This window comes from Haliotis cracherodii, unplaced genomic scaffold (genome assembly GCF_022045235.1).
Source record: "Haliotis cracherodii isolate W230 unplaced genomic scaffold, xgHalCrac1.p SCAF_2, whole genome shotgun sequence".
NCBI classification, from domain to species: Eukaryota; Metazoa; Mollusca; class Gastropoda; order Lepetellida; family Haliotidae; genus Haliotis; species Haliotis cracherodii.
This window is the reverse complement of record NW_027266275.1, coordinates 39,900,788-39,972,876: the sequence shown is the minus strand read 5'-3', so window position 1 is coordinate 39,972,876 and position 72,089 is coordinate 39,900,788. Positions and strand designations below refer to the sequence as shown.

Sequence of the window (72,089 nt, the reverse complement as noted above, 5' to 3'; positions counted from 1 at the left end):
CGACTCAGATAGTACAACAGATATTACTTATAGACCATGGGTCGAACCTATGACCACAGGAGCCTGATAGACTTAAACTACTGGACCAGCCTTGTTCCGAGGCTAACAGGATCTGACCCGTCAGAGATCTAATCGTTTAAAATTACTCACATTGCTTTGAGAAAATCCAAGCGAAACACGGTTTCACACAGGAGAGACGCCCTTTAATGCAAGTATTTAAAAACCTTGATAATTTAATAATTCAGAAGATTAGATATAAAATTAGTTTAAAAATCAATCTGTCCGATTGTATATCATTATGAGCCAAACTTCACGCGATCATGGTTAAAGCAGCGTTCGCTCGCCACGTCAAAGACCCGGGTTTCGATTCCACACACGTGCAATGTGTGACAACAATGTGTGTTGGAAATGACCATGTAGCGTTATATTATTAGTATTGAAAATGTAAGTCGATAATGAATAAGTCACTGGTATCTGATTCCCCAATACAGCCAAAGTACTACAACGGGGTACGGATAAACAAGGTTTCATTTTGTATGTATAAATCACTCTTCTCATTGCGTAATGTCATTATTCTCAGATTCAAGTATATAAAGATTCAGAGAAAAGAAGTATGTAATATACCACACCACACTCAAACGCAGTTACAAAGCCGTGTCTGCATTTAAGGGGAAATATATTACCCACGAGGAAATGCTGATATTCAGTGGAATCAGCACAATTATCTAAATTTTTCAATCACGAAAGAGAGCCTCGACATAAAATAAAATATTGTGCTTCCGTTAAACTCATCCATCAGATTATTCGTATGCTTTAGAGCTGCAATATTGCTTATCCAATTTGACATTTTAACTGTTTAAAATATCCACACACTGATCAATTAGTGAAAATTGTAATTAAACTGCTTTAAAATGAATATTAATTATTGTTAATATACCTGTTTTGTAGAGAGTGTAGAGCAAACTGCATCCATTCATATTACATTTTCCCATTGGAATACATATTTCAAGCTTTGATACATACAAAATAGTGTACATGTTTGCTTATGATCACTTAATTATTCAAAGACAACTTCTTAGGATACAAAAAAATAGTGTTATTACTTTGAATTTCTGCTGATCGGAAATTTATACTCCACACATCAAATATATGTCACATATGTGCTGTAGTCTAGGCCACGTAACTATTGATTGTAAATTTTGACTGTGTTTATTTGTTTGTTCGACTTTTTACTGAGATATCATATATTAATTAAAAATGAAACAAGTGGGGGTGTTATGCTAAACAGTAAGACGTTTATTCACGATTAATATATACATTTTTAAGATATGATTGTTAGATTGATGGATGTGTTTCTGAATGATTTCATACGAACACTATTTCATCAAAATAACGAGAACAATACATGTCGGCGATACACAACGCGCACTTCCTTTTATGACATAGTTTCTCATTACCAAACCTTAGACGAACCAAAGGCTGTAAATCTGTCGAGGTTCAAACAGCTGCTTCTGGTCGTTACAACATTAAGGTATTATAACCATAGGTCGAATGATTACACGCCACTACGAACCCCTTAGAAACCTACAGACACATTCTCTACACCAAACAAAACTAGCCTTCAAAGAATCATTATAGCGGAAAATATACATTTAGAATAGTCAGTTATATACAGTGTTCTTCAGTGAAGTGTTATCTTCTGATTTATCAGTTTGGGTTTCAACCTTGAAGCCGAGTCTGCCACATTTGGTATTATTCGTGAAATCTACCTGAACAAAGGTTGATTTATGCGTGAGACGCACTGTGTATTCTGTAGTGTAAGTTTCAACCGCCAAGGACATCTTTTAAACATATTTTCATCATGCCATGACATCATATGTAACAGCCCCATGGTTGTTGTTTGACATCTTCAACGGCCCATGTTTGATTTGTGGTGGACGACTGATTCAGTTTTCATTTCAAAATATGGTTCAGTAAGCTAATTATAGCAAACCGGATAATGATAGGGAACAGTATCGTTCAAAGCAGGTGCGAACCCAAATTTTTATCCAACTTATTTCTGTTGGACCTTAAGTTGCATTTTGAGCAGCTGGGTACGTGTTGACATGTCCTAACAGAAGAAACAGCACCCGCGCTTGGAAACACCTTTGTCACTGAATACCGACACACGGATTGTGACGGGTGGAGAAAGGGGAGGGGGGAGGGGGAGAGAGAAGCGTCTGTGGGAATTCAGGTGACGAGGGAGGTACAGGCAAGACGTGTACCCCGCATACAAACACGTTACACAAGAAGCGCTTGGAATACATGTACACACAGCGGATCCGCCCCAATGCTCCTCTGAGATGGTCTCTGATTAGATCAACACAATTATTGAAAGTCACTTGTCGGACTTTCGTTGAAGAAGCTCAATGGTAGAGGAGACTATTTATAAAAAGACTCATTATCGATACGGTTACACAAATAGGGACTCTGTATTAAAAGAACCGTGTTATGGTGAGGGTTATGGTGGATGTTTAACGAACTCAGTAAAAGCTCCCTGGTAGGCAATGACCTTTAGTCTTGCCCTGGGCTGTGGTCTTCTTTTGACAACTGTCTTCGTTAATTTTCTTAACACATCCTTGATAAAGGTACCTCAGAAGCAAGGATCTGACAACATGTGAACACGATGTCCCTACCCTTAAGAATACATGTACAGTGTTAACGTTAAAAGAGGCTTGAGGAAAACACTCGATGGTGTTATTACAGGCCATAGTGCGGAAGGCAGGCGTGAGTCCATGGGAACAGTGACGCCCTGGCGTTCTTAACAGCTGATATTTTCTTTACAGACGCCAGAAAGACCTTCTTGTTTTGCAACTACTTTAAACCTTAAATATATATCAATTATCGTAGATAACAAAAACAACATATGGAACCGATTGCAATTCCACTTAAGTGGAAAAGTTGATATTTTCACCAAAGTGTGTGTGGCTACCCTCAGGCTAATATTAATAGATTTGGGGGAAATAACATTTACTCAAGAAAATTGTTCTCTTTCACAATTCATCGTTTTCTTAATTCGAACCTATAATCTTACTAGAAAACGCGTCTAAACATAGTTTTTGATAAGATGCACGAGTAATGAATATAGTAATATTTCGAATATACGACATGTATAGACACGATTTATTGTTTCCTTCACAAATACTGTAAACAAGGTTCAAGCTTGAAGAATATCTATATGGATTGGCAATACAAAATGAATATATAAATAAAACAAAAGACACGGTATTATTCTGCAAAACGGATACTGCGAAAAACGCTTGTCGAAACATGCATTAGGCCTGTCACCATCCAAGATTGGTAATGCACGCAATGTATTCTAATGCGTAAATATGCATATGTAGAGCTACATCTGATATGAAAGAAATGTACATTTAATAAATGACTATCTTGGTATGTGAAGATTCTTGACGCAATACATATCTATTTAATAAAAAGGCATGTGAAGATCCGAGATGCCAGCAATACGTATTCCATTAATAAACATCCAGGTGAGGATCAGAGACCCAACATGCCAGCAATATATATTTAATTAGTAAATAGACATGTGAAGATCAAGGACCCAACATGCCAGCAATATATATTTAATTAATAAATAGACATGTGAAAATCCAGGATCCGACATGGCAGCAATGTAAATGGGTTACAGTCCTATTGAGGTTGTGCTTTAAGGCTTCTGAAACGAAACTAGGCATTGCTAAGTATACGTAAGAAGACAACCACGACACGCTCCCCCAGATAACCATTGAGCGAGTAGGATAATGAACATCTCCTTGTATGCGACAGACAACGGACAAGTGCAGATGTGGAGAACCCAGCTATGTACGCTTGCAGAAGAAAAGAGGGCATCTGATGCAAACTGAAATTACTTCATGCTAAAAAGCACATACACACAGTATGATTATATCCTCCGATTAAGCAGAAACTATTTTTACAGAAATTTTAAGAAGAAAATTAAATCCATTTCTTTTTCGTTACTGCTGTCAGGCCATCAACAGTTATGAATTCGTTTATTAAAAATTCCTCACCACCCGTTTTATTCTCCAGACCACGCGATTAACTCATGTACGTCGGTGAAATAATTATTTTTAAAACCCTTAAGGTGTATGAATATAAACCTGAACCGCTGTTGTGCATTTAAACATCCATTGTCAATTTTGCCTGTGACATCCGCGTCTATTTCAAACCAATTATTATCCGCTAGTATTACTTACTATAATGTTCATTTCCCAGTGTTTTCGATATGGAATGATAACATTCTAACAAAAGCTAGAGACACACCCTAATATCGCGTGCAATGTCATTTCATTACAGTTGTAGAAATAATACTGCAAAGATAAAGAGTGATCTCTCTCTATTCCTGTAAGTTCCTCCCTGACCAATAGCAGAGTCACTGGGCCGTGCGAGAGCCTAGGGCAGTTAGAACAGGATGACTGCTTCTATTGACGTGTTTAGGCCACGGATTGTTAAATCTCTCATTCCTATATCCGCTTGAATGGATTCTGGTAAATATAGGGCGCCGATCCCACGAGAATCCCAGTAAGGCTTCCGAGTTTAATTTTCATTAATAAAACCGAAAGAGTCCTCAGCCCCGATAAGTGCAAAGAGACAAATTATTTTATACACTTTATACTTTCATTACCCTCAAAGCTATTTTATTATAAAATAATGTCAATATAGTGATCATTTTATTTACAGGATTATATATTAATTTCAGCTAATATTAACTATTTTGAGGAAAAACATAATTTCTTAACATGATAAAATACATATTGTTTTACACAGGATTCCTTATTGAGAAAGACAATTTTGTTTTGAACAGGTGTTTTAAAATACCAACTTTTGTTATCAAGGTATATATATATATACATTTGCTGTGTGAACATACCTACTCAAGTTAAATACGTGTTCCGCAAAACTAATGTGAGGTATACAGATGCATATCGTGAAGTAAATATCAAACGTCAGCGAATAATGTTTCAGTCTCGTTATCTGTCAAACCAGATTCTATAAACAAATGTGCTCCACTTCAACTTTCATAACTTTCAACATAAAATCGTGATATGAGTAACAACTAGTGTATATCAATTTGACAAACTCATCTTGACTTGTTTCGTTTTATTGGGACTCGTTTCAAGGTATAAAGTAAATACATTCCTATTATCAAATAAGAATACAGGTGTACACTAAGGGCACAGGCATCACCTATATATTAATCAGTGCAAAGGGTCATACATAAATTAGATATGTAATTCGGTTGCGTTAAAATAAAATTTAAAGCTTCGTCATACTGCTAGGAACTCTATTTCTTTTTACCTAATAATATTAATCCAAAGCTGTAAATGAAAAATATTATATACGTATGAAATAATTTCACACATATATAAAATAAAAACGTACCAGGTCATAAGTTGAACATATATGTAATAATCAATTGAAGTAACGCAATTAACATGGATGACACTACTTAGGTATACCAGTGCAACCATGAAACATTCTGATATATATTTTATAACACTAACCCGTATCACCGACCTTTTTCCTCAGAAAGGATCCCCATTTATATATTTATACAATATGGGCTGTCTCTGTATACGGATGTCTTTGTGTCTGAACAATTTAATTGTAAGGAGTGGGTCGTTAGATGTGTATCACAAATACCAATTATAGTAAGTAAGAAACGAATCGTTCAGGAACTTGTATTTATACAAAACAGTTTTTCTCTATCAGGACAACATATGGTAGCTTACGAGTTTGTTTAATAGCGTTTTGTTAACTAGGATTAATTTTAGTCCAAGGAAGAAATTTTAATTTGACATTTTTGCACAGACACGAATTCATGGCCTTAATAACGACAGGATCAGAATAAAAAACAGTGAGGCAAAATATTAGCATTTTCTTGTAACTAAAGATAAGCAGTGTGTTAACTATATTCTTTAAAATCGGGGGTTGTGCGTTTTTCATCAGACCTTGAATATGCTGGATGGATTGGGAGTGTTTTAAAATTTGTATAATTCAGATCAGTTACGTTTTTCAATAAAACATCAATTCTCTTTTGTGTCAGTATTCCACTTAGAACTATGCAGTTGCAAATGTCTGTTTCATGTCACCTGTTGATATTTTTTGCAAAATTAAAAATAAAGGATTCTTCAGGTATGGACGCCACAGAGGTAACAACAGATGGTTATACACTGTCAGATGTAAAAAGTCTGTGCAAAGCGTCACCTAAACGCGAAACACTAAATGTAAATAATGGATTGCTTCAGACCAATCAGGAGTTGCTCAAGTGGTTCCTGTATCAGTTTCACCTCAGTTTGAAGCAAGGTGACCATACGCGCACGTTTCCAGCTAGCGTCGTGTTTAGCAATGAACTTAATGAACTTCAGTTATATACTGATGGAAAGAAGTAAGGGAACGTCTGTAAAGGGAACGATTTTTTATTGGTTTCCTTTTCACCGGTGGGTTTCAGGATATGCTCAGACATCATCACTAATTGATAGTGATTCTTAAACACATGCCTATGATATAGTCGGAATCATACAACGGATTCTGCTTTTAGCAGACATTTCTCATGTTTATGGAAATCGTTTTGTCCGTTTTATTTGTCTAATCCAAAGATTAACGGTTAAAATTTGACAAGGCCGTCACATGGTACCAACACATCGTTCATATTTCATCAATATGAACAAATAGTTTTTAAACTACCAGAAAACTGTCACCTGCTTATTTCTATCTACCGTTTGTATGACTAATTCAAATTCGCAAAAAGAACACGTTTCAATATATTTTTCTGAATTTCGGTATTTGGTTTGATTTTATTTAAGATTTAACCCAAGTTGCGCAAAAATGTATGTCATAACCAAATATAATTTAACATAGTAGATAATACTTGACTGGCTATACTAATATGTTCATGAACATATTGGCAAAGACAATCAATTTCTTGTGATGTCATACTTAACACTCAAGAATCCTCATTGTAATTGCAAATATAGAGTTGTACGTCATTGCTTGATATTTCGTTTCAAAATGGTTATGCTCCAAATAATATTTGAATCATTATCTGTAGTAATGCGACCGATGTGCTATCCGACCGCTTAAGACAAGTTCCCGTCTCACCCGCCCGTTCTCAATCCCGCCTCTCAGGCACAAGTCTGTACCAACGAAGCGTGCAGGTACGCGTGTCCTGGCGTCAAGCTCGCGACAGAGCCTCATGGCACGCGATCACCTGTCACTCACCCCGATTAGGGGCGGGCCCATTCAACGTCCGTTTTACTGCGCATAGGTATTGTCCAAATGATTTCTATAAGTGCCAGAGAATGAAGAAGCAGTTACGATTCAGTCATTGGCTGTTGGTTCTCATCTCCTTGTTAGAAGGCGGTAGTTGAAGGATTTAGCCTCATTAAATGCACAACGTTTTTTTCAGCTCTAGAGTATTCGCGTCACAAGGGTCAATACAGTTCCGCCACGTGGCTCGAAGAAACAGGGTGCTATTCGCACGCGCCTTAGTCATTCAGCACGTGTCGTGTTTGTTAGGGTAGTCATGATGGAGGGAGAGATGCTTACCCTGAAGGAACGAAGGTCTGTGGACCTCATGACTATACCAGGTTTACCTACAGCCTCTATGTTCAATTTAGCTCCTGATTTTTCAGAATTTGAGATCAATTCCAGGTCGACCTTCGACATTCCTTATTCAGACAGTGACTGCACCCCTTGCACGCCGTTGACACCCTTAGAGAGTAGCCATACGCATTTTACCTTCCCCGACCACCCGGGTCACCCACAGGCCACCTATACTAGGGGCACGGTAGATGGACCAAGTGGTGAGAAGTTCTCTGTTCCAGTGAGGAGGAGGCAACGGCTGCCTAAACCTATCACGAAGGACATTCAGAAGAGACGGAGACTTGCTGCTAATGCAAGGGAAAGGAAGAGGATGGAGAGTCTCAATGTTGCGTTCGATAAACTCAGAACTGTGGTGCCTTCTATTGGGGATGACAGACAGTTGTCGAAGTATGAGACCCTACAGATGGCTCAGACCTACATTCAAGCCTTGCAAGACCTCTTGGACAAAGACGACGATTCATAACCTAAGGAATAAGTGATTGAACTTTTTTGTATGCTGGATAGAACTATTGCGGAATGCAAGTGACTATTGAAGTGCCGAAGTTTGTTTCGTGTGAATGAAGACTTGTTGAACATTTGGCCCCCTTGATGTGCTGGATATACTCATTTTATTTATTTTTGTATATACACCATTTGTGTTCAGAATCTGCCTTCGTTTCTGTAAGTAGTTGATTTTATGTTTTCCGCGTAAAATTATGAATGAATATGTGAAATGAAAACCTTATTGAAGCAGTTTTTGTTACATCTTAAATATCAATCAACGACTCTATTTACGTTTAATATGGCACATGTTGCTTCTGTGATGCACGTACAGGATATGTGGATGGCACACGTGCAGCACGTGCAGCTCCCAATAACAAACAGGAAACTTCTCTGAAGAAACGAAATCTGTACAAATGATTTGTCTGTTAGGAAATAAGTACCAAAATCTGTCAATGGAAGATGCTCATAGTTTTGTATATTCTCGAAATGGGTGCTTGTTGTAAATTGTTATATAAATATTTAAAGATAATCTTCTTGTTTTCGTTTATCTTTATATTCATATGTTGATTTTCTCTCTCAGTTTCATATGCTCTTCCGACGTCATGGATGTAACGCTTTTAACTGCGTTCTAACCTTTTATTTAATCATGGTAATTTAGAAATAGGTTAGTCCTGCACCATAACTGTGGAATACCTACATTAGTAATATTTTAATGTGATCAAGAACCATCTAGATAATGTATACAGTAAACTACGGTTATAACGAACTCAAAGGGACCACTACTTTTAGTTCGTTATAACCGTAGTTCATTATAAACATATATACAGCATATATACAACAAATGTCCAGGGCTAAAAATAAGTTCGTTATGTCGGTCAGTTCGTTATAAGCGTGTTCGTTATAAACGTAGTCTACTGTAGTATGAAATCAGCTTTAGAAAATAATAGAGACGTGTAAAATATTCATAGACATTAATGGTCTAAAACATAACCATGTGCAGTACAGGGGTATTACACATTACAAGTCGTGTCCTTTTCACACACCGTTGTGAAAATCGGTACCATACTATGTGCGACATAGGCGTTTGTTTCCGTTTTGAAAAGATATATCTTACCAACTGATTATAACTAAAACATGCGAAACCGCAGGTTTTTATATATAACGCCAGCCTCGACTCTTTTATCGACAAGAAAGGTGTTATACGGTAAAGTACGGTTACAACGAACACAAAGGGACCACTAATTTGTGTTCGTTATAACCGTAGTTCGTTACAAGCATATACACAGCATATATACGCCAATTGAACGGGACCAAAAATAAGTTCGTTATATTCGTCAGTTCGTTATAAGCGTGTTCGTTATAAACGTAGTATATATAGTGTATTATGACCCTATGGCCGTGGGTTCAAATCCAAGGTTTCTTCCCCAATTATGAACCCCGTGGTGTCAGCGCTTTGCTCGTGCGCGTAGATTTCACCAAAGTGGTAGATGTCCTCCGCCTGCGTTATTTTGGGCAGTCCTATCCATTCTGTCGATATAGCTGAAATACTGTTCAAAGCAGCGTTACACCACATTTACTGACTCAATCATATCCGTATCTCTGTCATATGGTGAGATATAGCTTAAGACATAAAGTCGATGGGGTCAACTCGTCCACTTACCCGCATCATATACCCATCCATCGAGTTTGTTCTCAAATTTTATTTAAATAAATCTGATATATCCTTTTGTAAACTACACTTAAACGTAAAAGTCTTTTACCTTATTTGTTAAGTTCCAGCAGAAAATGCGACGGAACTTTGTACAATTTCCTCGTGTTTCTGTAAATTCTTAACTCTACTGCAAAACAGAAAACTAATGTTTGCGTTATAATGTAAATAAAGCGACAAAACCCTTTCCATATTCATAATCTTTAGTAAAGCATAAGTAATATTTCAAAAGAATATATGTTACTGTTAAAGTATGTATGTAGACATACACCACTCGCTAACAGAGGATCCCTGCAACAGCGAACATGACATTGACTCTGGATTGCTCTAGTTCAGCGTTCGTCACACCCGTTCGCTAAAACACCCGTTATTCTCACGTCAGTTAGAAACGTCAGAATCGCCGTGATAACATGATTCGTTGTTTTTTCTGAATCAGCCATACCCAAATGTGAAATAAAAATTTCTTTAAATTCCTTTTAATCTCACGTCAGAAGTGGTTTATCTGTCAAAACTTAATCCGGTAATCTGGATTATGCCCCAAACCCGCCAAGAACAACCCCGCCCTAACTGCTGCGAGAGGGACAGCAGTGAGATCCACACATCTCCCGCTCACTTGGCACATTTTTCTCACCTACGAAAAAAGCACCATTCATTACATCATTATCCTCTATAAATGGCGCACGATGGAAAACGTATTTATTATTTTGAACAAGGGTTTTAAAGGGTGTATAATTGCCGGCTTCACGCTGGCCCTTAGTTCAAAGCTAATAACCCTCGTCTAACAGCGTATTTCAATAAACTCTACCTTTGTGCATAGCCAGCTAACAATATGCGTGTTCCTTTAATGAGAGTTAATAGTCCTCCACGTTCGCTCAATCTGTCCGCTACAGGTGGAACCGCTTCAGAACCCTCTCTAGAAGTTGTGGCGGGAAGCCTGTGAAAGGTAAGTCATGAGACGTCAGGCGTACAGGGAACTTTACGCCATAAAGAATGGAGACGCTCAGCCGAAGTGATAAAATTGTTAATGAGACAAAATACTTTGGTGAATATAGGGTCATTTTCAATGAAATGTGTCGGAAGCATGGCGTCTCAAACTAATTTACACAATGCCTATGATCATATGTCATGGTTGTCAGCTTCAAACCTAAATGTGAACCGAACACCACGTGGTAAAATTAACATGTAGAATATAGCTGATGCTATATTGCTAAAGGGGACAGGTGCGCCATCAGACAACATGTTACCGGTCTGCTGTTTGCGGCAGAACTTTGATGTTTGTAGTGTGTAGAATTGAGGGATTTAAAAGGTCAACAGTGTTGACAACGATCAGATTATATATCATAAAAGAACATTAGACAATACAAAAATATGTCGCCATTAATCAAGAAAACTGTGAAGTGTGTCTCACCGGTACCAAATATTGCATTACGATGCTGACAATCCCTTTGGTGATATTGATACTCATCGATGGGCATTGTATTCGCTTTTCTGTTATGTTATACATCAATTCGCGGCTAGTCTTTAAACAATATGAGGTGAGGTGAAATTGTGTTTAACGTCGCGTCCAAGATTATTGCAGGTATATAGAGACATGATATATATGTGTGTGTGTGTGTGTGTGTGTGTGTGTGTGTGTGTGTGTGTGTGTGTGTGTGTGTGTGTGTGTGTGTGTGTGTGTGTGTGTGGCTGCTTGTACTATTCCGGACAAATGCCTATTTTATAGTGCTAGCCTACTGAGATACCACGCCATAGTTTAACATTAAAACAAAGTTACCTGAACTTTAATGACAGTTGGATAGACGCAATCATTTTGCTAACACTCCAATAGTTTGAGTATGGGTACTAAATCGTCCCATAGGTTTCATTGAATGGTTTCCCTCTCATAGTTAAACAAGAGCGGTCACCCTCCCATAGTATAGCATAGTATAGTGAATATCACTTGAAGATTAGTTTGAGGCATTAACTTGATCGACCTTGTTTAAGTAAGAGAAAGTCCCCAATCTTGCGATTATTTTCGCACGTGAAGCTTGTTCGAGGCCATTAGATAGAGGACATTCTCCTATACTGAATGTCCCACTCAGACACTGTATACTGACTCCGAACCGACCAGTCCTTATTTTAGCCCCTTAATGCCGAGTTCCAGATAGCGTAACAACAAATCTTTTAACGTACTTTGGCATGACGCGGCAGGGGATCAAACCCCGGACCTTCCGCTCTCCTGGCGGACGCCCTACCACTGGACTAGGGGCGGTCTTTAAACAATATGACTTTACTCAGTGTGTGTGTGCGTGGGTGGTCCGGTGGTCCAAGGCGGTCTGTGGACAGGTGTGTCACCTCACCGTGCCAGGATCGCTAGCATATAGAACCTCTCCCGAGCATGCAGTAATTACCTGCAGCATAAACTAGTCTAAGCACAAATTAAAGAAACGAATCTCTTATAGCAATTAACTAGCCTCGGTCTCAAGAAACGTGCCTTGTCATATAGAAATTAGCCTCGGCAAACAGAAACTAACATCAGCATATATAAAATAATCTCAGCATATATAATCTACCTCCAACACGTTGATACTACTATAGACACAGTCTGTAGAAATGAGCCTCGACACGTAACTATATTCTTATATCCTTAGCACCCGTCTGACAAAATTAGCCCAGCATGTGAAAACTAGATCTAGACTTTGTCTCAAGACACTCGTCTCGGCACTTATAATATAGCCTCAACATAGATAAACTAGCCTCGGTATATAGAAATAACCTCAATAAACAGCCTCAGCATTTTAAAACCGACCGAGTCTGTATAATCAAGGCATGAAGAGGTTTAGCAATCTATGCAATCTGGTCCCAGTGTGAAGGAACTAGACTCAGCATCAAATAAACTAGCCTCAGTAAACAGTTTTTGGAAATACGAACTATCTAGCTTACTGTATTGCTTCATGCTCAGGCTTTACAATCGAGGCAAACTTGATTGGATCTAACATGTTCTTTCAGGAGCTAGAATTGTATGTATAACCTTCGTCTGTTAAATTATCTCAGCTGGAATATTCAGCAAGAAGTAGTATATTCTAAACACTCCAATGCTGAATACATGAGGTGTAGCTGTTCGTGGAGATTCTAGGTTAGTGCCAAGTACTGTGTCCTTGCCCTTAGAGCCGAATGGGTATTGGCAGGTCAGGTTGGGTGACATATGGATTATTGTATTGTGGCCGGGTGGTGTAGTTTATTGCTTATGCTTTGAGTGTGCTGGGTTCAGACCCTGTTATTCACCTATGTATCTATACAGATACAGATTTACACTGTTCCGAAGCCTCGGCATGACCCTGGATGTAAATATAAAACGTCAAGGACAGAAAATAATCAGTCTCAATTATCTGCTGAAACAGATGTCATTGGGCGTAAAAGGGAAAATTTATATGAATGGACCAGTGAAATAAGTTAAGAATAAGCCTCAACATACAGACACCAGCCTGAAGACAACGGCCTCGTCAGATACAATTTAGCCTTGTCGTATTAAGATGACCCCCAGTATGAAGAAAGTAGCCTCAACATGAAGAAACTGACATCAACATACAGGAACAAGCATTCCCATGCAGAATTCAGCCTCAACGTGTAGAATCTAGCTTCAGCATATAACCTCTACATGTAAAAACTAGCGTTAGCATATAGCCTCTACATGTAGAAACTAGCGTTAGCATATAGCCTCTTCATGTAAAAACTAGCTTTAGCATATAGCCTCTACATGTAGAAACTAGCTTCAGCATATAGCCTCTTCATGTAAAAACTAGCTTTAGCATATAGCCTCTACATGTAGAAACTAGCTTTAGCATATAGCCTCTTCATGTAAAAACTAGCTTTAGCATATAGCCTCTTCATGTAGAAACTAGCTTTAACATATAGCCTCTACATGTAGAAACTAGCTTTAGCATATAGCCTCTACCAGTGGAAACTAACCATAATTCCTAGAAAATGTCCTCGACATATGTAAACCGACCCGAATCCTATAGAAACTAGCCATCTCAAGAAACTGGACAAGACATGTAGATAATATCGGATGCATATGAGAAGAATGAATTAAGTGTGGAATATATCCCAACCAACACATGATAAATGGCGCTTCTTTAAGAATAATTTATTATCTGTTTTCCATTTTCTATCAATACGTGATGTATAAATTGATGTAGAATAATAGTGTAAGTCTGTAAAAATATGATTACACCAGACTGTCATTATAAAACAAGCAAAGGTTTGTGGGAAATAGCCTTACTCTATTCATAATACTAGTCTCAATCTGAAAGTTCTATAGGAATTAAGTCTTCATAAGAATCTAGCCTTACTCTGTGAATGTCAACATGTGAGATGATACAGTCCGCTTTGTGATTGGGAACTGCCAAAAAAGTCCCGAAACATCTTGCTGATATTTGGGAAGGTATTCAGGCTTAATCTCATGATGATCGGCATTGATCATTTACTAAGAAGTTACGTAATTACAATTTTAGGATTGAGTTTCAGCACATACTGATTGAAGCCTTACGATTTAGGGGATTATACGGCAACAATGGCAAGCTAAACTATACAGTATACTCAGAAAACCATCCCCAGTAATTAAACATCTGGTCCTTGAACTATTTTACCTCACTGACGCCAGGTGTTGTGATTGTCTCATTGTAGCGAAACCACCTTAATCCATACGGTGCCTTGTCCTATTTCCAGATGAATGGATCATAAGTACATACTAAATATTCCTTAACTTTCAAATTATCTTAACCCTCTAAAGAAGGGTTCCGGAGTAACTGGGGTCCGGATTAAGCATATGTCACTGTATATGCAAGTAAGCAAATGCATGTAGTTTAACACCGCAGTCAGCAATGTTCAAGCTATACTACTCAAAAGAAGTTAAAGAACATCGATTCGTTCATATTACTATAGTCAGTCTTTCATAGCGTGACATATTAACTATAGTGATATGAAAGAATCGAATTTTCTTGGACGTCCTTTGAATAGTATATATCGATGAATAATCGATTCTGTGCGACACAAAACAGTGGTTTGATATTTTTTTGTTTTGCTTGATAGGCATTACTTAGAAGTTGACGGAAGACAAGATAGACACAAGTTTTATGGATAACAACTTCTTTAAAACTGTGAAAAGCGACGTTTCGGTATAGATCCTTATACCGTTGTCAAGCAAGACTGAATGGGGGTTACTTACTTACTTACTTTGGAGATTTAACGTGCGCTTTCCGACTGATGCGTATTTCGCACACGGGCCGGCCAGGCCATTTAATGTGTTTCCGAAAGGGGCGAGGGTGGTCTGTGCAACCCAAGAGGGGGCTTTAGGGGTTGCTTATACAGAATTTGGGAATTTTGAGATTTGGAATAGATGCTGATGGGGTTGGGGAGGAGAACTAAGGGAGCTGGGTATGGTGGATGATTGTTTGTTTATGTGATTTTGATTTGGTAGGTTATTATGGTTTTAGATGCGTTTTATTAGTTCCGTTTTTATTAAGAATACGCCTAAGGCCTTGAAGTTTTCTAGTTTATTTTGTGGGTTTAGTATTGCTTCTAGAGTGAGAGCCTTGTTTAGATTGAGGGTGGTTTGTAATGCGGTTCGATGTGTTAGGTAGTGTGTGCAGTGGATGAGTGCGTGTTCTGGGGTTTCTGGTTGTTTGCAGTGTGGGCAGTTACCTGTAGTGTGTTTTTTAAAATTTTTTAGGTGGTTATTTAGGTTGGTGTGTCCTGTTTGGAGTTTAGTGATTACTCTGTCGATTTTTTTTGATGGATGGAGAATTTTTGGTTTGGTTAGTGGTTTGCTGAGCACTCTTTTGATTTTGCTATTTGAGTTTAGATATAGGTTATGCCATTTTTTTGTGATTTTTTGTTTGTTTACACTTTTAATTTCTGTTTTTGAGATGGGTAAGTTTAAGCTTATTTCTGGGATTTTAAGGGATAGTTTAGCTGCTTTATCGGCGTTTTCATTACCGTATATTCCTACGTGGGCGGGTATCCACAAGAAGGTTATTTGTTTGCCTGCTTTTGTTAGGTCGTTGGAGCTTTTAAGTATTTGATTTATTAATTTAGGTCGGTTTTTGGTATTTTTGTTTTGGAGGGCTTGTAGTCCACTTAGGGAGTCAGTAAGTATTAGGATTTTTTGGTTGTTTTTGGATTCTTGATTGTGGAGGGCTGAGGCCATGCCCATTAGTTCGGCCGTGAATATTGATTGGTTATTTGGGAGTCGGAAGGATTGTGTGGTTTTAGTTGGTTGTGTGGTATGGACTCCGAAACCCGTGTGTTTGGAGGTCGGATCTGAGGATCCGTCCGTGTAAATGTGACACCAATTTGGCCAATTTTTGTGTATGTATGCTAGTGTGGTAGTTTTAGCTATGTTTGGGTCGGTTTGTTTATTTATTTGGCTAGCTAGTGTTGTGTCTATTTTGGGTATTTTAAGTTTAGGGGTGAAGATATTTGATTGTTTGCAGTTTTGTTTAAGATTTTTAATTTGGTGTTCATTTAGGTAGTTTGTTATTCTTTGGGATATTGGGGTAAGTAAGGGGTGTTTACGAGCTATAGCTTGGTTTTTAGGGCTGATGTTTTGGTTTATTAAGTTTTGGATGAGAGGGTTTGATTGGGACGCGGCCCAGAAATTTAAGCTTAGCTGTTCCCTGCGTAGACTTAGTGGCATTTCTCCTGTTAAGGCCTGAAGTGAGGTGTAGGAGGTGCCATGTTGGGTGCGTGTAATGAGTTTGAGAGCCTGATATTGTATTGAGTCAAGTTTTTTGGATAGAGAGTTGTTTAGGGTGTTGTATATGGCGCAGCCGTAGTCTAGTTTTGATCTAATTAGGGATATGTAGAGAGAGAGGAGAGTATCTTTGGAGGCTCCCCAGTTAGAGCCAGTTAGGCATCTTAGGGTGTTTAGGTCTTTACTGCATTTAGTTGTTAGGTTTTGGATGTGAGCATCCCAGGTGAGATGTTCATCGAAAATAAGTCCTAAGAATTTGGTTTGTTTTTGAAATTTGATTGTTTGGTTGTTTAGCTGGAGGATTGGGGAGGCGGGTTTCATGTTTTTATGTTTGAATACTATTCCTGTTGTTTTTTCTGAGTTAAGGGAGAAGCCCCATTTGTCAGCCCATTGTTGTATTTTATTAAGAGATTTTTGGAGTAGATTTGTGGCCATTTTCATGCTTTTAGTGCGGATCCAGATGGCTCCATCATCCGCGAATTTTGATGTGTTTACTTTAGGGGATAGACCCTCGAATAGATCGTTTATCATTATATTGAAGAGGGTGGGGCTGAGGATACTGCCCTGTGGAGTGCCATTTTCTAGGGGACATTGGTCCGATAGAGTTTGGTCTATACACACGGTTATTTTACGATTGTTTAGGAAGTCCTGGATGTAGTTTATTATCTGACCTTTGAGTCCTATTTTTTTAAGTTTTTGTATTAGCCCATCGTGCCATACCATGTCGAAAGCTTTAGAGAAGTCTAAGAAGATGCCTGTGGTATATTGTTTATTTAGTTGTCCTGTCTTAATATCTTGTTCTAGTCGGGCGAGGTTATCTAGGGTTGAGCGGCCAGGAGTGAAACCGCTTTGATCTGGGTTTATGGTGTTATTTTGGGTTAAGTAATGTTGTAATCTATTTTTAGCCATTGATTCCATTACTTTACATAAGTTTGAAGTTAGGGATATTGGTCTATATGAGTTAGCTTGATTAGCTGGTTTATTAGGTTTAGGGATTGGTATGACTAGGGCCTGTTTCCAGGGTGTAGGAACCTGTCCGTTTAGGTAGATGAGATTGTATAGTTTGAGTAGTGCCTGGAGCAGTTTTAGGGGGAGTTTTTTAATTATTTGGTAAGAGGTTAGGTCTAATCCTGGGGCTGTGCCCTTTTTCCTGTTTTGGATTACGTAGAGGAGCTCCTCCATTGTGTAGGGTTGATTTATTTCTAGATTGTTATTGTTTGGTTCTTTTGTGGGTTTGTTTTCTGTTTTAAGTTTATCTTGGAATTTTTGGCTGAAGTTGCTGTTACTGCTAACGGCCGAAAAGTGGTTGGCGAGATTATTTGCTTTTTGGGCGGGGTTGGTTGAGTTGTTAATGTTAGGTTTTTTTTTATGTCGTTTTAAGCCTCTAATGGCGTGGATTTTGCGCCAGACCGTTCTGGCATCTGTACGGTTATTTATACCTTCGCAGAATTTTTTCCAGTCTCTACTTTTGGCTATTTGGACTAGTTTTTGAACCTGGTGGTTTAGTTCGTGGGCTATGTTTAAATATTTGTAGTCGCGTTTTGCTTTATTGAAGGCTGATTTACGTTTTCGTCTAGTCTGTTCTATTTCCTCATTCCACCATGGTACCGTCGGTTTGCCTGTCTTAGATACTTTGAAGGGGATGGAGGTTTTGGCTGCGTTTATTATATAGTCTGTTAGGTTTTTACAATAGGTTTCTGGATCATTATTTTCTATTTCGTTTAAGTTAGCTTCGTTGCAGATATCTTGGAATTGGTCCCAGTTAGCTTTGTTGTAATGGAATTTTGGTTCTTGGTTTTCTGTTTGGATTGGTACGTTTGTATTTCCTATGGTTATGTTTATGGGGAAGTGGTCGCTACCTAGCGGGACGTCGTGCACTTCCCATTGAGTGCTTTGGGCTAGATCTGCGGTGCATATGGTTAGGTCGATAGCCGACATTTTTTGGTTTATCTTATCGTACCTCGTGGGTTGGTTGCTATTAAGGAGTACTAGGTCGTTTGTTTCTATCCATTCGGAGATTAATTTGCCATGAGTATCTATTTTATCATCTATGCTCCATGTAGGATGGTGAGCGTTAAAGTCTCCTAGGAATATAGTAGATTTATCGCTTATTTTGAGTAGTTTGTTTAGATCTTCAGGTTGGACTTTTTGTTCCGCCCAGTGGTAAATATTTATGATGTTTATGTTTCGGTTATTTAATGTGATTTTAATGCCGTTGGCTTCTAGGTTTGGCGTGTCTATTTTTATTTCTTCGTAATTTATATCTTCCCTGATAAATATGATTAGTCCTCCTGCGGCTCTTCTTGTTTTCGGTTTAGCTCTGTCAGTTCTAACTGAGTTGTAGTTAGGTAGTGTGAATTTCGATTTTTTTGAGAATTTGGTTTCCTGTATACAAGCAATGTGAGGGCCTTTATTTAGTTTAAATTTAGTTTTTAGTTCATGGCCGTGGGAGGTGAGTCCGTTGGCGTTCCACTGAAAAATATTTAGTCCTTCGAATATTGGGTTCGGGTGATTGGTGATTTAGTTTTTAGTTTTTATTTTATTCGGTGAGTTCTTTTAGATGGAGGTTAAAGAGGAAGAAGGGAAGATCGGTTAATTTTAGATTGAAAGCTACTTTGTGGAAGGATTCCATACTAGCTTTTGGTGAGTTTTGACTATGCATATATGCTAGGAGTAAGGTGAGGTTATTTAGGTTTGGGGTGTTGGCTGGTTGGGAAGTTTGGTTTGTTTTAGTTGGAGTAGTGTCTATTGTTTCCTCAGTAGTGGAGAAATCTTCGTCATGGGTTGGATTAGGTTTAGCTGGTTGAGTTTCCATGGGGGAGGCATGTGATGTGGAGGGTTGTGAAGGTGTTGGCGGGATGGGTGTAGCTGATGTTTTCTTAGTGTTTGTGTTTTGTTGTTGTGCTTGCTTGTGGGAGAGCGTTGTTGCCATATGGGCTGTAGGGTGCTTGGATGAGGGTCGTGTTGTGGTGGTCATTTTGAGGTTTGTTTTGCATGCGGGGGTTGATGTTTTGGGAGGGTTCGTGGTTGGTTGAGTGGCTGCTTGTGTGTGTGAGGTGGGTGCGGTTTCTCGGTAGGGGTCCCAGACAGAGCTGTCGGTTATGGGTGTGGTGTTTGTTTGTGGGATGGTGTTTGGGTGTGGTGTAGGGAGGAGTGGTTTAGATGCAGGTGTAGCAAATTTTCGTGTTTGGATTTTAGCCGTTTCTATGTTTATGTGTTTGTTGGCCTGCTGGGTGAGTGTGTGTCTGTGTGGGCATTGGTTTGAAAGTGAAGTGTGTTGGGTGGATTTGCAGTGGATGCACCAGGGTGTGCATGTGCCTGGGCAGTCTGTTTGTGCGCATTTTTTACATTTAGTTTTAGGGTAGGTGCATTGGGAAGCAGTGTGGTTGTATTTGAGGCACTTTGAACATTGCTTAACCTGCTTTATATAGGGTTTGACTTCTAAGTTTGTGTGGGCTCCGAAGGATATGTGTTTGGGGGCTTCAGGGAATTTAGCGGTTTTTTTAAAGTTGATTATGACAATGGAGGTTGGGACCGTTTTTCCGTTTCTAGTTGAGGTTATTCTGCGCGTGCTGGTGATTAGGGGTTGAGGGTTTTGGTCTTGGTTTATGTTAGCTTCTAGAGAGTATAATTGTAAGTCCTCAGTTGTTTCCCTTGGGTTAACCCTTATTACGCCTCGTGTATATTGTTGCCAATTAGGTGTTTGTTTGATTACCGTGACGTGGAATATTTGAGTTATTTTATTTGCTGCGTTGTAAGATTCTCGGTTAGGAAAGATTATCTGGTATCCTTTGTCGGATAACATGAATGGGGGACATAGTGCAGAATATATATAGTAGGTGGGGGATTAACAGTAGATGATTAACAATAACAACAATAGTATTCATGAGTCGGATAACATGGGTAGGTGTGACAACAAAGGGATGGTGCTGTCACAACACGACTGACAGAAAACACATAGCTGGAAGCCAATGGGGTCATGAAGCCAATAAACAGGATGAGTGATTATTGTTTGATGAGTTCATAGTAGGCGGGTGGGATGAAATAGCCTTGATCTCTGTTGATTGGTGGCTTGTGGCGGCGAATGTGGACTGCTTCTGTTAGTTTTCTTTTGGTGAAATCATGGAGGTTGTTTATATATGAGCTGGCGTTTATATATCTGAAAAGGATTTCATTTGTATTACACTTTTTTACTCTGAAAACACATCTCTTGCATAATATAACGTCTCATGTTTCGGGAGGTTGGTTTTGCACCTGCTCCAGATCCGAACATAAGATGTGACACAGGGTCCCCTGTCTCTAGGATCATTATCGGAGGACGCAGATAACGATCTTAATTTTTTTTAGAGAAACATATACATGCCATGTATTCCTAGCACTGCCATATGCTTTTGGCTTTTGTATAAGTTATTTTGATAAAGAACAGTTTGTAATTAAAAAGGTGATTAATAGTGTTCTGCACCACTGTACGATTAAGTCGTGGGGAGACTTTTAAATAATGGTACTGTTACACGACAAGAGGGATATAGTGGTGATTGTGTCTCATTTAAAACCTTTATAAAAACAGAGGTGTGATAGATGCATATAATACACACACACACACACACACACACACACACACACACACACACACACACACACACACACACACACACACACACACACACACACACTCTCTCTCTCTCTCTCTCTCTCTCACACACACAGAGAGGTTTTATCGTCCTTTTATATAGTATGTACGCAGTAGATACTCGTGTATCAGGGCCATCAAGGCGGGTATTGCATTGTTAGTGCTTCTTTTTTATACTTCTTCCTATTACCTAGCTGCCACGATCATAGAAAGGTATAACACTATAATACACCATATTGTGCAAGTGCGACGACAGAAGGATACAGTTCACTAAATCTCATTACTGTGCGTGACGATCACAGAAAGATATAACACTATAATCCACCATACTGTGCATGGCGACAACAGAAGGATACAGTTCTCTTAACCTCATTACTGTGCGTGACGATCACAGAAAGATATAACTCTATAATTCACCATACTGTCCATGACGATTACAAAATGATACAGTTCTCTAAATCTCAATACTGTGCGTGACGATCACAGAAATATATAACACTATAATTCACCATACTGTGCATGGCGACAACAGAAGGATACAGTTCTCTTAATCCCAATACTCTGCGTGACGATCACAGAAACATATAACGCTATATTTCACACACAAACACACTATTTGTGTACACATTCAGAGAGCTTAAAAAATGCTGGAATCCCAACCTGATGGCCAAAGTGATTGAGTTCTTTCTGTTTCCCACTTTATATAAAGTTCATGATCTTTTCACCACTTTAGAGAGTTTCACAGGTTAGCAGTACGTGTTTGGTGTAGTTTTGTATCTATTTGTCACATAAGGCACAGTATCTGTCAAAGGTATTTTGACAACAGAGGCAAGGTTTTCTTAGAATTAGTGATGAACATAGGCTATTTTCCATGATATGAGAAGTGAATTCTGGGTGGATAAGAGAACAGTCATTCGGTCCACATATTGTAGTCAGAGCAGATCATAAAACTAATTATCAAAATAATTATTGAGTTTCCATGGGAATATTTTCCTTGATACAAAATTTGTTACCTGTCTTCAAAAGCAAACAACAGTTTACATTTATCAATGTATGTCTCTAGTGACCATAATCCAAATGAGCCAGCCTATTGTGGTTGAGCTCTGTGACCTCTTGGGACGGGTTAACCTTATGTATGTCAAGCAAAAGGTATCTGGAGTCGTTCCAGGTGAGTGATTTCGATAGGTTGAGAAATAGTTCACTCAGACAATGAGCAGTTTGAAGTATTACACGTTTTCATATTTTAGTGCTTGCAATAGGATTCAGACCATTTATATGGAGACCAGAAGTATATAAAGAGTCCATGGTTTTCACATGCCGACTTGTGGAGGTTCCATTGGATGTGAACTAAACTTCTGCACATTTTGTTTATTGCGCTTGTTTTCCAATAGTTTGTGTAAGTGTCTGTTTTGTTTGATGCTTATCCTAAGATCCCAATATGACAATATGACAAAATATGGATGTATCACACTCGTCATACTGTTCCCATGGGTGTTATTATATAACAGCACCCTCTTCTTTATCAGTCGTTGTGACACAATCGTGGGTTCCTTGAACTTTAATGGTCACCCATAAGGTTCATGAAGCTACATTTTATGACCGGAACCTGACAATTAACGCACCTCACACTTTAGGTGTCAGTCTGTCATACAGACATACTAACAAACATATCCAACTTTGTCCATGCAAGTGTATAATAATTGGCAAGTCTGGATGACTGCAGTTTCAGGCTGAAATGAAGAAATTCTCCAGGCTCCTTTCTATTATATTTTATTTACATAATTTAACAACTGTTTTTTTCAGTAAATATTTTCATTTCAAAGACTAGATGCTAGATTTAAATCTATTTAGTCGTCTTTGATATGCATGATTTCGAAGCTTTAATAATAATTGCACACGGTTCGATACACAAAATGCCTATATATAAGATTCATCACAACTTACTTTCCATGATAAGTATGTAGTTATGACTAATGACCCTTCATTTGTCATTCATAATCATATTTGGACATGTGAACGAGACTACAGCAACGACCAAGAGGCATACAACATTTCAGTTTTCCTTAATATTCATGTAGCTATTAGAAGTAATCCTTCATGTGTCACTCATAATCATATTTAGACATGTGAACGAAACTACAGCAACGACCAAGAGGCATACAACATTTCAGTTTTCCATAATATACATGTTGCTATGACAACCATCCAAAATGTTCATCACACTTCACTCCTCTTAATGAAAACCACCGAAGGGTTTCTTATGCCGTACTTCCATTACATGACCATGAAAAGTTAACCCCTAGTTTCATGAAACCTTTGTCTTCTGCAAGATACTGATCACAAATAGTTGCTTCCTCTTATGTTTATCTTAAAATCTACCCTTTTTCACCTTGACAATATAAAAATTCACTTTTGTCATCTATAGATAAGTCATGAAACACCGCTTACAGCCCCACTTCAATGATGTAGCTCTGTCATTCATCCTCTCTCCCCCACGGGTATGTCATCTCCCACGGCGAACACCTGGAAACCGAGGGCCATTGAAGACACTCAGCTCATTCCGGGGATCTGAACAGACCCCCTGCCTCTCTATCTGTACCCATCCTGTCTCCAGAGGTGGGCTTGTTATTAAGCACTGGGGGTCGACAGGTATGATCACTTCAAGGATTCTGATCATGAGTGGTAAGAAGACAAGGACAGTGAGACCGACTGGTCCCCTTTGCCTCGCTGTACCTCCTCTCAATTCTCTCCACCATGCACAGGAGAGGCATACAAGAGCACCAGACCTTGACGCTCTCTTTGTCCACAGTCGTTTCAATGGGGTGTTCGAACTAATGTAATTGGCTTTAATGATTATTTAAGAGTTGTCTCTTTCAACGGGTTGTTTAACTGTGCAATGATTTGAGTCGTGTCTGCACTTGGCGACAGGATACGCGTTTCACGAGCGGGGTTAGGTATCAGGCAGGTTAATTCTATGTAATCGTACTTCAGTCACAAATAACGGGCGAGCTACCGACTGACGAGTATCTTTGTGATTCATTAAACCATAATCACTTCAAACCGAGGAGCTTAAAATTTAACTAATTTCTAAAACATGTCTTAATGATGGCGTTAACTTAAAAGAAGCTATTTAGTAGCATGAATTTAAAGATACTATTTATGCAACGCTGTCACGTTCTGTGATGTTGCAAAATGATATGTGTGATTGATCGTTGTTTATTTAGAAAAGCAATAGTATATCGTTATATCAGGAACACTGTTTATACTGGCAGTTTAATTTGAAAGAACACCCAAAATGACTTTCACCACTTTGATAAACATTCGCGAGGGGCAGTGGTTAGCCTAGTGGTTAAAACTTCGCTCCTCGCGCAGAAGGCCCCCTGCTCGATTCTCCACATGGGTACAATGTGTGAAGCCCATTTCTGGTGATCTCGCCCTGATATTGCTGGGATGTTACTTAGCGGCGTAAAACCATACTCACTCACTCACTCACTCAACATTCACGATCGCGCTTATGTCGCTGTTGGGCCAAGGGGCATAATCGGAAGAAACCACTGCCAGATCATCGTGCCACTGTCTAAGAATACATTACAGTTAAACCATTAATGTTGGGAATGGTCACATACATTCAAGGCAATACCGTATAACTAAATACCCATGATTTGTTAATCCGGAAACCTATTAACCGGATGGTATCGTTCTCAGCTAAAATCGGATTAATCAAGGGTTTCGCTGTTATATTTGACATCCATTATTGCCATGATATCCCCATAAAAGACACACATTACATAAAAGTGTCCTTAGAAAATTCCAAACCATATATTTGGAAATTTCTAAGTCAATATTTACAATGGTTTCATATTCCTGCTATTCGATATAATCTTAGATTAGCACCGACTGAACAAAGGGAATGAAATGGTCATTCAATACAACGAACTATTTGCATTCTGGGGTTCAATTCTCTCCACCCCTTTAGGAGGGTAATTATAACACGTCAGCGCCAGAGAAAACTCAATTCCTACCTGAGACATTGTAAACATTGTAAATATCTGTACTTATCTCGCGTATACACGTATGCGACTTAAACAGCGACGGCGTCAACCGCCTCGGGAACCTGATTGTGTGTATATGGGTCTACATTAATACTTATCGAATACAAGTTGCTATCGGTTATGTTTAGTAGTTTATTGCAGTTTCTATTGTTTAATTTGGAACAATATTATGTTGTAAATCCAACTTGTTTGAAATTTTTGCATCTATCTCCATCAACTAACAAAACACAGCCAAATATATTACTCTGTACACCTTTACCAAACCATAAATCCTGACACACTCACACGCCTGCCGTCACGCGCATACACCATATATATTTATGAAACAACCTTGGTACCCCATTTCACCTCACCTCACCTGGGACTTGGGGACAAGTTGTCTGGCCATTCTGTTCCTATTATCTTAATGTTAGAAACACTTACCCATCAACCTTGTCTCAAACTTAATTTCTTAACAAGTGTTTTTCGTACAATGCGTACACCTTTAAGTGCTGCAAAATGTATCCTTCAATGACAAGGCTTGAATGACATGACTTAATTCTGATCAATTAGGAGATAACAGGCTGTCGTTTCAGTGTATACATGGGCTACCTGTAGATTTAACCTCGCTAACTCGAATTTGGAACCGAACGCGCAGTATGGGTTATATTTACATCATTAAATTAGCGCGGTTACTTGTAACCCAGGTCTACATTGAAAACACAGTACGTATATATCCATACTACCATGACAAAACTAAACGCCTATTCTTTGTTGTGAGTGACATGGGTTGAGTCCACTGTTTTGAATGGGTTGTTGATCTGAATTAAGGAAACACCGACAATAACCTTTCAACATAATTGTACATTGTTATGAGTGAGTGAGAGTTGGGTTTAACGCCGCTGTGAACAGTATTCCTGTTATAGATCACGGCGTGTCAGCTTGATGTTCGAGGTAAAGCCAAAATTGATGCAGGTCGTAGACGTTTACCACTTGAAACCCACGAGCACGGGTGATGACAAACCCAGAAACATAATCGGGGCGAACCGGGATTCGAACCACAGACATAGGTTAACGGCGAGCCCAAGGGACGCACCACTGCACAGAGAATTGCAACGCCTTGGACGACTCAGCCACCCGTTCCCCCTCATGTACGTCGTAGCTGGTGCTATATGGTGTATGATTTTCTCAATCATCGTTTATTCCGTCATAATTCATTACTCGCATAGATGACAGGCATGTGTAGCACAAATACTTCGAAAGACAACATTAAGTGTACTTCCCTAAAGACAACCAAGCACGTATAGTTCGACTCTTACATATGGCGTCACGGTCGAAAGTAGAAAAGAGCCAAATTTCAAGCTTTTATGTCTCAAATATATTTCCAACATGCTTTGAATATTGCAGTGATCAACTCCGCATTTGTAACGTACTATTGTACATATCTTTATTTCAAAACGCCTAATTGCATTTACCCATGACGATACGGGTTAGAACAGGTCTCCAGGAACGCATGCTTGCCTACAGCGGTAACTAACTGGACCAGTCGCTCACTTGGTTAATGCATGTCGTCGTATTACAATTGCGTAGATCGCGGATCGATGCTCATGATGTCAGTCACTGGATTGTCTGGTCCAGATTGGATTATTTACAGACCGCCGTCATTTTGCTGGAATAATGTTGAATTATTAAGAAAAAGGTAGTCTCCTATGAATATTACTTATAGCTTCAGCTGTTTAAATCAGAGGTGGGTATTCTGATAATATAGTGATAATATTGTATGATAGATCTAAGACTTCCATTTCAGGCACTTCGTGATCTTCTATACTGTGAAACAAGCAAATGCCAACGGAGTTTCATATTTAAAGCGCCATGTAACTAGAGACATAACATTTAACGCCAAGAATAACGCTCACGTAGTTTCAATTTGTGAACAGGTTTTAATAAATCAGCCAAATGTGTTTGACACATGTCCCTAGAGTACTTTCATTAAGGTACAGTCAAACACCGTTGTGTCAAACCTCGGATAACTCGAAGTATTTATGTTGGTCCCTTCAACTTTGACACAACGGTGTTTCGCTGTAAAACGAATAGCAATAGCGAATAGCGATAAAATGCTATGATACAAACGAGGTTGATACTCCTAAATATCGGCGACTGCCATCTTGATTAACAGCTGTTCATTCTGTTAACAAGTGGGGTTACTTTTGATTGTTGAGGCTACGAGTGTACATCGACTTTACACAAAGACATGTTGGTACGTTGTGCCAGTTTACTTAAATGACCGTAATGGTAGCTCTGTGGTCAGTGCGGAAGCTAGTCAAGCTGCTGGTTCAGGTTCGATTCTCAATGTGAACAGGGGGCACGGGTGGTCCAGTCGTCTGAGGCGCCGCGATTCGCTGTGCAGTGTTGCGTCCCTTGGGCACGCCACAAAACTATGATTGTGGGTTCAAATCCCGGTTTGCCCCAATTATGTTTCTAGGTTTGTCAGCACCATACCCGTCTTAGACCTGCATCACTTCGGGCTTTCCTCTCACATTTAGCTGACACACCGTGATATAACTGGAATAATGTTTAAAGCGGTGTTAAACCAAACTCACTCACTCAATCAATGTGAACATTCCTAAAATCATTTACTATGAGAAGTTTTGATCAAACAAGATTTCATAATTGGGTAGAGAACACGTATATTGATAAATAAATGTAAAGATGTGTATATATGAGCTATCGTTGCTGAAGATAGACACGTACACACACACACACACACACACACACACACACACACACACTCATACATGTAGATTTTTCATAACATTAATCGTTTGAAAACTAAAGTTTTAACTGTATAAATAATACTTCACGTGGGGAGAATGTGTTTTCGAAATGTAAACTAACATAATCCTCTGCATATGTTACTTATCATACATTGAATAATATGTAATAATATGATATTAGACATATTTTCCTATTCCGTCGTCGCCTTGTTTTAAATCTCGCATGACGGTCATACATAAGTTTCAGCCATCCCTAATCAATGTGTATGTACTACAGTGAAGTATTTTCCAGTGTATGGTACTGACAAACCTACAGACAAAGTCGGGGCGAACCGGGATTTGAACCCACGATCATGGGATTCTGGCCCAAAGGGACGCAACTCTTCAAAGCGAATTCCGGCGTCTTAGACGACCTGACCACTCGTGCTTCCTGTAGCTGGTCACACATCAGAAAGTGGGGATTCCGGGTAAGAATATTTGTTCTATTTATGCTTGTCGTAAGAGTCGACCAAATGGATCTGGAGTTTGGGTGACTTGGTTGATGCATGTCATCGTATCCCAATTGCGTGGCTCGATGTTCACTGGATTGTCTGGCCCTTACACTCGATATTGTACAGACCGTATTCATAAAGCACGAATAAAGTTGAATACTGCATTAAAGCGCAAACAAACATTTAGTCGTAAAGTACCACCGTGCTCTAGTTTGGGCTTGTGCCAGTATTACCCAGAACATGAGGAGCTGTGGACACTGCAAACACGAAAACGTCGTTTTTTCCCGTATATGGTCATTGGACGGAAAAACGACTAAAAATTCATTAAAATTGATTAATTGGTCAGCGTCTAGAAAGTGTCCAGAAAAGGGTCGAGTTTTTCAAGCGTAAAATGGACGGAAAAACGATGCTTTTTGCCCCGCCTTGTACAACTGTTAACGGCCAATCAGATGGCGCTGGTCCCCCGACGCACGTGATGTCCAAGGCTTCCTTTCCGAAGCTTTAGGTTTCGTATTTCTGGCATGCCTTGCTCTAGTATCTGTCGCGCACAGTGCAGCGAGATTTGCTGATAAGCTAGTTTTAGGATATGTTACATGTTAATGGAATTCAGACACGCGCCAAGAAGTCAAACCAAACAATGTTACTAAGTTTATTGTGGTAACGGCTATGTACAGTTACCCCTATCGGATAATGGGTTGTGTTTCATTTGGTTATAACAATAACTAATTTTTTAATGTGAAGTTTACAAGATATACGACTTGGGCGCGAGGTCGGTCACATGACGTTCTTCACGTGACTGTATTCTTGAAAAGGCGTAAACACTGACTACTTCCACATTCCTGGGGAAAATCCTTGGAATTCCCTGGTACGAATTCAAACAGAACCGTGGTTGCAAGCCCATTTAAGGATACCCTCGCTGCAACCCATCCCAGAGAGAAAAAACACGAAAATAAATCCAAACTGTCGCAGTGACAATTTACAGAAATCTATGAATTTACCTTAGTATCTATTTGACACATCTTCACAATCACCTTTCAATGATCGGCCAATTGATCAGTGATGCCAAAGGCTTGAAATAGCCACAGGTTAATTAACAACTTCGAAAATATCTCCCGTCCCGTTTATCGTGTCGGCCATTTTGACGTATTGTACTTGATGTAAATGTATTACGACGCTCTGTCATTGTAATTGACTTACTGGGGTAATTCTGCAAAAGATCTTCTCATCTAATGAGGATATTGTTTGGAATATATTTCTTGTAAACCTACTAAAACATATGTTCCTCGCTTTGGGGGGAACTATTTTATTCCGGGGTGGCCCATTAAATCTAGTAGTAAGTCAAGGCACCATGCGTGATCTGTTATTTTATGTGTTTAAATTACGATTTGGGGCGTTAATAAAATACACTGACGCAAGTATATTCTATTCAAATCAGTTAATAATTGAATATGCTTTCTTTTACATATTACATAACATCACTGCACAAAATATGAACAGTTGCAGTAACACACTACGGTAATCGCATTAAACATCATTTTCAACTGTACAGTATTTCAGTATTTCAGTTATATCATGGTGTATCAGACTGATGTGGGATAAAAATCCGAAGTGGTTCAGGTCATCCAATGGGTGTTCGGGAAAAGGTGAGCGTATCCTGCCACACAAGTGGCACCCGTCACAAAACATGCAAGGACAAGTCAGTTGTTCACCTGAACAAAGCACGGAAACACACAATGATGCCCGTCCTCAGTTTTACCGAGCATGTAAATTATTTTGTCCGTCAAAAACATGGACGAGTATAAACAATATGTTCATTCACGTAATACATGTCATACATTTGACAAAATGTATTGACTCGGAGCATTATTGTTAATCACAGCGTATGCAGTTGAACTCATCACCCATCCCATTATTGATAACCCTTCTTGAAGATCTATGAAATCAGAAGCTGCAACACTCTATCTTTTAACTGGCATGTCAGACTTCTATTTCATTACTCAGTTTTATTTGCACGGATTACTATGGAAGGGACATTGTCTCGTTGTCGCATTGTCGCATTGACGCCTTTACAAAAACAAGCAAAACGTGTCAAAATTAACAAAAGCGCGACAATTGGCCATTTGTCGCATTGTCGCGTGTTCGCATTGTCGCTCTTTGATAATCCTTTTCTTTATTTTACAAAAGGGCGACGATGCCGTAACGCGACATTTTCAAGGTCAAAATATGTCTCGTTGTCGCATTGTCGCCCCATCACAAATGTGTATAAAAGGCGTAAAGTTCAGTTATTGTTACAGTTAGGAAATTTCAACCTGATAAATGTACGTCTTGAAATGAAAACACAAGTCCGTCCGCGAGTCCATAACGTTTTATTGTGAGCTCTTCTCTAAAAGTGCTTAGTGTTCAACTCCCAGTTCCAAACACGTAGTACCTCCTCAATAATCCACATACCTCCAGTGCAGTGGTCTTCCGGAAGATCTTACTCTTGACCGTATTAGACAACTGACGAGTGCACGCCTGACCTGTGACCTCGTTGCAACCCTCGTGATGTGTTTGCCGAAGGGAGAGGTGTAGGAAATGTGTGCTCCAGCCCAGCGCAGAGCTCGCGACACACTGTATACTGATGTATACAGTATTTTGCAGTTGATATACTGTATACTGCATGTGATACTTATTTGCGGACATGTTACAACTTTCAAGATTCAAGATTCAATTTGCATATATTTCATATACAACAGACCGCCGTCATATATCACTGGAATACTGCTGAGAGCGGCGTTAAAACAAATTGTTTTCATAATGGAGCGCTGCAGTCATTTAAAATAGAACCGTATACATATGTACATGTAGTACCAACTCACTCTATTTGTTTCGAATATTCAGCAGAAAATATATTATTAACCAGGTATTTGGGAAAAGATATCAAATTTTTATAAGCAGCCACATAGGGATGACAAAGGACCCCTCGCTGATTAGGTTCTTGTTTACTTAAGAGCAGAGTTTGCCATGTTAGATGATATAACCAAAATCCAGGCGCTCCGGCGGGGGGCAAGCTGGTCTTGTTAGTGTATGGTATGAGCTGTGACGTTGACCCAAGAGAATAATGTAAAACATGAGACCAACTCAAGTCTATAATGATTGGGAAAGTCTAGATTTCCACAGCTCTAGCCTGAAATTAAGAATTATTCTATGCTCCATTTTAATTGTATTATTTTCATTTTGTAGACATGGATGGACCAACCAGGAAAGAAATTGATGGAATATTAATATCACATGTTACCACTGATCCAGTTAAATTCATCACACAATAATACATTAGTATTTGACATTACGGCCTTTGATTATTAGGGCATGATCATGTACATGTTCATTGTAGTAATGTACATACCAGTCAACTTGATTATAATTTTTATCAAAGTGTAGCGCGGCATCAACGATTACTTTATGATATCCTCACTTGTCATCGATGTATTGACATCGAACAATGGACGGCAATTCGAAATTCTTATGGATAGCTTCAATAGGGACAGCGCCGGTGTCAGTACAATTTTCCTAGTTAAAATAAGTATCTACAAAATATAATCTGAAGCAGACAAGAACAATATTTTTTTTTATTAATGCTTACTTTCATGGTTAGAATTAAGGCAATCTAGGCTTGCCAAATCGTTCTAGACTTGAGCTGGATTCCTTTTAAATTTATTCTGTATGGTCTGGGAGACGAACGGGCGTCAGTATCGCATGGAGAACTGGGACAGCCTTAATCAGTGTAATCGGATATGTTGTGGAGTTTCGGTTTTGGGCTGTTTGCTGAATGTATAGAATTGCGAGTTATGTATACTCTGTATTCTTTCGTCATGGTAGCATATATATTTTCTATGTTGCTTTTTGAATTATACGCAAATAATGAGAACTACAATGTAAACCTCTCTCTGGAGATATGCAATAATACTACTGAAGGGCATATCTGAAAAATGGGACTTCTCGACAAATATTTCTTTCTTAAATACTACCCGTTACAGGTATTCTGATCATTATATCATACTTTGTACAGTTTAAAAGTCAAATAATGGCAAATTGTGTATCTTTCTACATTTTGAATTAATTATATTTTCTGAAATAAAACCTTAGCATCAGATAGTGATATACACGAATATGATCTATACTATTATAAATGAATTATCAATTTCGTATTATGAATTAGATAAACAGAAATATGATAGTAAAACAAATTATTTTAATCTATTCTTGTGAGTAGGTAACGAGAGATCTAGGCAACGCACTAACGTAGCCATTTATGAAAAATGAAATATTAAAAGTTTAGGGGTTTGAACATGCACATTGAATGACAGGGAAGAAAGCAACGCAATAATTTAATTATGAATCAAATTATGTTATTAAAATAACAGAATATTTAGAAAATATAAGTTTAATTTCTCATTGTTGGAAGGTGTTTAATAATTATATAGATTTTGTTTGATTGTTTGTTGTTTAACGCCGCACTCAGCAATATACCAGCTCTATGACGGTGGTTCGTAAATAATCCAGTCTGGACCAAACATTTAGTCAATATCATCAAGAGCACCGATCTACGCATTTGGGATACGATGACATGCATCAACCAAGTCAGCGAGCCAAGTCGCCTTCGTAGAAGCATGGGTTGTTGAATGCCTATTCTAACCCGGATCTTCACGGGTATTTTTTTAAATAATAAAGTACAATGAAATTCTTTTTTTTATCCATAATAAGTGTGTATAAGTAGATGGATAATATGTCCATACACGCCAAGTAAATGGTATATGCATTAATTTAAATTCAAATGATTCAATGATTAGTTCTTTCACAAGTCCATATTTCAAGGCATGTATTTGATATTCATAATAAATCCACAAAAGCTACACAATGGCAACAAAACGGTACCAGCATCACAGATACCAATAATACATGAGATACATATAATTACTTTAAAGTTAAAACATGTATCTAAATAGAAAATTAGAAGGATACACTTCCGACATTTATCGTATTTTGTTTTCGTTTGGAGAGAGAAGTTGTGATTGGTATCTGATGGGTGCAAACAGGTGTTCCCTTCCGCCCAGGCCTTGCGGCAATGCTATAGCCCAAAATGAAACAAGCCTTGTTCAACAGGTTCAGATTCAAAATTCTATCCCACTTGGGCTCTTTTTAAATTTAAATATAATATAGCCCAAAATGAAACAAGCCTTGTTCAACAGGTTCAGATTCAAAATTCTATCCCACTTGGGCTCCTTTTAAATTTAAATATAATTTCTCGTGTCGATATGTGTCAGAAGAAATGAAATATTACAGCACTGGTGAATAGGTTATATGCGCATGTCAGCGTCGATCCTATAATATCCTTTTTTGCAAAATACATATATACTGATGAATTAAGGTAGTAATACTACGCAAATATATGTCCAGATGCATACATCAGTATCATCTCGTGATCTTAATTCGTGCTTTGAGCCCTTTTTCTACCGGAGATTCTGGGGTGTTACATCACACCAGAAAGTCAGGCCCAAATTCAAGTCATAATTTCATGGTCCGTCTTGTATGTTGGAAACCAATATCGCAATATGGCTAAATATTGCTGAACGTGGTATTAACCCGATTACTCACATAATTATTCCATTTTCTACAGTCATCTACGAACACTATCTTTAAGGAGGTATATCTGTATCATCCAAATGTCCATACATATATGTCCACATTTATATGTATAAAGCAAGTCGTCCTGCACTCTTCCTTAAAAGATAAATGTTAAGCATTTCCTCTGTATGGATTTATATAATGTAATATCGTTTTAATGTAATGCTGATGCAGTAAACGTACCACAGACCTAATGCTAGAATAACATCTAATTTCTGAAATGAACATATTTTACAGAAAAAAACAGTTGTTTAAACAATACTTATAAAATATAAGAACAAGGAGCCAAGAGCCAAATATTGGGCTGTGTTGGACATATTTGTTTCGGGGTCTTATGACAGACAAACCTGATGCCTTTAAGTATAAAGATAAGTAAGTAAAGATGTTGTACATATTCAAATATGTTCGTGATTAACCCAAATTTGAAAAATATTGAAAGATGAGTGGTAACTATTTATGCCATTATTTCAAATTAGAATGAGAACACATCAGGAAAGCATGGTACTTTAATATACGTATCTTGTTAACCCAATATTCTTTTTTAAGTAAGAGCAGCATGTATATCGAGAGTATAGGTTTGGTGCGTGACTTATCACACAGTACTTTCAGAAAGTGTGCATATTCTGTTTATCGGCAATAAATAACATAAGACGATTCATACGGGTAAATACGATTTACTTCAGAACTAGTATAGATTATTTAAGGTTAGGGGGAAATGTATGTAATTAACAGAACTTTGGCCGGGTTTGAAGGATTTGGGTCCTGGCTTGGGCTTTGTGTTGGACGTGTAGACGGCATTTCCAGGTTTGACGTATCAATGACAAAAATGAAATCAGATGCAATTCTCTGCCTTTTCGGGTGAACGATTGGCTTGCCTTTGGATGTGTTTGTGGCGGGTGCAACTAGTGGATCGGAATGAGCTCGCGTTTTTTGCGAGCATCCAATGTCATCATTTATTATGATGAATCATGAAACATGCTCCTGATGTTGTCGCAATGGTGCAGTTGGCGCTACTTTAATTTTGGCAAGGGTTTCTCATGATAATGGAAATGCTTATGTCGCTTTTGTTGACCGATAAACATGAAAAGATATAATGTTAGTGTATATGGTCATGTTATTAAGAAACAAACGACGAGTGGGAGTTGTTTATTGTACGATAAACAACGACCGAGACTCGTTTATTTCTATGAGATATCAACATTACGTACAGCCTCTTTTAGGGTGTTAAATTAGGAAAAAATACACGCTTTACAATATTTACCCGTACTTAAATAATGATGATTCCTTGAATAGAATCCGACAGCGGCCATGCTAGATAAATCCATTTTAGGATTTGAGTTTGGTCCCGCATATTCTCACAATTTTCTCGTCAATCATCTGTACCTTTTCTCCCAATACCGATTGTCATATCACTCTCATTTTCGGATTCTCCAGTAAAATTTATTGGGAACAACTCACTAGACACATACCTCTCAAAAATAAGGTCAAATTTACAAATTTTACTTTTCAAGTTGCGAGTGCATGTTCGAATCTCAATAAATGACGTCATGATAGAACAATGTTTTATCGTGAAATAAATATCGCTTCCTTCTTTGTTCTTTGTGATTTATCGCGTAGCTATCTTATATCATCAAATGCCAATTTCTAATTGCTTTATCATGACGTATCCGTGTCATGTAGCAATAACATACACAAATATCGTTGACTTCGACGTTAAAAAATTGTGTCATGAAATATGATTATCCTCTTGTGTGCAATATTTCTGGTTGATAAATCTAACATATTCTTACTTTAAGAATAGCGACTATACGTTATTATATATCCCTTATCAGGTCTCTGTAACATTTGCAAAATGATACAAATATAAAAATACAACTGAACCTAAATGTAATGTTTTAATATCCTTACGTTGCTGAGTGCAGCATTTAACAATAAACAAACAAAACATAATATCTTTAAGAATTATGTTAACAATTCCGATGCTAAAAATAATCTCACAATCTCCATACCTCTTTCTCGCTATGAAAACATAATAACTATTTTTTAATAATCTGAAGGAATAATAATGGCAATACTATCATAATTATCATCATTATTTATGTTACTTATCCTCAAGTGAAGTAGTCCTCCACACTATACATTTAGTGAAGAAGCCCATGAACATATGAACTATGTAACATACATTCATGGAAATTAGATGAACAGTTGAAGTTAGCAAATGATATTATTCGGTCGAACGTCTATCAGCCATCTATTCTATTCATGAAGAACATTTCACGTGGGACCAACAGAGGGAATTATGACTATCGACTTGCTAATTATTTTTTATATTCATGCCAGCTCAAACGATCTATTGGCTTGATTTATTGTTATGGTATTCACAAAATAAGTAGGATCCGACTTTTTCCGTTTTTGTTGAAATAAAACTGAATAATATTTGCTGTTTACATATCAAAGTTTGCCAAATTGTTACAAAATGTTTTCCCACAGCAAGGCCACGTATCCCCAACATATTGTGCTAGGCACAGTATCACTGGACTGAGGGAGGGCGGTATTCCTCCTTGTGGGTCACCTGCTTGGCAATATGGGACAGGAAAACTGCAGGGGGTGAGGGCAGTTAAGTTGATGGTACAGACAGATAAGAGAGATCATTTTACAAATGTGAAACCTCAGTCCACAAAGGAAGAGGCGAAAGCTGAAACTTGGTGAGGTTTACAGAACAAAGGCAGTTATTTCTAGTTTCTTACTGACTCTCGAAGATACATTTAATAAAACAATTAAAACAGTATTTGAGTGAAAGAAAACACTATAAGTGAGTGAAACAAAAGACCTCAGTACAGGCACACCCAGTCCCCCAACCCCAAGCCTGCATGTATCAATACTCATACCTGCCACATCCTCAACCACTTAACTTACTCACACAATCATCTGACAACATGTTCGCCAACCCTCGTATCACAACGCATGCACGCATGCACGCACGCACGCACACACACACACACACACACTCACACATCACATTCTTCTTTCCCCACCATTATGTCTACGTCAGCCATCATTATGTCTACGTCAGCATGCTTTCATACATAATCCATCCTCCCACCATTCCCCAACATCCATCGAACTATAACTATATCCGCCCTCATGTATCGGTATTCGTGCTTTCATACATACATACACCCCCCTACCATTCCCCTACATCCATCGCAGTATAACTATGACTATAACCGCCTTCGTGCATCCGCACTTATGTTCACATTGCATTGCATATGCATCGAATTACACGTTTAAAATATCGTAAATATTTTACATGTACTTATTATATATCAGCAAACAGAGATTATTATAACGCAATAGATTTCATCCGTCAAAACATCACAGAAAGAGGGGCAGCCTGGAATTTTATAATGGCATCTGAATGCACTAAGACGTTCAACTGGTCAGGAGGTGAGAGTTGCCGAAGATTACGGTAAACTTCAGTTACAGATCTCCATTACGAATATCTAAAGTATGAATAAAGATCACAGCTTGCTATGACGTACTTCATGCCTGCAGAATTAGCAATGTCCTTAGCTCTAAATTGTATGTCTAAATGCTTATGTAGACAAAGACCCAAATGTATATAGGCATGACCATATTATATTCTACGTAAATATCACGACATTTAAAAACAAAGCTAGATTGAGTCTTTGAAGGGCATTAAGAACTGATACACACAAGGAAAAATATTTATGGATGTCAACGGAGGAACACTGCGTTTCGGAATATATACTTTCTCCTTCATCAGGTGCATATTATTAAATGCTATGAGGCAGAGAACATATATTTGTACCTGTAAGAACAACAAAAGTAAAAAGATAGCAAAGAAGGGAACGCAACAAGGGAAGCCAACAGATAACTGGCATGGCGCTGATTACCCCGCCTCCCGTTTGCCCATTGTCCATTTCCCATTACCAATCATTCATAAGTTAAGTTTTGGCTTTAATTTGTCCATTGATAATCAACCATCAACGTCTATTATCTCCACCCTAAAAATATGTAGTTTACTGAGAAGGTGGTATCCAAATATAATGTGTGTTACTGTTGACCACTTTCTTAAAGGCATTGTTGGTTCAAAGCTTTCGGTCATAGAAGCCGTGCCATTTGTCTCTTGTCAGAGGAGTACAGAAAGTATACGTCATCTGGACTAACATTTTTGGTTCGGTGGCTGGGTTAGATCGCCAACTTTGTGTTCTGGCGATTGGGTGCCTCACTCACAGTGTGGGTTCAAATCCCGGACAGGGCTCAACCCAAGAAAGTACGAGAATCTGTACTTTACTCAGAAAGTGTTATCCCAATTATAACATTTGTTGTCAAGAAAACACAATAAATGTATATTCGGCTTTGGATGGGTAATGATATCACAGACATATACGGATATTGATGATGACTTGGAGGAGCTTCGTAACGCACGTCTTCTCAATTGAGGGATTGGTAAATCCAAATATGTGTGTGCGCGTGCGTGCGTGCGTGCGTGCGTGCGTGCGTGCGTAAATGTGGGCCTGTTGGATGTTACATAAAACATTCATCTTGAGCGGGATGGTAGTTCGAGTTGGATTAGCATGTTAACTATATGAACTTCTTTAGGCAGAGAATGCCGCGCATGAATGTATTGATGAAATTCCTAGGTACATGGGGCCTTTTCGTCCCCAGGAATACCCACAGTGGAGACTTCAATGGGGATAGGGTGTACACAATGTGCTACCTGGTAGATTGTGTGTCATTAGACCGGACAACGTTGGTCTTTGACTGATTGTGGCGTAAAACACACTTATTCATTTACTTATATCGGAAATTGAATGTTCATCTTAATTGTTATTGTTGAACATGTAATATATTTTTAAAGAAATAAAAGAGTGACATAATAACTACAACTTTATGTGAGCGCGAGTAGCTTTTTTGGAATGAGATGAATAAGTCTTATAAAGTTGTAAGCTTCTTCACAACCGTGTAACTATGAATTGACTTTATTGGGTAATCAAAAAAGAGATAGGACCTAAAATAGCCAAATTTCATACGATTTCACTTGTCCACCATCTTGGATGCAAGGCGAAAACATTTCAGCGCGTTTGAAGCCACTGAGAATGCCCCCTGCAGAGTTGGACGAACATTCTGCGGTGGCGCGGCTGAGTTGACCAGAGGCTATCAGCAGTATTTCCTGTCCAGGTTATTTAGGTCAGTTGTTTGTGTGTGTGTGTTTGTGTGTTTGTGTGTTTGTGTGTGTGTGTGTGTGTGTGTGTGTGTGTGTGTGTGTGTGTGTGTGTGTGTGTGTGTGTGTGTGTGTGTGTGTGTGTGTGCGTGCGTGTGTGTCTGTGTCTGTGTCTGTGTGCGTGTGTGTGCGCGTGTGTGCGTGCGTGTGTGCGTGTGTGCGTGTGTGCGTGCGTGCGTGTGGGGGGTGGGGGCGGGTGAGATTAGGGGGATAGATGACAGATTTAGCAACAAGTAAGATCATCTTGAGTGGGAGGGTATTCGCAGATGGATTAGCATATGAACTATGATTCTCTTTAGGCAGAAAATGAGGATCCACGATGTTCGACCTGGTAGAAGTGTGTTATCAAACCTCACAGCATTGGTTTTTTGACTGACTGTAGCGTCAAAACAAACTCATTCATTTTTACTTGAACTGAATGTTCATCTTAATTGCTATGGATAGTCACGGAGCCATGATCCAGAGAACAGGGTGTCATTAGATAGAAATAAACTAAGTAATAATAGGATTACCAGAAAAACGGGGTTTTACACACAAGCCAATAAACTTCGCTCATTAACACCAGGGTAAGTCAGTACAAGATTGAAAACTGCCCCATAATTATGTATGACATGCTTGTCGGGTATTGCTACATATATATGTGAAAACAAAGTTATTAAAATGAAGAGCAAAACTGATGAAAGTTAACAATAAACGTGTATACGTGTTATATCGTCACTGCAAAAATAATGATTGTTTGTCTTTAGTATTAACATTCAAATACGTTATATCTGTATGAGCGATATTGTCTTTGTTCCACCGGTGAGTCAGCGTTAGCCGTACTATCTCGTAGTATAATTGAATTTCTGAAGACATCACGATACAGTTTTTGCGATGCGTCACGTCTGCACTAGCGCTTGATAACAGCCTTGTGTTTGGGCGTTTCAGTGGTTTAAATCGCTACTCTTGATATTGTTGATTAAACTTTGATACTATGAACAATATAATGTTATGTGAGAGGTTGACTTTAGAACGGTAACATACTAATAGTATATAGGATGACATAAACAGAGCAATGAGAAGTTCGTCCAGATTAGTGTATAGGCCATATTTAATAATTAAAATAATTACATTCAACAACTCCCCTTTTAAGTCCATTTTCCTGACTTATAAGTAAATGCAAGAACAATCGGCCGGAATACAATGTATAGTTCTTGTCCACTTCCATATGACTATATAGCATACAATAAGCTATCGGGTCCCGTTTAGATCGGTTTGGGTGGCAGCCTAGACAGCCAAAGAATAGTTTCATCTTGGAATCTCCCATATCACTGGGAATCCTCTTCAATTTAAATGGAGTTACTCGTTACGATTCCGAACCATCACGTGACTGTGTTTATGAACCATTGTCAAATAGTGGTGATATTAAATCTAGGAAACAATACGCGAAATCGCGAATGCACAGAACGGAAAATTTGGTCAATACATTAAGTAATCCGCATGCGCAGAACGATTGATTTCAGTACTTCCGCTAAGCGCTTCGAGTGCAGCGTCAAACGCGGGCCTGTAATCTAGCACGCAGGGACTGACCAATGAAATCTGAGAAGTAGAAATACCGGTAGACGCTGTTGCTTGATTGACAATGTCAGTCAAGAAAGGGAGGAGCTTAACGCTATCGTTCTCTCCCAGTAAATTCCGATGTCAAATAACGACGTTATTTGGACGGAAAAACGATGGTTTGAAAACGTCCAAATAACGTCGTTTTTCCGTCCAATGACCATATACGGAAAAAAACGACGTTTTCGTGTTTGCAGTGGGATTCATAACAATGAAATTAAATACAATGTATCCATCATAGTTTCCTTCTTATAATGGACCGCCTCTGTGGTCTAGTGAATAGAGTGTCTCCATGGAGAGCGGAATGTCAGTGTTTCCATCCCCGACAGCGTCAAACCAAAAGATGTTACTTATTTGGTCCATGCCTGGTGCTAGGCATTTAGCGGATAAAACAAGGACTGGTCGGCTAGGAGTCAGTATATTGTGTATAAGTGGGGTATCATTGTTAAACTGCGGCATGGTATCTCATTGTGGGCTAGAACTATAAAACTGGCATTGGTCCAGAGAGTCTCTCTCTCCCTCCCCACCCCCCCACCCCCAACCCCCTCTATCTCTCACGCACACACACCAACCAACCCACCCCACCCCCACACATATGCGCAACGCGACGTTAAAACCCCATTTAACCTCGACAACATATGGGCCTGTTCCCCTACGGTCAAGGTCCTACACCACATTATCTGTCTTGGATCTACCATTGAATCTTGTGGTCTGTGGCACCATGATATGAAATGACTGCTATATCAAGCTGCCAGGTTAATCACAAATTATATTCAATCACTTTTCAAAACGATGCCAAGAATTGGAACCCTTCAGTCAGCATTCAAAATATTCCGAGCTGTAAACAAACTCCTGACGATAAACTTACTATTGAGGATTTCTTTAAGTGAAGATAATGAGAAATCAGAAGATTTAATGCTCCCTAGATCAAACCGTTGCGATATTGGCCAGATAAAAATTGTACCCAACAGAAGAGTAATCCCGACTGACCATGTAAACACGTGCGAACACCCTATAAAGTATAACCCAAGAGCAGAATGAGGCCAGACAGTCTTGATGATAAAACGCCATAGGTCGCACCCTCTTCTTGATGTGCTTGGTGTGTCTTACTCAGGTGAGTGTCCTTTTCCTTTTTCCCATGTAATGAAACACAAATGAAACAAATGACGGATATGAAAATTTAATAATAAATAACATAATGATAGTGATGCGGCTTTGCAATTTCAATTAAAATTTAATAGGGTGTTTGAATATATTTATTTCTGAATTTATATTAGCGCCCTAACATTGTTGTAACTTAGTGTTTCGGTTACCTGACTTCGGCAGGAATAACATCATTAATGACTGTTTTTGGTTAAATACTTACAGTAACTAATACAGTAAGGTATACCAATATATTTTTGCAAGTATGATTTAAAAAAAATATTCTGCGGTAATATTGTCTTCGACTTAAGACAGACAATGTTAGTTATGAGATCTAAAAAAACAAGCCGGTTTGAACAGTATTACGGTTACATTATAACCTGGCAGCTTAACGTGGGAGGAAAGTAATGCAGATATTTACATCTATGGTGAAACCCACGAGCACGGATATAATGCAGACCAAGGCTTGTATTCAGACGGATCTTTATTCTTAGAGCAAGAGGTTAATGTACTTCACATAAGAGCCAGCTATTGTCCTGTCGTCGGGCAATTCTTATTTTCGTGTCTCCCCCACCTAATTTCTGAAAGCAATAATTCGCGGGATAGCGATTATATTATGAGGCGCAAATGAGCATTTGTAGCTCCAGTATTACCGCCGGGAAAAACTCAATGCCAAGTTTCTATAAAAGGCAAAACGCCAAAGCTAAATATATAAACTGTAACACCAACCAGGTGAAATGAGAACTGGTATTCTATGTTATAAGAATTTATCATTTAATGATATCTTCTCATGTTTGACAAAAATGGTGTGGTCTAAGGAAACTTTGTCTTTTCCAACAAATCTTCCAACAAAATATTAATAGAAAATCAGCAAGAGCATGTTGTAGAAACGATAACAGAAGTTTTACGTTTACCCCTTACTTGCTATCAAACAATAGCGGAATATATGTGAGCTGTGAGTTTTGTTTTTAAAAGAAAAAACTGACATGCAGATTACCACCGACCTTTTGAAATTTAAATGGATATTGATCCAATATTGACCGTCAAAATGGCCGCCAAATTAAATCAAAGATGGAGGATGATTAAATGGTGATGTTAATGAATTGCCAATAACACATGAGATCTATGAGTTAACAACAAATCTTCATGTACATGTATGTTGGAAAATCAGTTTGTCAAATCATACTGCAAGTTTCCAATGGAAGAACTTCAAATCCCTTATAAACTTTTGGGTGTGTACATTTGTCCACGACATACTCAGAGATTAGCCTACGTATACGAGATACGTGGAATGACGTTGCTTTCCAGAGTGATTTAGTGTTTTGCAATTTCCCAGCCTCGACAAGTGGTTTATAATAAGCGGTCTTGTATGTATAGGTTACTGTATACACACCGTATACATACATGTGCACACCCATTGTTTTATTTTCTAAGAAATGTAAAACTGTGGGGTTCCCGACAACAAGTGGCGATATCAGCAGTGTCAGTATATTGCGAGAGCGACGTCGCATAATAGTCGACGAATGATAAAATCATCAATAATTTGCGACACAGTTTTGACATGATTTCACGCTGCTGTGGACCGCTTGGTAAACATTCACAATTATGGAACAATTGGGCGAACTAGCCAATCAGCACAAAGCAAACTGAAAATAAATCACCGAGTGATATTGTTTAAATTGTTTGATGGGCATTACTTAGAAGCTGACGAATGACAAAGAAGACACAATTTATGGACAACAACTTCTTCAATTAAAGGCGACGTTTTGGTATTGATCCTCATACCGTTGTCAAGAAAGGTTGTGCAGTTTGTTGTTGCCCTGGGTCTGGGCAGTGCGGAGTGAGGAGAAGGTGTCAGGTTGGAGCGTACTTTTGGGCTGGTTGATGTGGTCAGAGATGTTTTTGAGGGAGATAGCGGTGATGACGGATTCGCTCCGTGACAAGGGGTTGAAGGGCGGTGTGCAGGATGGCTCTGGCAGCAGGGGAGTTGATACTTTGTGACATTGTTTAAACTGAGCGGTATTTTTCCCCATACGTATTCTGGTATCTTCCGTGATGTAGTGGGTGGCGAATCTACCCGGAGAGCGGAAGGTTGTGGTTCGATCTCCTAGCTGCGTCTTACCGAAAGACGGTCGGCATCACGGGAATAAAACAAGGAGTCAGTAGGTTGTGTCTGAGTGGCGGCCCATGTCAAACTAAGCCATGGCGTTGCCTCAGTGGGCTCAGCACTATAAACATTATATGCATTAGGGCGGACTAGTACAAGCAGCCACACACAAGGACTTCGCCATGTAAGTGAAATAATTTTGAACGCGACGTTAAACCCCATTTTATCTTACCATCATGCATCTTGCCATATTTTCAGGTGACGTCAGGAAAGGGTCGGGCTACCGTCCATTTCATCAAGTATTCTAACCCCAGCGGCAAGGATGCCGGAGGAGAGTGTTGCGAGGGGGTCTTCAACTGCAAGGACCTCTGTGATCCTCTGTTCAGGGTCTGCTACAAGGAGCTACCCAGTTCAACAGAGTAATAGTACATACATGTATTTCATGCTAGGATCAGTATAGTGGAAACTGTCTGACCCGGACACCGGATAATCCGGATCTCTGTCAATAACGGACCAAATTTACGGTCCCGAATTGACTCATACAATAATAGTATATACATGTATGTCAAGCTATTATTCAGTACCCTAGAATCTGTCTAAATCGAAGTCTCACTAATCCAGGCCTCAGTTGATAAGTGATAACAACTTTACGATCTCGAATTTACTAATAAAGTAACGGAACATGCAAGTTGTCATGCTATAATTCAGTGCACCGGAATCTGACTAATCCGGATCTCTGTCGATAACAGATCAACTTTACGGTCCTGAATTTACAATAGTTTGCTATACTTTATAATTGTGAGCATGCGATAGAATGCAGTGAAACCTCATTGGTCCGAACTTCGGTAATCCGGAAGTCAGCTAATGTTTCAATATTCTTAAACATGTTTGTTTGTTTGATTGATGTTTAACGCCGCACTCAGCAATATTCAAGCTATACGACGGCGGTCTGTAAATAATCGAGTCTGGATCAGATTAGACAATCTAGTGATTGACATCACGAGCATCGATCCGGGTCTTCAGCAACCCATGCTTGCCGTGAGAGGCGACTATGCGTGTCGTAAGAGGCGACTAAAGGGATCGGGAGGTCAGGCTCCCTGACGTAACTGGTGCTTGTCATCGTATTCCAAGTGCTCGGATCGATGCTCTTGACATCAATCACTGGTGTGTCTGGTCCAGACTCGATTACTTTTCAGACCGCCGTCATATAGCTAAAGCATTGCTAAGTGCGTTAAACCGCAAACAAACAAACAAATCAATAATTTCCACTGATGCATCAATGATGCAACTTTTGCGTCCCTCAGTCGTGTCCGGATTCGCTGGTAGTGGGTTCGGATCCCAGGTGTGACACGGTGATGATCTTTGGTTTGTTAGCGCCATACCCATCCGCGGAGGTTTCATAAAAGTGGTAAAGGTCAACAACCTGGAATTTCCACCAACATTAAACAGACACACTTTGATGCAGCTGAAATACCGTTCAAAGCGGGGATAAACCCATCCAATCTCTCTGTTTCAGAAAATGTCCTATAGAGACTGGAAGCTACGAGAACACGAACCAGATCCAGTTTGGCAAGAGCATTGGAGGAAACACAAACAATCCTGTTTCCTTTGACTTCGATCACTTTGACGTATGTTATTTGATAAAAACAATCGTCACGATTTGGCTGAAATATTGCCGTTGTGGCGTTAAACTTTAAGGGCACACACATCTAAAATCGCTCAAGATCAATGAAACCTCACATTGATAGCATGTATGAATAACCCGGCTTCAAGACACACAAAAACACCCCGGCGCACAGAAAAGTCAGTCGTCTGATGACGTCACGTGGGACACCATTCTTCTTCGCCATTCTTCTTGGAGGGCCTGGATCAGTTCTTGTAGGTTGGCTGGAAGACTTGGTCGCTATCGAACGCGACCATTCATGACATCTCAGGGGTGTTCTGTGGGGGATGTAACATGCCTGTTGATCGTGCAGGCCACGGCAACACGTTGGCGTTGGTGGCTGCTAGGAAGTTCTATACGATTCGGGCGGTGTCATGCCAATAAACGGCATCAGGTGGTTTTAGAAATGGTCAGACAATCGGACGAAGAATGTCATCCATGTAACGCTGAGCTGTCAAATATTTCCGATGACCAGTGTTGGTCTCTCCTCCCCACAAATCCACACCCACACTGAATCCAACATGTTGCCGTTCGTTGCCCCCTTCGGCGGTAAACAGGCTGTCTTCGATCAACTCGGAACTGTTAGAACAGGTTTTTGTCATTGTAGAAGACCCTCTGCCAGTCACGTCGCTGCCAACGACGTACAGTCCGGGCCTATCTCAATCTCTGACGGCGAAGTTGTTAATACCTGTCCTCTTTAAGGCCTCTCAGGTCTTAACTCCTAGAGCCCTGAGTCGCCTGGCCACTGTCTGTCGATTAACCATATGCCCCAAGGTATTCGTCGCTGATGACGTCACTGTCAGGAATCGATTTCGGAGATGCAAAGTACGCAAATACCGGTCTTCATTGGGCGTAGTTACCCTGGGTCTGCCTGTTCTTGGCCTGTCTTATGTCTACCCGTTCTGTTTGTAAAGTTGTATCAGGTTAGTGTCAGCAACAGGGGTGCAACCAAAAGGTCTAGCAATGTAGACATGGGTGGCTCCCATCTGTATCATACACAGGGTACGCTCGCGTTGCTCTAGTGTCAGTCGTGGCATTTCTGTGTTGTTGTTTTTTATCGATGTGAGTGTCTGACATGCTGTCCGTTTCATTTATATACCTTGAAGTCTCGGCTGCCCAAGCGGCATGAGTTTTTCACTTTTTAGCATTTTCTAAAAAAAAAAGGCGTGGACAGACCGGTCTCAGTTGCCGAAGTTTACTGCTGTGAACGTGTGCATGTATACAAAGTGACATTACTCCGAAATAATTATTCGTTTTCCAAGAAAGGACAAGATATGATAAAGGCCCAATATTAGCCCACACGATCTGTATAAATAAGCAACACTTTTAGAATGGTAATGAAAGTTATCAGATTCAAATGAATGAGATCTAATTTTGTTCATTTCAACACATACATATGTCGGACTTATAACAATACTAAATGTATGTATTAAGCTCAAGTGTGTCGAAAAGACTTATTTTAGAGGGAGTTACTTTGAGCATGAGCACGAGTCTTTGACCCAAGCTGATTTTCTTAGGATATGTACATGTAGGTGAAGAAAGTAGAAAAATGTGTTAATGAATTCAACTTAGGCCTTTGACTCATAGTTAGATATCTCGTGTGATTGAAAAAGTCGCATTTTTCAGCCGTTCTTGTGTACTTGAAGATGCCAGAAACCAAAAAACTTGCAAATGTAAGAAAGAAATGTCAGCCATTTGAACCAACTTTCATGCCATTATTACAAAGTTTTCTGTAACTTTAAAAGTTTCTTGTGGGTAAAGGACTCATTTGCTAACTATTAATCCAGGTGATTTTAGCTGGGACGATTCCGTCCGAGTTATCTGCGTTTCATTGTATCATATTCAACAAAGTTTAGGTGATCCTATTTTCAGTAGTTACAGCATGGACGTAAATATAGATTCGTGATGAAAGTTGAGCAATGTATATTTAGTTTCGTTTGAATAAATGGAACAGTTAAGTTTTGACATAAGTGCTCATACAGTTACTGATATAACATTTGTGATTTGAAACTGATGCAAGCTTTCATTTTATAATAAACTAGGACCAGACAAGTGTTTAGCACCATTGATTATCGTACAAATTATCCGCTGGATTGATATTTATAAGACGAAAGTCATATATGGTTGTTTTATATTTCAGACCAGTTTAAGGATAGAGGTGAATGCACAGGATCACGACACAGGCTTTCTGTTCGGCTCCAATGACAACATTGAGACTGTTCACTACGACGTCGTAGCTGCCTTGACCTTCAACAGCACGTTGCCTGGAACGTCAATTACCATGAAGGGGAATGTAATAACGTAAGTCATGATGGCTGCATACCAGTATTATTTTTATATTTAACGCCACACTCAGCAATATTCCATGTATGACAGCGGTCTGTAAAAGCTTGAGTCTGAACCAGACAGCCCAGGGATTGATATTGTGAGCAACGTCCTACCAGGTCGGGATTCGATTGGCCAATCAATCGTTATTCAATCAACCACGTCACCGAGCCTGACTGACTTATTCCATTTAGTTGCCTCTAATGGCAAGTATGACTGTTCTAACCCGGAATCCAAACAGGAGCTAAATGTAGTTCACAATATCGGTTATTCATTCATAAAAGTAACATTAACAGTTGATCTAATTCCAATTTCATCAGGTTGGAAACGAAACCAGATATACTATTTTACAGACAAACTAGAAATTCAATTCAAACACTATAAACAATCAACACTTGAATAGTTAACTGAATTTAATGGACTTCAAGAATAATGATGCTTTCTTTTAACTGTTTGTAGATTTGAAGCGACTGTGCAAGTGAAGTGTTATGATCATTACTACGATAACGGGTGTGGCACCTACTGCAGGGCGGAGGACGACCCCGGCCACTATATCTGTGACCCAGCGGGCAAGAGGGTGTGTCTCGAAAGTGAGTGTCATATATGTATGATACAAAAAATAAATAAAACTATGACAGCAATATAAATAAATGTAGACTGCAGAAGCCTATTTGTTGTTAGGTGTGTGTGTAAAGTCGTGATTCGGAAGAAAATGCAATGCAATAACGAATATTTTACGAATGCTTCCATATATTTCTTTCATTTATTATCATTATTTTCATTGTGTTGGCTGTCACAGAATGGACTGGAGCAAAATGTGACCAATGGGATTACTGTTTCAACAGCACGTGTCAAAACAGCGCCACCTGTCGGAACAACCCTCGTGACTATTCTTGCCTGTGCAAAAGTCGCTATACTGGTACGGCTGAAATATCAGATAAGATACATACACGTAAATAGAACATAGGGCATGAAGGAAGGGTGACCCAGTGAATGTGTTGAATGTGATCTGAATGAAACCATGAGGCAACTTTGTCCGACTGCTGTGTGCTTGTGATGGAACATCATCTGTTTTTTGTCTACTTTGACTGTGTTTTTTACACTTGAAGTTCCTATTTTGTCTGTAAAAACTCGGTCCTCATGAATCAGCGTAAGAAAAAAATTGTCACAGGTATGAGAGCCCACTTGTACGAAACGATTATAGCGTTAAAGCGGTTGTAAAATATATGCAGTAGAGGAACGAGAGTTAGCCTTTACTTAAGTTGGTGTAGTGCATGGAACTGTATTTGTTCATATATATATATGTACTGACAGGTACTTTCTGTGAGGCCATTATTCCGACCACGACAATGACGACACAATCAACAGCATCCCCTACAACGACAACCGCTACAACATCGACGATATCGATAACTGTGTCTCCGACTACAACTGCTGCGACAACTACTACACAGCAGACAGAACCAACAAGCGCTAGACTGAATCGAGTACACCTTTCCCATGTACATAACAGCTTTTTGTTAGGCTTATTTGCTTTGTTTATCTCATTTTCCTGAAACATCATAATCATACAAATAGTTACTATAACATCGGGAGTGAACTATAGTTTTGATAAATACAAATATGTGATTTATCATTATTATTTATTATTATTAATAATATTAGTATTGTTGTTGTTGTTGTTATGTAAAGAGTTACCCGATGTTATTTATTCTGTTCTGCAAGGTGGCCGTCACACAAGGAGATAATGCGTTACCCGTCGTTCTGACTCTGTGTGGGGTTCTGTCCATCGTGCCGCTTACAGGCCTCGCTGTTTTATTCAGAAGGTACCGTGCTGCCGAGACAACCTCAGCTTCTATTACAATCACATGAAACTATGTTTTACTTTTTATAATATTTGCAGTATTTGAAATATGTCCTTGCAGAGAAGGATGTCACTGTTTGTGTATCATTATGGGGAGAATGGTGTTTGGCAGAAAAAAAACCCAGACAAACAATTTCATTGTAACAAAATGACTTTGTGTGCTTCATTGTTTGAGTGCTTCATTGTTTTACTTAACAATTCCGGTTGGCGTGCTTAATCTTGTAATAAACGTCGTAAAAACTCATTCAGTAAGTTAAAGAAATTGGAGAAAATTACATATTACAATTTATACTAGTTATTTATTCATAATCACAGTTCCCGGCCATTGGTTTCAGGAAGTGTAGCAGCCGAGTGAAGCCTGTCCCTCATGACAGAAAAGTCCGGACCAAGGCCAAGTACAACACAAGGCCACCTTTACACAGGGTCAGATAGAGTGTTGTCTGCAACATGACAGGCTCTGGGGAGTGGACAGGTCCGAGCCACGAAATATTCAGGTTATAGATCGTGTATCAAAATAAAATATTGAAAATATTGGGAAATTGTCAATTGTCAATTTCGTTCGATGTAATTACAAACGTACGATGGGTTTAGGTGCCCGTGATGGTTACAGATAACGGTATATCATCTTGACATAACTCCAATAAGTAAGTGTATAATCAAATTCGTCTTGGTATGGAGAATTAAGAGATAAAATACTGTCCTTTCATTGTAGAGCTTGGTTACCTGTAATTTAACCGTGATAAAATGAATTATTTTGGAACCGAACGCGTAAGCTCTCTGTTGTCCCCAATGCCTAAATAACATTCTCTGTGTAGATTTCTATCGTGTTTTCTGCACGAAATGTATTGACACACATCCTCTAAATATTGTCGTAACCGAAACTTTGCACTTTGTAACCTATAATTGTAGAATGATGTAATTATTTAAATATGCCTACCGACAATGACTGAAAAAATACTATTCTTTGTATATAAGCTTCCGCGGTGATGCGGCCGTCAAATCGTCTGTTTCAAATCAGAGGGGGTTTATTGTGATTTGACAACACCTGACTGACCAATCAGAATCGAGTAATTTCCAAATTCATGGTAAAATAGCCATTCCTCAAAACGGCAAGGTTCACTTTGATTAAAATACATTCGGGTTAATCGTTGCGTTCGAGTACACCACTTCTCACACGAGTCAACCATGTTCGAGTTGAATACATCTTCGAGAACATCACCTTGGCACACTACTCGATTATGAGTAAACCATCATCAGCGACAAAAAGCCTTTGCATACTCATAAGACATGTCTACCAATAGCAGAGTCGATTATACGATTCCTACTATATCATGAGCATGTGTTTATGGATCACCATCAAATAGTGATGATCGCGAAAAGGTGTGCGGATCCTGCCCCACCTGCCTCACAAACACTTCTGTGAGAATAACTGGTGACATCGAGTGAAACATAACTTCGAGACAATCGTACTGTTTGACGAGATAGCCATGTTTACCACTTGGTATCACCACATTGATTTGAATTCATACAATATTTGCTATCGCTCTGATTTTTATCGGAGCTATTTATGCAAACACTGATTCCACTTTCCCCTTTCTCACCCCTATCACATTCACTTCTCTTCCCCTTCAGCATCCCATTCTCACCCCTTCATCCCCAGACCTGACTTTGAGAGATTCTTGTGTGTATCTATGTGATGAAACCTTAACATTGTTTCGGGATTAATATGTTAGTCTACCGTTCTAACATAGCTATTATTAGTATTTTCCTTTTCACGATCGGCCGCTCCATCCACAATAAGGCTGAAATAAGTGAGTGAGTTGGGTTTAACGCCGCTTTTAACGGTATTACAGTTATATCGCGGCGTGTCAGCTTAATTAGGGAGGAAAGCCCGAAGTGATGCGGGTTTCAGACGTTTACCACTTTGGTGAAACCCACGAGCACGGGTATGGTGTTGACAAACCTAGAAACATAATCGCGGCGAACCGGTATTCGAACCTACAATCATAGGTTTTTGACGTGCCCAAGGGACGCAACTGTGCACAGCGAATTGCTGCGCCTAATACGACTAAACTGAAATAAGACTGAATCTGTCGTACTGGACATACATACATTTATAACTTTATGTCCTAATTCACTCTTTGACCTCAATCCCCTTTCTCACGGAGTGAAATACACGTCGTATCACGGAATCACGGCCAAGGTTACAACTGAAAACGATACTTTTCTTTGTCAACGTTTGCATGCTCGAGGAGATTCAATTAACTTCTATTGTTATTAAAATGTGTTTTACATTATCATTGATGTACAGATATATACTGTAGCCATGAGCGTGCAACACAGGATTGTTTCAGACCACGTTTTGTTTAGAGCATGTATATTGGGGTTAGGTGGCTTACTTCATTCTAAGCACCGCTGTGTGCCAGGACAGGTATAACTATGGAATATATTATCATGTTCAGGCTCGTTTCTGTATTAATAGTAGCGTTCGAGGTGAGTGATAATTTCAAAATGTAAATTCTTTACAGTGAAACCTTGTTAAGTTGGACTGTTCCCGTCAGGGTACGTGAATTTCAAGTTTAATGTCAAAGTCAACGCCAGAGAATAACCAATCTCGACCGTCCGCCGAAACAGACTCCATTGAGCGTAAGGCAAAATAGTGGTGAAATTATATGAATGGATTAAAGATTTGGACTATTGATAATCAGTGATGACGCCAGGTGATCGTGAAACGAGGAACCATGTCCTGCTTAAACAAGTAGTGTTTGTTTGTGGTTTAACGCCGCACTCGGCAATATTCCAGCTATATGACGGCGGTCTGTAAATAACCGAGTCTGGACCATATAAATCCAGTGATTGACATCATGCAATTGGGATACGATGACATACATGAACCAAGTCCTGTCCACCCGATCCCATTAGTAGCCTCTTACGACAAGCATAGTCGCCATTTACGGCAAGCATGGGTTGCTGAAGACCCCGGAACTTCACGGTTCAAGTCAGTAGAAGTCCATTTAACTACATATAAGCGTCGTGTCCATTTAACTACATATAAGCGTCGTGTCCATTTAACTACATATAGGCGTCGTGTCCATTTAACTTCATATAAGCGTCGTGTCCATTTAACTACATATAGGCGTCGTGTCCATTTAACTACATATAGGCGTCGTGTCCATTTAACTACATATAAGCGTCGTGTCCATTTAACTACATATAGGCATCGTGTCCATTTAACTACATATAGGCGTCGTGTCCATTTAACTACATATAGGCGTCGTGTCCATTTAACTACATATAGGCGTCCAGAAGTGTAAGCGTGCGGAAGAAAGGTTTCCAGATAAATGGGTCCAGTCAAACGAGGTTTTACTTTGTGTTCGTCCAGACTGAAGGCTGTAATTACTCCTTCGACATGTACACCCACATATTACGTTATTGGTGAGTGAGTTGGGTTTAACGTCGCTTTGGACGCCAGCTAAGTGTTACAATAGCTGGGAATCAGGTCGACGCAGCTGAAGTTGCTGAAGTCCTATTGTAACCGGGATCATCACGGGTCGTTTAGTGCATTCAACCCATATACCTACTGAGAAGAGGACCGCCTCCGTAGTCTAGTGGTAGAGTATCCGCCCGCAGAGCGGAAGGTCCGGGGTTCGATCCCCGGCCGCGTCATACCAAAAGACGTTAAAAGATTGTACTTGATGTGCTCGGTATTAAGGGCTAAAACAACGACTAGTCGGCTCGGAGTCAGTATACTGTGTCTGACTGGGGATTTCATGTTAAGCTGCGGCATAATATCTCAGTGAGCTAGCACTATAAATTGGTATCAGTCCGGACTAGTACAATCAGCCACACAAACACACGTCGTATTATAAGTTCAATAGTTTGGACGGGACGTTAAACCCCATTTCATCTCACCTCACCTACTGAGTAGTATCATAGTCAGATCCTAATACGCTTAGCAATAATATCACTATTTAAATGCGACCTTATAGGTACTAGGATACAATTGTGCTTTGATGTCATAACAAAAGACGTTTGACGTAAATTTACTTCCGTATAAATCGCCACTTGTGCGGACTACAAAACTATCTTGTTTCTCTCTTGTCATGTAATAAAAACATTATTTCAAAACATTTCAGCATATATGTCTACTTTCAATTAATCAGACGTTATATCTAAAACTGCAATCATTATATAAACAATTATAACTCTGAAAATGGGTCCAAATGTTTGATGCTATGTATCTCTGTAATAATTAATAGAAGGTTATGAATTGTATTTTTGTGGTCCTAGGGTACAGTAGTTTTAAAATAAAATAAGAAGTCAAAGTGTGATTTTTCACCCATAAGGCCCCTCATCTCATGGTTGGTCTCAATTACTGTTGAAATGAAAGCGGCGTTAAGCAGTACACAAAGCTGAATTAAAGTAGTGAGGAATAACAGCTTCATAATAGTTGTTCAGGCTGAATCGACAGTTCGAACCAGTTAACTTTATGTTAGTCATTCAGGCCGGAACACCTAAATAATTATACGTGGCCTAAATACATCGCAATGGAATCACCATTGAATTCTCTGTTTGTCAATACAGTTTAGTAAATAAAAGTTTTAAGATTTATTTTGCCAGATATGGCCTTAATGTGGATATATCAATAAAAAGTTCACCCCCAATAATATTTAAATCACAAATCTTTTCATTTAGCATTGCATCTGTAGCGACGGAATCCAGTGCAGAAAGTGGGCAAGGGTCTAATTTGCTGTACAGAGTTACGTCCATTAGACGTGCCAGAAACCTTAGACCGTGTGATCACACCCCGGTTCGCCCTTTGTAGATTTGTTAACACCATTCAAATGGTAGACTTCAAATATCACAACGGACTCTGCTCCTACACCAAACTAACACGCCGTGATAAACATTTTGTAACTGAAATGCCGTTCTCATAATATGTTTGTTTTGAACATTCACATTTTTGTTTGAACAAGCACTTTTTTATTTGACGTTAACTACCGGGCTAGAATGTATACACCCATGTTTGATGGTGGCTAGAAATGAAACAAACTAAAAATTGCTGTATGGTGATATATTTGATGCGGGTGGCATGGTTGTGTTTTTTGGTCAAATCCAATTTTCAAGTGTAAAATTAATTTGCTTTCAGTTTAGTTCTGTCACCACCTTCACTTTTACAGGCAGTTAAAGGCAGTGGGACCATCACGGTGAAGTTGGATCGTTACATGAATCCTGACAGCATAGTGGCTGACGGCAAGGGGACGTGCTGTGACGGCCTTGTTTTCTGTTCATCATCTCCCTGCGACCCATTCTTCCGTTTGTGCTACACCCACATAGGAGCAAAGAGGTTTGAAGAACATTTACACCTAAAACAATAAAGCACAATAATAGTTTGTCGATACCAGCCGAAGTTAAGCAACGTTGTTCACAGTGAGTACTTGGAAGGGTGACTGTGTTCGACAGCTTGACTCCTGAGAGTTTCTTGGGTTACGGTCCTGAAGCACATGTGGTGCGTCCTTGGTGGCAAGTGAGTTTGTTCGAAATATGCCTCTGTTAATCAAGCATTGAATGGGTACCCGGTAGGATGAGATGTTTTTTTGACTGTTAACCTCCCAGCGCCTCAAAGGCAGCTTGGGTTGTATACTCCATAGGGAGCTGATAAAGAAAATCCAGTGCACACCGATTCAATTGACCGTGTTAATAGTGGTGTTAGCGCTTTGAGCATGCGTCAAGGGATGGCCCGCATTATTATTATTTTTTTTAAAATTATTATTATTGTTATTTTGATGTCGTAAAGTCATTTATATAAACTGCCGGCCAGAAGGACCATACAACATCCGATATTAGCATGACAGTTGCCCGATTTAAGGGAGGGTAGCACATACGTTTACAAGCTTTCAGCCTAATGGACAATGACGCATACATCTGACATCGCTTAAGTTCAATGACACGTCACATTAATAACGTGTATGATCAACCTCTACTAAAAGACGCGCAAATCTCTCCGGCGCACAGAAAAAGTCAGTCGTCTGATGACGTCACGTGGGATACGTCGCCATTCATCTTGGAGGGCGTAGATCGGTTCTTCTCGGATTGGCAGGAGGATGTGGTCGCCATTGAAAACAACGGTCCCAGGGGTGTTCTATGGGGAACAAGTCTGGGGAGCGTGCAGGCCACGTTGTATTTGTTTGCTGCAAGGAAGTTCTGCAGGATTCTGGGTGCTTGGAGTCTGGCGTTGACATGCTGATAAAGGACATCACGTGGCAGCTGTTGTAGAAATGGTAGGACAATCGGACCAGGTGACCAGGGGTGTTCTCTCCTGCCCACAATTTCCCCTACACTATAACATCCCCCACCATACGCCACAATTCCTGAACGCGGCATGCCGCCGTTCGTTCTCTTCGATCAGCTCTGAACAGACAGAACCGGCTTTTATCAATGAAGACGACCCCATGCCAGTTACGTCTGTTGCATCAGGTTAGTTACAGAAACGCGGGAGCAACCAAACGTTCTAGCAGTGTGGGCATCGATAGCTCCCATCTGTATCATAACTAACTGGACTTTTAAAGTCAGTTAACTCTTGCTTCGGGAAGATGTGCTTATTCATGAACAACGACGACATCTCATATCATATGTAATACGGCTATTCCACATTCTACATACCACACTTTTGATTGTTTGGATGCTCATGTTCCCTGGAAATATTAGGAATTGTTATATTCCGTATTTTGAATTAGCCCAGTCTCCGGTGTTTTTATAATCAGTGCACTGAACATAGCCACATCTGAAACGGTTGGAACGAGTAGTGTGTCGGCGAATTTCCATAGAGCCCGTAGTATTTTTCAACCGTTTAATGGAATGCACAACTCTGGTCACTATCATATATTTTGTGCCCAAGGGCTGTTCCACTGACCTCGATAATATGTTACATGAAGGCACAGCTCTCTACGGTCACTTATAGTTAACACCGAAGGCTAAGAGGGGTATTTAGGTCATAATCAGCTCCCAGCAACCACTGCCTCAAGCGATATTGTTGACATAACAGATCAGTTTTATGGCCCCGTCATGGGTGCTCCAAATATTGAAACAGGGGAAACACATTTCCTAGAATCATTTCAACAAGCAATACTGATATCACAGTAACTTTTGGTAACTCTTTATGATGTCTCCATTGCAAATTTTACGGATTTTTATTTTTATGCATTATTTGATTTTTATCAGTGGAATGGTTCGTGAGGGATTGATCCGAATGGACAAACAGTTTTAGTATTGTTTAGTAGTATGGATGAATTGTTATGTTACATCTTAATAGTATATCAACCATTATCATATGAACTCATTCATATGAACCAGTCATCGTTAAAAGTAAACCACATTCCACAACAGTTTTTGAAACTAGACAACAACAAAAACAATACATAGAAAAAGACCAAGTAACTCAAGCCACCATGATCATAATGACATTACATTCTACAGGCACCTCCTCCATGGTTAGGGCTGGTGATGTTCGCACCGTATCACAAAAGATCAGATTTTGGAAAATTCATAAATATATGTTAATGAAAAATATGAAAGGGACTGTCGCATACTTCAAAAATGCTTTGTATGAATTATTAGCTAGGTTAGAATAGGTCTTCAGCAACACATGCTTGCTGTAAGAGGCCAGGGTAGTGAGGCTCGCTGATTTGGTGGATGCATGACATCATATTCCAATTGCGTAGTTCATGATGTCAATCACTGGATTGTCTGGTCCAGACTCTGTTAATTATAGTCCACCGTCAAATAGCTGCAGTAATGCTGAGTGCGCGTTAAACAAGAAAACTATTTTTTGAAATAGGCCTACCCTATGCAAATGTATCAACTGTAATGCCCAATACTCAAAATAAGTAAAAAAATAATTTCACAACAGCGTTATTATATTTGTGGTTAATATAATTATGCTCTTTCATGCCCATTAGTAACATCATAATTGTGCGTTTGTGAGGCATCACATATGGCTCTGCTTCAATGTTTTCTTGTGTACCTTTATTACGTGAAGTTTCGGTTACCCATGGCCATGCGGCATGTAGTGGTTTTTTTTTCATTTTTTCCATTTTCTTAAAAAAAAAAAACAACGTGCCGTGGACGTGTATTACTTGCAGCAAAGGGCATTGTTTTTGGACGATGTGTTTTGCATTCATTTAACTATCGCTTGTGTTTTTAATTTTTTGCAATTTCATTTTTAAAGTGGTAAAGTTTCTTTTGGCCGTCAGTTTACGTAGTGAATGAACTGTTCAGGAACTGTGACATACTGAAGAAGGAAACATCCCGCTTCGATAACAAGAAGGACATAACATTTGGTGAAATGATTGGAAATGTTCGCAATCCGACGACTAGCACTTTCACATCCAGCCATAAGGTACAGGTATGCTTAGATAAATCGTTATTGACACATAATGATCTACCAACCGCAAGGTCCAAATAATTATTCCAATCTATCATGCTCTGATTTTACACGTTTTCTTTGAATATGAAGACATAGACCACATTAAGTATGTCCCATCATGGTAAATATAGGATTCAATCCCAATCAATCGGTGGTTCGTCAAAAACTATAAATTTCAAATAATTCAGTTCAATTATTATTATTATTATTATTATTATTTACAATATTGTCTTGCGTTGTGCTAAAGGTCGGAGTGTCGACACAGATTACAGTTGTAGACTATGATAATGGGGTAGATGATATCATCGAGGTGCTGAAGTACGAACATCGTTTTGAACGCTTTTCCATGGTAACTCCATCCAAGTACAAGAGCGGTGCTTGGCTGAAAGGGCGAGCGTGTCGGTGAGTATAGCAATCACACTTTTTAAAGATACACATTTTTTAAAATGTACATGGTACTTTAATTGTCCGAGTGAACGAAATGGGGATCGCTGTACCTTCACCTAATTACTACCACGCCAAATTCATGCTTTTCGTCATAGTCATGTAGGCAACACATTTGCATACATGTATCATTGATACATGTACTTTAAAAACAATAAGAATGTCTCGGCCCAAACAGTTCTTTTGTGGCTGACTCAGCATAACTGAAATTAAATGACAAACCTCGGGGATAATTTACGTATGTCTGGAGTATTTTTTTAAAGCGAAATTCCAATCATGACCGACCTATGACGTCATGCAACGAGGTAACAAAGCGGTGATGTCAGAGTTTAACTGGATGTCGATTTCATTACGCGATTTTTGTTTGGACTATGCATACACCCGTTAGGCCAGCAAAAACATATCTCAGAAATTGAAGCCAAGTTCGGCAAGGTTGACTCATGAATTTTATTGTTAGTTAACTCTTTTGCGTTGGGAAGATGATATTATCAGTCAAAAGCTTGAACTCCACCCAACTACATAGTCCTTGGTACCTAAGGGACATAACTCTACACAGCAAAACGCAAATTACGCGGTATGCAATTCTTACTATTAAGGATGAAAGAAGTTTGACCTTTTACAAATCAGATTTCCCTTTGTGTGAGTCAGAATTTCAGATTGTTCTAGAAATATTATAGTAATAATGTACATTCTTGTATATTCATAAAATGATTGTACTAAAGTCATAATTGAGATACCACATTGCATAAATTATATCGTTATAGAAGGGAGAGTAGCACTTCAGAAGAATTATTTCTGCGTCTGTACATTGTGTAGAGAATGGCGGCTTGGGATTGCGAAAGAAATATCATTAATCATTACATGACTTAATTTATCAATAGGTTCCATTGATAGAAATAGTGGTTCAAATTGAGAAAATTTACAGAAAAGATCGCTCCTTAAGTCGGAGTAAAAAGGACAAATAAGAGCAATGACATTCGTCATTCGTTCATGTATGTGATTCCAGGTGATATCTGTAAGGAAATATAGGTACACAAGCCAAAAAAGACACATTTGGTTATTAGGCATGTGCACAGATTACTTAAAACACTTCATGCTTATGTGAACAAAATAAGTAAAATCTACATGGGTAATGAATTTATAATGTGTATTTTACAGCTATAAGCTGTTTATATATCTGGGTCTCTGCTGTCTTCCTGTTTTAATACTATAGGATACATATAACTAATTTTGTGGAGTGTGATCGTGGATGGTACGGTCAACATTGCGACAAAACCTGCCAAGAATTCCAAATGACCTCCTATCCAGGCATGTACGAGTGTAACCACAATGGATATTTAGTCGCGTGCAAAGGCGGTAAGTCACAGATATTAGACATTGAATATGAATATGGTCCTACTCCTTGGGCGGTAGGCGTAGACCGGTGATTAAAACGTTTGCTCGTCACGCTGCAGTTTGATTTCCAATATGGGTACTATAATGTGTGAAGCCCATTCTTCTTTTCCAAGCCTTGATATGGCTGCTCAATGTGACGCAAAAGCAAGGTCGCTCCTTAACTCACTCACTCATCTGTGTAGACTCACTCACTTACTCATCTGTGTACATCACATATGGATGTGTTTAACTGCACCAGATATATGCCATATCTCTGATACATATTCAAGGTGCATTTTGAGTTTCTTTCTTTTTTCGATGGTTAATAATAACTCATACGTGCGGAATATATAATCAATAAAGTACTGCTTTTAATCCGTGAAACAATTTTCATGTTCCTATAATAAATTCAGTTATGTCGATATGACTGATATATTTAACAAATTAAATTACATGTGGGCTATTATCATAAATCAGTCGCTTTTTTGAAGAGAAAACAAACTGTCAGCATGAAATGACGACGGTAGTTCGTCCTAGGACGCCGCCGATAGACGTAATTCGAGCAACATCTCCATCGACAACGACGTTACACGCCATCTTAACGACATCGGCACCACAGAGGACTACATCACTGTATACCCATGTAACGCAGTCTCAACGACCCTACACAGAAAGATCAACAAGTGACGTTAGCAAATTTTCACCATCAACTGAGGTACATAGACATTTTAATTCCAATAAAATAAATCTAAACACAAGCAGCACTGTTAGCACTGACATCGATACAAGCAATACTATCGGTACATCGCCGAATGATTCTCCATCGGTTCCAACTTATGACATCGATACAAAGAGTACTACCGGTACATCGTGGAATAATTCACCGTCGGTGCCAACTGAGGACATCGACACCGATACTGATGGCCTTACAGAGAATATCAGCCATGTTTCCAACTTGACAGTACCACCATGCATCTCTATCGGGAACCTACAACACATTCGTAAGTCATCATATTTAATCAGACAATGCACAAAATGACAACCTCAGAACAATTACGTACACAAAGGATTCGTGAAAACACGACAAGATGTCATGATTAAACAACTGTATTCAAACTAATAATTAATATAAATTACAATTTATTGCAGGAAAGTTCCTCATGCACACGTTCACGACAACACAATGTCAATACAATGAAGTGGTAAAAACGTATCGGCCACTTTGTGAAAATCCAGATAAGATATATTAATCAAATTTAAACAGAGACACAGAAGTTCTAAATGTGAAATAAAAGGTCGTACTGATTGAAAAGATCCCACAATATATATATATTTTATAAATTATATTTTACATTGGGCAAGTAACTTCCGGTACTTTCTAACCATCTTCCTAACAAATGGCCATAATACTTGACTAACAACAAACTGTTATACGTATGACCACCATACAGGCAGAATATGCTCCCCTTTTAGCAAACATTTGGTCTCTTGACGAACACTATTTGATAAATACATGCTCATGAAATAATCAGATAATGGAAATGATTTTTTCTCTTCTATTTCAAAAGATATGTTTTTTGTTTTTTTTATAACATATACCCAACAAAAGTGTTTAAATTGACGTACACGGTGGTGTGAATCTTTTATAAGGTCTAATAACACTTTAATATGATACATGATTGTGAAGTTATTCAAATTATCCATTGATAAACTGTGGAAAGTTGTATTTAAAACATTTTATCACCCAAAACTGGCTCCCACTGTAGCTTGGGTGAGAACAAGCGACACTGTAGATATCGCTGCAATCAAATTGCATCACAATGCTTTGCAGACCATTGTGACGTCATTGGTGACCATGACGTCAGAATCAAATGACATCACTTATGGCTCTGCTACTGAAGCTGTTAGCAGTACCTTTTACACTTAAGACACTGCTTATTACTGTCTACAAACTGAAAAGGTGGAAGAATGATGTTGGATGATAAATAAAATCTCACCCTCATGTCTTTTGAAATCAAATATATCAACACTCGATGATAAAAGTGGAAAAATCCTCGGCAAGCCTCGGAGTTTTCCGACTTTCATCAACTCGTGTTGATATATTTGAGACACTCAAAAGACACTCGGGTGGGATTCATTATGTAATAAGCAGGTTGATGTAGAACTGTTTGGATATCAAACTCACACCATGCATGAACATATTTCTGTTTGAAATTGTTTGCTATATTCAAGTTTCCTAATGGAAGGATAAGAAATACACCATTTATAGAAATTATTGTGGTCTTTGTATGTACAATGACGTATACATATCAACAAATACGTACATGTATTACTAAACATTTCTTGACTCTCATCCGATTCTTCAAACTAACTTATTCCTCTGACTGTTCGTTGTCATAAATGATTACTCTTTGATGCAGGAAATTCCCTGCTGTTGACGTTTCGAATCGCCGATAACGTTTCCCTATCCCACAACAAGCGGAACGTAACTTTGGCTCTCGAATCATGGAAACGACTATCAAATGTGAACAATTTCACAATAACCATTGCAAATATAAGGTATGATACTACTACTACTACTACTACTACTACTACTACTACTACTACTACTACTACTCATTTATATTTTCTGTCCCTTTTGACACGAATGTGTTTGACAAGATTCAGGAAATACATGGCAAATATGCGAACCTTGCTTTCGAAATGTCTATCTTGCATCCCAAGTACCAAGTTGTCCGACTCCCTATTGTTCTCGGTGCTTGATGTTTGGTACCTCCCAATCCTTTGACAGACATTGGGAGAGTACCCGTGTTTGCTACCAGGAACACAGTCTTTCTGACATTCTTGGTAATGCAGAAGGCTTAAGTGTTGGGGAGTCTTCACATTCTCCGAACAGTTCTGGGTGGGTTTGACTAGGCAGTGCTTCCTGGGAGAAGTGCCATTCGCTGGTTGGGCTGCTTGTAGAGGGGGCAAGGGCCCTGAGCTGATGATGAACCTCACCAGCCTGACTGTGACATGATCACCCAAACCATCTTCGCTTCATTTCTTATTTTATTCTGTAAATATTGGTTGGTTGGTTAATAATAATCTTCACATTATTCTTAAAGTTCTCGGCGGGTTCGACAAGGCAGCGCTTGATAACCGAACGTTTTTTGTTTGTGGCTATTATATTCGGAAAGTACGTCTATTACAGTGGTTCGTCCTTTAGTCTTGCTGTCACAGTCCCAAGCAAAGTAAATGTATCTACTTTGATGGAAGCCGTGTTTGAAGAAGGAAATCTTGAAGAGTGGATTGAGAAAGCCATTGGACACAGCATCATTCCAGTAAATCGACCTCTGTGCTCATCCTCCATGATAAAACAGGTTAACCATAATTTTTTAAGCTACTGTCGTTTAAAAGAAAGGAAATTGTCTCTTTAATACAATATGATTGAAACAATCTTTGGATTATTATGAAGAGGATCGGGCGTGTTTGGGAATATGACAATAATAAAATGACCATTTGGTACTTGAAAAGGACTATTTGGTTAAGTAAGTATGACCATGTTAACGATCAATACGTTGCTTTTAGTCACATTCCAGCAACACAAATTACCAAGATTTAGCTTCACACTTTGTACCAAAATATGTTCGAAAACGGGCCTTCGGTGTAACGAGCGAAAGCTTTAACCACTAACCTACCTCTCCATCCTACCAATTAGGGTGCCCATGTAGGGTATCGACCCGTGTCCTTGGCGTTACCAACCAGCGCTTTAGCCCCTAGGATACCGTCACAAATGTGTTCATGTTGGTATGACAGTGAAACTCAGAAAATAACAACATAAACCACATAAAACAACGAACAAATTGAAAAGAGAGGGCTGTTACATGTACCTTCACCAAATAAAGGGGCTCTGATACATCTTGGAAGTATTATGACAAAGAAGATCATTTCAAATGTGTGATCCTTGCGTCTTCTCGTAGGTGAAGATATCACAACGTGCTGGAGATCATTCCTCGGCTATCATCGGTATTGTGATGGGCGCTCTATTTCTTGTCGCAACAACAGCAGCTGTTGGGCTTAGCTATCAGTGGTGAGATACAGTCGGAATTACTGTCTTTACTCAGTGACATAATATATATATAGTGGCATCCTCTGACAGGGTATATCAAACAACCCAAAGTTGACCCCTCCCTTTTCCCTTATATGAAACCGATAGTAAGGTACATGTAAACTAGGTGACCCCTTCGACATTGATGGACATAGGCTTAGCCTTAGTAACAGTGATGTGTATATAAGTAACAATATGTGACATCAAGAGGTAATGTTCAGCTTCTATTTTACATGGTCTTAAAACGATTACCTGATGATACCTCTAACGGTTTTTAAAAAAATCTTTCAGGCATCTGATGTTTCGGAAACGTACGCGGAAGGTGTGCCCAGACAACTCTCCTGTTGAACTTCAGATGGTTGAAGAGGAAACCAGGGATTAACACTGATGGTGGACGGGTCTCGGTTTCAAACAGGACGCTATACGTTTAACGGTCTGGTGTATATGACATTTTGGCATCCATGACAACTGAGACTGTCTATGTGTAACGAGAGTATCAAGAATACAACAGCCACAGTGTTCAGACAGACAGTGGTGTTTGATTGATTCAAAATAGTTTGGACTGTCAGTTGGCGGCTTTGTATAACTTTATCCCATATTAAGCTGACAAACCATATCAAATTAAAATACTGATCGGTGTTAAGCCAAACTCCCTCACTTATTTCTATATGGTGCCTTTTGTGCGGATTTTAAGATTAATATGTTTTATGCGAGACATTAGTTATTTTATTTTCAGGCCCAATTACGCCCGCAAGCTGTGGGCATGTTGCTGCAATATCGCCTTTTGTAATCAAATACCTCCGTTCCTCACTCACTAACAAAGTAAAGGAATATCACACTTGAGCTCTCAACTACGAGTGGCCTGGGGAGTACTTCACTATTGCATTTTCTTCAAGTAACAACCACAATGAAAACCATCGTCAAAAACAACAATATTTCAACACCTTGAAATAAATATGTTACAATATGCATCTGCGCGTCCAATTGCAAATAGGCACGTACAGCGTTGACATTTGATCTGTGCGTGTATTGTGATGAGAACAATACTGAATGTGAGTTCCTGTGAAACCTTGCATGTTTCCCTTGCATGACTTATGTTAATGCTTTTTTAACCTATTCAGCACTACTTCTTTATCGCTTTTTTTCCTTTGAACGTTAGTATGAGTGCGACAGTCTCACAAAGAGGCTTGAAATATTGTCACCAAATATAACCAGATCGAAGGCGCCCTCCACAATGACGGCCGGTAATATAGTGCTGGTTCTACTGCCACAAGTACGTACACAGATATTCTTATTTAACTTATTTCAGTGTACATATGTACCTTTTTTATTACTTAAGGAATAATTAATGTCATGACACGTTTATTTATTTCTAACTTGATGATGGTTGAAGTCACATATGTTTCTCGTGTATCAAACATTGGCATGCAGCCATTGCGATTTTCAGATATGTTGTGCAAGCATCGCTGTGACACTTAAGTTCGTGAGATATGACCATGTCGGTGAAGGCAGGATGGCAAATGGAAGATGTTGTACTACGTTCTTTTCGAAGTGCATAGTTCCATGTGATCCGTCGATAAGAGTGTGTGTTTCGTCTCAAACAATACCAGGGTAAATATATACAACACTTAAAGAGTGAGTGAGATGGATAATGCCGTTTTGAACAGTATGCAGCTCTACCACGGCGTGTCCGCTTATGTGGGAGGAAAGACCGAAGTGATGCATGAAACAGACGTTTGCCACTTTGGTGAAACCTACAAGCACGGGTATGGTACTGACAAACCTAGAAACATATTCGGGGTAAACCGGGATTCGAACCAACGATCATAGGTTCCTGGCGTGTCCAAAGGAGGCAACTCCATGCCATACCTCCGACATTATAAAAACGTCCTTGTTTGTGTTAAAGAACATGATTCAAGTCGGTCCTTCCTCCAACTTTAACACAACTCGTGAATTGATTAAATAGCATTAAAAAAGGCGACAAACCCCTGATCAGTCACTCTTTTCAGAATGTGTAATATATATAACGGTGAGACGAAACAGTTCGGACGCATGAAGACAATCACTTTTGACAATAACATGGGAGCTGTACCAAACCCTCTCGTACTTCCAGTGGGCCAATGGGAGGTATGTGTAATAATTTTGTAGATACAGTTTTAATGATTGTTACTCGCTCTCTTTGTCTTCACATTTGCATGCATGGGTAACTTGAAAGTTTGTTTGATTGTGGGTTTATTTAACGCCGCTTTCAGCAATATTCAAGCTACAAGGCGGCGGTCTGTAATAAATTGAGTCTGGACCAGACGATCCAGTGATTGGCATGAGCACCGATCGACTCAATTGGGATAAGATGACATGCAAACTAAATCATCGAGTCTGACCACCCGATCCCGTAAGTCGACCTTTTACGACAAACATATGGGTTGCTGAAAACCAATTCCAATTCTTCACGGGTATGAAACGAAAATACGACCCTTGAAACTTGGCCTATCCACGACTAATAGTCTTATTTCAGATTCTTAATCTTGATTTCAGGAATCATACCTTTAACTGTAACTAAATGTGTTTAGTTCTGTAGTTACATGTAGTTCACAGTAAAGCTTCTTATAGATATTTTATTCATTTCAATCCCTACTAATAAATACTTTATACCGTATTGCCAGATGGCATGTGGCGGAGTCAGAATTCTAATATAATGTTTACCACTCTAATGATGGATCCAGAAAGATGTGACAAGTGTATTTTGTTATTTTCAAGATGACACAATATCCCAATACCAAGTTTTGTTGATACTGATACCATATTTTTATCCAAAAGCAAGGTTTGTATTTCATCTTTACCGTTAACAACGGAGGTGAAGGAAAAAAACCTTCATTGATGGAACGCCTTAATTGGCACCTCAACAAAACACAGATAGTGTATCAAGGCATTGGGAAGATATCTCCGCATAAGATATCCGGAAAAGATGTTGCGTAAGTATGTCATGGGCACACAAATACATGTACGTACAGACATGATAGGCTGGAGCTTCATAGAGTATTTTTTGGACGCGTTTTTCATTTGATATTTCATGTTCACGTATCACGTCACAGAGCAAGGTTGCATGGACATCACGTAAAATATGCTATCGTTGTAGTGTCGAAATTTACAGACGTCTGATTGAACTAGTATCATGATTGGGTGGAACTTTAAAGACGTCACGCGAAACATGTACATAGTATCATGATTTGGAATAACTTTACAGACGTCGCACGGATCCAGTTCCGGACAGAGTAGGACTTTATAGACGTCACGTGGAACACAATATCGTGATACGATAGAACTGTTCAAAAGTGATTTGGAATTAGTGTCGTTATAGGTTCGAAACGTACGAATGTCACGTGGACCCAACATCGTTATATATTAGAACTGTAAGCGTATCACTCGGACCATAAACCTCGATACAGTGTAAAGTGACATGATCCCAGTGTGTGACAGTACTTGTTTTAACATGCATGTCGGTTCTCAGTGCCGTCGGCTTTGGTCAGTAAGGTCACTTTGTTTAACATTTCAATGCATGATAATTAAAAGGACAATCACATTAAAGAACCCGTGAAGATCTGGGTAAGAAGCAACCCATGCTTGCCGTAAGAGGCGCCTATGCTTGTCGTGAAAGGCGGCTATTGGGATCGGGTGGTCAGGCTCGCTGACTTGGTTGATGCATGTCATCGTGTCCGAATTGCTTAGATCCATGCTCATGATGTCAATCACCGGATTGTCTGGTCCAGACTGGATTATTTACAAACACGCTGTATTAAGCTGGAATATTGTTTGAAACAACAAATAACAATATTAAAGTATCGGCATTTATGGCATTGTGATCCAAATATTCGGAAAAAATATATATTTGTCAATTTAATTGTAATTATGAACCATTTCAGGCAGATTACGATGCTGATTTTTGTTGATATCAGGTTGACACTTCATATTGGTATTGACTGCTCCAAGGATTTCTACGGGAAGCAATGCAAAGTATACTGCAAAGACTCGGATGACCAGACAGGGCATTACAACTGTGAGGACGATGGACACAAGCTCTGTATGAAGGGTATGTACATTGTATATACCCTGTGGGCGTATTGGGTTAGAATTGGTCTCCAGCAACCTGTGCTGGTCGCAAGAGGCGACTTAATGGACCGGATGGTGAGACTTGGTGACCTTGGTTGATGGCGTGTCATCTTACCCGACGGCGTGGGGCATTGCTCACGCTATCAATCAAAGGATTGTCTGGTTCAGACTCGATTGTTTACAAACCGCTGCCGCCATTAAGCTAGAATATTTCCGTGGTTATTGCGTTAAACAATAAACATACACAGAGTGTATACGCGTGTATATTCAGACATTTGATTTATTTATGACGCAGGATAATAGAATACATAAAATACACACGAAGCACACGAGACCTACCCTCATATGTTTTGAAGCCAGCGTTAAAAATAGATGAGGTCTTGGTCATCACTAAAGTGTTTATTTGTGATGTTTTATCACAGATGTGGTAAACAATGTTACTAATAGAGGAACATCTTAATGTACTGTTTGCTTTGCTAACACCACCTCGTTTGGTGAGATTGTCCTATTTAAAACCATGTCTTACTGCAAGGATTTAATTACGGTGAACGCAACGCATCGGTGCAAAGTATGTGAGTATTATTTGCTGAAGCAAAAAAATGCAGCTTAATGTAAAGGAATACTTAAAATTAAAAATCGTAAAAATAGCGTAAGACAGTTGCTTCTTAAAAGTATTAATTATGGACAACAAATCCATTATCGCGCAAATGGCAAGCATTAGGTTCGGTAAGTGTAAATGATATCATTTCATCAGGTTGCTGAAGATCTCGACAAAACAATTAGTGTGATTTCAGTGTTATGGAATCTGCATAAAATAACTTGTGATGTGAAAATGCGGCGTGTAGAGTGCAGATACAATTGCAAGACTCAAGCGTTAACGTTTGTTTCAGATCACCATCATGCATTCACGCTTTCAACCAATACCTTGCTCTAGAATAATGCGTGGAACTTGAAAATGGAAAATGGTTAATTATTTTTGTTGTTTCAATTCTATTTACATTTAAGGGTGGAAAGGCAGTAATTGCACCGAGCCAGAGAACGCCTGTGACCGTAACAGCTGTCAAAACAATGCTACGTGTTACATCACGAAAGGACCAATTGCAACATATCGATGTGAATGCACTTCAGCCTATACAGGTATGTTACAGTCTTAAAGTAAATTAAGATAGTTCTAACTGTTTTCCATGAAACATTTTATAATTTTGTTTTCACAAGTACGCGCATAATAATAATACGAAATGTACAGCAATCTTCCTACCACATGTTTGTGATTTTAACGATGCTTATTCCGCCTGACACAATTTCTCTTATCAAGTAATTTGATACCTATTTTAATATGAAACTGTAGGAACGCACTGTACAGAAAGCTGGAACATCCTGAGGAATGCAACGATTGCTCAAGAAACATCAACGCTCGCACCAACGACTCGTGTGCAACCCAAACCTACACCAGCATATACGCCATCAACGAGGCCTCCGCCATACTCAATGACATGTACACCTTCACAAGGTATATATGGGGATACGGGTAGCCCAGTCGTCTGAGGTGGCGCAATTCGCTGTGATTGTGTGTTCGAATCCCGGTTCGCATCATCAATAATTCACACGTTTATCTGGCTACGATCCTCCATCAAGGTGAGGGAGGTGAAATGAGGTTTAATTTCAAATATCATTGCACGTATATAGCGACGTGCATGCGTGTGTGTGTGTGCGGCTGTTTGTGCTAGTCCTGACTAATGCCGATTTTATAGTGCTAGCCCACGGAGATACCATGTCGCAGTTTAAGATGAATACCCCACTCGGACACAGTAGACTGACTCCGAGCCGACCAGTCCTGTCCCCTTATTTCCGAGGTTATTTCTGGGTTTGTCAGCACCACACCCTGCCTGTTTGTTTTATGAAAATGAAAACGGCTAACACCTCCCCATTCGGTCTTTCCTCCCACATCAAGCTGACACGATGTGATAAAAAACTGAAATACTGTTCACAGCGGCGTTAAATCCAACTCCTTAACGTACCCACTCACAAGGTAATAAACACAATCAGCACATTGTTTTTGAAAACGGCTAAAAATTATTATCATTGTTCAATTTATCTTTTTATTTGAGTAACTATGATCCTTTCATCTTATCAGAAAAGTCACAGGCTGAAGTTGTGTTCCTGCAATGTAGTATTAACATGTTTAACTGTAACACTATAACCAAGAAACGTAGAGTGAGTCACTGTGGTGAGTCACAATTAATTATCCCCCACCAAGGCTGTGAAACACCATGAAATAACGGGGAATACTATATGCTACATACAGCTATATGACGGCGGCCGGGAACTAATCGAACCCAGACAAGTCAGACATGTGATTGATAGTATGATCAACATCTCGGGGTTTGATGACACGCAATCAACCAAGTCACAAAATTTGCCCAATGTGTCTCCTTTTACGACCAGGACAGTTAACTGGGGACCTATTCTGAGCCGGAATTCCCACGTGGTTGTGACTTATTAAAAGCCTGCTAATGGTCTACCATTTTCTTATGATATTGTTTTCCAGCCTTACAGTTCGGGATAGATGGTCAGACGTCATCGCCCGACGTGGTTAGAAACGACATAAAACGTTTCTTGTCAGAAAGAGGCGTGAGTGACATCTACAACGTCGACATCATTGAAAAGGATATATCAGGGTTAGTTTAGTTAGTCCATATCAATCATAAGAAGCATGATGTTCGGTCATCTTTGTTTGTGTGTTTGTTGTTTAACGCCGCCATTAGCAATATCCAGCTATATGACAGACAATCTAGTGTTCGACATCATGAGCCATGATCCACGCAACTGGATACGATGACATGCATCAACCAAGTCAGCGAGCGTGACCACCCGATCCACACATAGTCGACTTTTAGGGTAAGCATGGAAGCTGAAGACCTACTCTAATCCGGATTTTCACGGGTTTGTTAAGCAATCCAAGCGCCTTGTAACAGTAGTTGCCGGTCGTAGTCATCAGTCCGTTTGTCTATGTATTTGTTTATTACAGGAAGGAACGCCTCCGTGGTCTTGTGGCAGAGCGTCTGCCCGGAGAGCGTAAGGTCGGGGGTTCGATCATACCAAAAGACGTTGAAAGATGGTACTTGTTGTTACCCTACCTGGAACTCGGCATAAAAGTGTCTGGTCAGCTCGGAGTCAGTATACTGTGTCTGAGGGGGGTATTCATGATAAACTGCGGCATGGTATTAAAGTGGGCTAGCACTATACAATCGGCTTCAGAGCAAGCTGGCACACACAAGTGCAATAATCTTGGACGCGACGTTAAACTTCCTTTCACCTCACCTTATTAAAGGAAAGTTAATTTCGTAAAGTACATATATATCTCAACCATACAACCACAGACATATTTTTTAGTCCATCGCATCATACGTTTGGTGCCATCAGTGCGGAAAAGAAAGAAAATAACTTATTATGTCTGCAGACGGAGAGCTTCAAAGGGGAGACAACTTTGAGTATTCATAAGCCTCTAAAAAATAAATACAATGCTA

The 72,089-nt window shown here is 39.2% G+C and overlaps 3 protein-coding genes across 3 annotated transcripts; all 3 read left to right on the top strand.

The window, feature by feature from the left end:
* The first annotated feature begins 7,582 nt into the window (after positions 1 to 7,582).
* On the top strand, positions 7,583 to 8,318 carry LOC139469913 (protein lin-32-like). Its single transcript, XM_071252262.1, has one exon. It carries the CDS (start codon positions 7,583 to 7,585, stop codon positions 8,123 to 8,125), a length of 543 nt encoding a protein of 180 aa, XP_071108363.1. The 3' UTR covers positions 8,126 to 8,318.
* Positions 8,319 to 41,274: 32,956 nt separating this feature from the next.
* On the top strand, positions 41,275 to 50,554 carry LOC139467609 (protein jagged-1b-like). The gene is made up of 10 exons (XM_071249140.1): positions 41,275 to 41,326; positions 42,094 to 42,134; positions 44,529 to 44,689; positions 45,787 to 45,898; positions 48,074 to 48,234; positions 48,718 to 48,848; positions 49,058 to 49,177; positions 49,573 to 49,760; positions 49,984 to 50,084; positions 50,458 to 50,554. The coding sequence occupies exons 1-10, from the start codon at positions 41,275 to 41,277 to the stop codon at positions 50,552 to 50,554; spliced, it is 1,164 nt and encodes a 387-aa protein (XP_071105241.1).
* Positions 50,555 to 63,616: 13,062 nt separating this feature from the next.
* Positions 63,617 to 64,837, top strand: LOC139468743 (uncharacterized). The gene is made up of 3 exons (XM_071250870.1): positions 63,617 to 63,727; positions 64,328 to 64,437; positions 64,747 to 64,837. Exons 1-3 carry the CDS (start codon positions 63,617 to 63,619, stop codon positions 64,835 to 64,837), a joined length of 312 nt encoding a protein of 103 aa, XP_071106971.1.
* The last annotated feature ends 7,252 nt before the right edge of the window (positions 64,838 to 72,089 follow it).

Bases quoted from the DNA above. Each gene is read 5' to 3' on its own strand.
- LOC139467609 (XM_071249140.1), top strand. From the start codon at position 41,275: ATGGACCGCCTCTGTGGTCTAGTGAATAGAGTGTCTCCATGGAGAGCG. The intron at 48,849-49,057 runs GTGAGTGTCATA...TGGCTGTCACAG, and splicing joins CAAGAGGGTGTGTCTCGAAA to AATGGACTGGAGCAAAATGT. The intron at 50,085-50,457 runs GTACCGTGCTGC...CATTGGTTTCAG, and splicing joins CTCGCTGTTTTATTCAGAAG to GAAGTGTAGCAGCCGAGTGA.
- LOC139468743 (XM_071250870.1), top strand. From the start codon at position 63,617: ATGGAAGCCGTGTTTGAAGAAGGAAATCTTGAAGAGTGGATTGAGAAA. The intron at 63,728-64,327 runs GTTAACCATAAT...GTCTTCTCGTAG, and splicing joins CATCCTCCATGATAAAACAG to GTGAAGATATCACAACGTGC. The intron at 64,438-64,746 runs GTGAGATACAGT...AAAATCTTTCAG, and splicing joins GTTGGGCTTAGCTATCAGTG to GCATCTGATGTTTCGGAAAC.
- LOC139469913 (XM_071252262.1), top strand. From the start codon at position 7,583: ATGATGGAGGGAGAGATGCTTACCCTGAAGGAACGAAGGTCTGTGGAC.